General features: G+C 27.7%; 1 protein-coding gene and 1 non-coding gene across 4 annotated transcripts; both read left to right on the top strand.

The window, feature by feature from the left end:
* The first annotated feature begins 12,179 nt into the window (after nt 1-12,179).
* On the top strand, nt 12,180-47,121 carry LOC107451767 (uncharacterized). 3 transcript variants are annotated; one of them, XM_087165582.1, is made up of 7 exons: nt 12,180-12,293; nt 21,696-21,787; nt 24,888-24,989; nt 38,421-38,690; nt 41,004-41,242; nt 42,953-43,119; nt 44,722-47,121. In XM_087165582.1, exons 1-7 carry the CDS (start codon nt 12,197-12,199, stop codon nt 44,958-44,960), a joined length of 1,206 nt encoding a protein of 401 aa, XP_087021708.1. In that variant the 5' UTR covers nt 12,180-12,196; the 3' UTR covers nt 44,961-47,121. The 3 variants fall into 3 exon arrangements, with proteins under 3 accessions (XP_087021708.1, XP_087021709.1, XP_087021710.1); XM_087165583.1 differs by lacking the exons at nt 12,180-12,293; nt 21,696-21,787; nt 24,888-24,989 and adding an exon at nt 38,218-38,330; XM_087165584.1 differs by lacking the exons at nt 12,180-12,293; nt 21,696-21,787; nt 24,888-24,989 and adding an exon at nt 38,220-38,288.
* A 9,960-nt stretch (nt 47,122-57,081) lies between these two features.
* On the top strand, nt 57,082-57,163 carry TRNAS-GCU (transfer RNA serine (anticodon GCU)). The gene has a single exon. It is a non-coding gene; the product is annotated as a tRNA-Ser (tRNA).
* Nucleotides 57,164-60,948: the final 3,785 nt, after the last annotated feature.

Below are 60,948 nucleotides of genomic sequence, written 5' to 3'. Positions count from 1 at the left end.
AATAAAAAAGAAACTCTTTCTAAAAGTTTTTTTTCTACATAGTCCTAATATGTAAGGATCTGTCATAGGAATGGTTAAATTAAGTGCAATAAAATGTGCGCAAGTTTTTTAAATGCGTTTGTTCTTAATGTTTTGTTTATATTCAGTTTAAAAATTTAAAATAGATTGAGTTAATGAACTTAGAGAAAAAAAAACGTAACTTTTAAGTAAAAGCTGTAGAATTATTTTGTGAATGGTCATAATCTATTAGAACTAAAACATCTACTTCAAAGTACATAAAAGTTGTGATCAGAATTAGGAACCATCAAATTATTTTCTGTCACCCTTTATTACAAATCCTTCATTATTGCTCATCAGTTATTGACCTATTTTTAGGAACCTTTTGACATTTTGAAAAATTTTATTAATTTAATCAATAACCTTTCTAGTATTTCATTATTTTAAAATATTTATAAATCTATTTTTGTTTAATTCATATACCTCGAAATACATAGGACACCCATTCTACTTTTGCGATATTTGTTTATTATATTATTCCCTTTATCTGATTATTTTGTTCCTTGCTGAAAAACTCTTTATTTTCATTGTTATAAATTGTTCGTAACAATTTTCGGCATCTCTGTGCTTTCCTCTTTTATTCTGCTTTTAAATACTGTATCACGTTCTTCATAATTGAACCTAAACCGTAACATGTCTGTTTATGTGGCTTTATGTGTGCTCGTTTAACACGATTTTTTAGTTTTGTTTATGCATGGCACAAACTTAACCTTTTTTTCATTTTGATAACGTAAACATGTCTGCAAGAAATATTTTTCACCTTTTCATTTAAAAATTTTAAAATACAAAAAAATTTTTTTTTATAAGCCTAAAAATTTCTGAAAACTGCAAAAATTAACAGTAAATAATAACGAATTAAAGAATCGGAATTTTTATCTAAAATAAACTGCAAATTAATATTATATAAGTTAATAGTTTGCAGTTTGTTTTAGTAATGTTTAGAACAAAAATACAAAGAAATATTTCTTAGAATACATTTATTCTTGAGAGAGTTTTTTCATATTAAATTCAAATAATAAAAAGCAATATGCTTCAATGAAAGCCATATTAAAACAATAATAGACTTTCCAAAAACAATAATTACTAATAGATTTTAATGTTTACATAAAAGATATTTTTTGGGACCTGCAACTTTTCCGAAAATAAAGTGATAAAAAAATGCTGGGAATATAAAATTCTTTTTCATAATACTTCAGGGGGCCATTATTTGGACAACCATTATTTTTGTCACCAAGTCAAAAGATCAGAGTGGATGAATAACAAGAGAGACATCATTCTCATCCTGATCCTCCCTCCAAATCCCTTTGTCATAACATTCATGAACCTCCCACCTCCCTCCAAAAAAAGAACCCACTCTACAAAGAAGAGGGTAATTACAAATCACTTTCAAATTGAGAGTAAAATCAGTTTGGGCAAGAGGTTGGGGGGTCTGGTTGAGTTGTTCATGATTGCGTGAGGATGTAGAGAGTCACGTGATCGGGGGAGGCAAGATGTCACGTATGTTGGGAGTGTAATGAAGTAGTTGCATAAACCCCCGTTTAACGCTCCTGAAAGGAAGGAGTGGCGTTAAGTGGAAAGATGTAGCGTGTATTGAAATTATTACAGCCCCATCCGATTTTCGATTTGTTTCTATTTTGTTCTATTTAATACATTTGGCTTTCTACACTTTGATGAGAAACTGGTTTACATTTTTTTAAACTTAATGTTATCGTTTTTTTGATATTAAAATTACCAATGATTGTTATAGTTTTTAATTTATACACATTTTTTGACTAATTTCAAATAATTAATTTTCAATTTATATATATTTATTGACGAAATTTAAATTTAAAAATATACGTAATTTTAGAAAATTTTTTGAGTGCCTTAACAGGTATGTTGAAAATTGCGAGACCAAGATTTAACTATTTTTAATTTTGATTAAGCGAAAGCATTTTCATCTAGTTTTTCTTCAAACTTGAATTTAGTGTAAATAGAATACATTAATTGAAATATAAATTAAATTCAACCAAAAACTGCTCAAAATATTTAATTTCGAATAATTCACAAAGTTTTAATATTATGCAAAAGCTAAAAAAAGGAATATAGAAGCTTTTTCTTGCTTCGACTTTATTTTACGGCTTCATGTAAAACTTTTTAAATTTAATGTAAGTTATACTCATTTGCTAAAATAGTTTTTAAGTTCGACTATGATTTTTTAAAAAATTATACTTTTTTTAAAAAAAAGTTCACATTTATAGACCTTAAAGTTTTTCTTTTAGAATAGTCACCAAAAAGTGCATTTGAGAATAATCTATCTTGCACAGTAAGTTTAATACTTTTCTCTACGGTCTGTTTTAATTAGATGACTCTGAATTATATTTGTATTTAAACATAGAAATAAAATTCTTAACTAAGTCTATAACTTCACGTTTACCATTAAAATATTTGTTGCTTAACTGACCAAAAGTGATTCGATTTCGCACACTCATGAATAAAAATCAACGGCAAACAAATTCTTAAATATTTTTTCATGGCATAGAAAATAAAATTGAATGAAGGTAAACCAAGCGTGTATTCGTAATGATAACAAATACTGATCATAAGAAGTATTTTTTGTAGCAAAATATTGTAATGATCGAAGTAGATTTGAGTTAACTACTTTAATAATAATGATAACACCAGCTTAAAGTTCTGCACTTTATCCATATGGACCATACCAGTTAATAGAACAGACGAAATAGATATGATTTATGCTTATTATGTTTATGATTTATTTTTTTATACGTTGAACAGTCGACCCAATTATCGGGTTTACGACTACTAATGTTCAATTCCGTAGCCCTGTAATTTTGAACCCAATCCAGAAGACAAGGGAACTCCTGTATCAAGTATTGGGAGAAATTTGTCTTCGTGGAGGACTTTTTGATGGAGCTAACCCACATTTGCGTTACACGGAGAGGAGGACCACGAGAACCTAAAACGGTTAGCCTGACGTCAAGGGGACGCTGACCCAAGATCCGCCTACTTCTGAGGATATTTTACGTCAGCACTGTGGTTGGTGCAAGCCGGATGCGGAATTCGTATCGACTGGGATTCGAACCCGGTTCGCTTCATTGGAAGGCGAAAGCTCTATCCCCTGAGCCATTGCGGCTCGCCCTGTATCTCTTGACACTATACGCATCAACACTAGATGTGAAACAACTTTTGTATTTTCATCGCACAGCAAGACTTATGATAACAGACTAAAAATTCACTTGACATTGTAAGAGGCCCTTTCAATTTCTTTTGCGATTATAAAAACTAAATAATAGTACAAAACTTACGTAGATTAAGGAATGTGATTGATTCACATTATGGCAGATTGAAGATTTATCACTGCAAAATGCATCAATTATTTTTTTTAATCTCACAATACAAACAGACAAAGGTTTCATGACATAGCAATGTGGCCTTCAATATTTTGCCTTTATAAACGGAAAAAATGGGCTTAAACTTTTTAAGATCTATAGACTAGTTAGAATCCGTTGGGTCTATGTATATAGATGATGATAAAAAAAATAATAACATTGCCGAGGATTGAAAAATGTGATTCTGCTTTTAGCGGAAGGAAAAAAATTTTATTTCCAATTCATTACTATTTTTAAATTTTATCGCTAAAGTCTAATGATAACAGATAGGAGAGTCTGAAGAATTTCTATGCCATCAGAAGTAGAAATCAAAAGGGAAAATGTGCCTAAATTTTTTTCTTAAGATTAGCTTGAATCAGTAGTTAGTTGAATACTTATATATTAAGCTTCACAGATGATGGATCATAGATGATATATGATGATTCATAGATAGATAATAACAGAAGTGTAAGGAATTAAGGAAATTCTAGCTTTGAGTTAGTTGAATACGTATATATTAAGCTTCACAGATGATGGATCATAGATGATATATGATGATTCATAGATAGATAATAACAGAAGTGTAAGGAATTAAGGAAATTCTAGCTTTGAGTTAGTTGAATACGTATATATTAAGCTTCACAGATGATGGATCATAGATGATATATGATGATTCATAGATAGATAATAACAGAAGTGTAAGGAATTAAAGAAATTATTGTTTTGAAGTAAAAAAATCTTCCTTTCAGTTACAGTTATTTTTTACTTCAAAATTTATTTTAAACAGTTCAACAAGTTATTTAAAACTGTCTAAGAAATAGTGCCCAATTTTAACCTTATTATAATCTTAATCTTTTTTTTATCTACTCGTGAAAGTATTTATTAAACTAGATCTTAAGAAATAGCTTTTCGAAACAGTGATTAGATATCTAAATTAGTTGGAACCGTTATTGGGAACTTCTCAGAAGGTTTGTGCAACAAGGTCTACGTAATTCTGAATTCTATTTACATATTCATGCTACATGTATTATATATTTTTCTATTTAATAAAATCAAATTACTTTGACTTTTTAAATCAAATTTTAGAGCATCAGATTATCGTGATGTATGGGAAGAACTATCGGCGTTACGTACGTTATATTTTAAAGTTAGTGTTACATTTCATGTAAAGAAAAGGGTATTTTATTATAAAATATTTTATTAAATAAAACAGAAAATGCTTTAAAACTTAAAAAATTATTAGAAGAATTTAAGATTTTTATATAAAGTTGAATTTGAAAAATTCTTTTAAGATTGGATAAATAAATAAATATAAAAATACTTACTTTAATCTATTTTTGTTAAAATAACAGCACAGTTTCGTACGTCAACATTTTGGAAACTGATTAATGTACTGAACTACTTTTACAAAAAATATTCTACATAGCAATATAACTAATATATTGCTACAATTTGTTAAGGATATTAATTAAGCACCTATCCTACTCAAATTTATATTAATATTTTTATTTATAAACATCTAGACCCTATTAAAAATTTTTTTTATCTTACATTGGATTAGGACATCATTTGGACAACATGAATGTCTGAAATTAGCCCTTTTGGTTAGAAAAATATTTTCAAAAATATTTATAGAAAATCTTTGCAATGACTTATGTTTATTCCTGTCAAGACAGAATAATAAATTTACTCTTAAATTTTTACTTTGTTTTAAACATAAGTTTAATTTTTTCAGAGCTTAAAATTTTTCAAACCTTATGAGAAATGTCTCAATTGGCTAGTGAATTAATTCTGATTTTTTTTAAAGTAATTTTTTTATTTATTAGCATATTAAAAAGTTATTTATTTTGTTATTAATATCAAAATAAGAAGGATTTATGTATCTAAATTAATATCTCCACTTTTCTGCAACGCTATTTCTAAAGCTGAAGTTTTTGCCTCGCTTAAAAAAAATGCGTCGTCTACTTCTTTACTTGCGTAAAATGAATTTAAAGATAAAAATTAACTGTTTGTTTTGAAATGGAGAATATATATTCTTACTTAAATGAAAAGAGAAACGACCTGAAATAGAAATTTTATATCGAAATTCCTCTGCATACCTACAGTTACTGCAAAAATTTAACATCTGAGATATATTTGTATTAATGAGTCTTTTGAAAGAAACTAAAATCATGCTCAAAAATGTAACCCAAATATATAAGTTTCTTAGTCTACTTCCTCACAAATTCATCAAGTTTGAGTAAATAAGAATGCGTCAATTACTTACACACTTCAGAAGAAATAGAGGTAAAAAAATAACTGAAACTATTTTGAAACAAAGATTTTTGTCTTTCAAATAAAGGGTGAAACGTTTTTATGCATAATTAAAGCAATTCATTTTGAAATAATTGTTAAATTTTCACTTTTTTTAAAACTAACATTTAGCTAACAACTTAGTTTTTTTTTTCAATTTTTTTTAACGATAATTTTTTTTTCCAGTTGTAAAGTATTTACTGGGTTTTGAATAAAATTAAAATCTAAATTGCATGTGAAGTACTTTCCTTTTTAACTTTTCAATTTTAACTTATTAATTTATGCTTTTATGCGAATCATTCAACGAGAAATTTTGAAATTTTTTAATGAAAAAAGATCCTCAGCTTCATCATTTCATCAATTCAACAAACAAAAGATAAAGAATTTTAAATCTAAAATCAATAGACTTTTCCTTTAATATATGTTGAAAGGTTTCCTTTAATCCATGTTGAAAGATGTAATTAAATTAAAATCCCATACAGAAATAGGAGTCAAATATCTAAACTTTTCTGCCCACCATTCAAAAAGCATTTGAATCTTTAGTATCTAACAATACCTCCAGTAAAGAATTCCGAATCTGGCATCAATAGTCTCTTTCACAGATCGCGTGTTGAAAGATAATTTATAATTAAAAATTTCATTCAGAATTGGGAGTCTGATATCTTAATTAATTATTAAACCCACCATTCAACAAGCAATTCAAATTTTACTTAAAAATAACACTTTCACAACTGCTTACTTTCATTAGTTACTCAAACAATGCGAAAAGAATTGCAAATAGGGGATCAATAGTCGTATATACCTTGATTGCGTGTTGAAAGTTTATTTATAATGAAATGAAAATTTCATTCAGAAATGGGAGTCAGATATATTAATTTTTTGTCCACCATTCAGCAAGAAATGCAAGTTTTACTTAAAAACAACACTTTCACAGCTGCTTACTTTCATTAGTTACCCAAACGATACGTAAAGAATTGCCAATTTGGGATCAATAGTCGTTTACTTTAATTGCGTGTTGAAAGGTTATTTATACTTTAATTAAAATTTTGTTCAGAAAGGGAGTCGGATGTCTTAATTTTTTCCCCATTATTTGACAAGCAACGTAACTCATTCTGTTATTCAACAAACAATCCCTATTATTCAACAAGCAACATAAATTGTAGTTAAGAGCACACCTATTACTGCTTCTTTTTATCATTAAAAAAATACAATTCTAGTATCAGGGAAGAATTATTACTTTTATTTATAATCAAATCAGAATTCGTTCAGAAAAGGGAAACTGATATCTTAATTTCTCGGCCCACCATTCAATACTAATTTTAAATTTTTGTTGGAAAACATACTACATATTTTCATCAATTAGACAAACAAATTAAAAAATTACAAATCTGAGATCAATTGTCTTTTTTCCTTTAAGGAGTTTAAAATTTTTTTCCAAACAAGATTTTTGATTTTTTGAAAAAATATTTTATTCTGAGCAATTTGATGCCAAATATAATATATTACTCAAACTTCCAAAGTTCCAGCAAAAATACTGAAATCTTCTCACTGAAAACAGAGAGTAACGCATCTATATTCTAAACTGTAATCGTGTGTTTTTTAAAATTTGTTTTTCTCATTTCACGTTTTTACACCTGACGCGCTAAGATTACTTGGTCTCTAATAAACCTATCGTACTGAAACTTGGTGGTTTGTTTGAATGTAGGATGTTGCTTAAATTCATATACTAGAACTTAAATATTGAAAAATATTAAATATTTCTTTGAATGAAAATCACATCAATTAGTTTTTTGTCTAATTTGAAAAATACTTTTTGCTTTTCAATTTCTTTGAGCTAGTATGATTTTAAAATATTTGACTGCCTATTAAAAGTTATTTTAATGATTCTTACGATTTTTGGGATTTTTATCGTTCGCGCAAAGTGTACTAGTACTTTCTTCAAATTTTAGCTCCAAATAAAATTAAATTATCAAAGTTCTTTGCATTGCTTCATAAAAGGTTTGAATTTAAGTAATGTCTGTGCTGTAACTTAAACTCAGAATTCTAAATTAAATTTTATTGGATTGTTTGGAAAGTACTTTTATTTCTCACACTCAAAAATTATAATTTTTTTTTTATGTTTGAGAAGTAAGTAGCAGGCTTTTCAAATGATCTTAAACTGTCGAATTCAATAGATTTAATTTCTCAGCAATCTCAAGAGCTGTTGCATCATTAAATGCTTTTATTGAGTCTTTATCAATTCCGAATGAACTTCCAAAACATAGTGCCTCTTCAACATGCATTTTCCATATTTGATACTGCATAAAAACACAAACTACTGAATATTATTGTTACCGTGGTTTGAAGACATAAGCTACTACTTATCATTTTAACCTGTGATAGTTTTTATTTATGTATATATTGTTGAATTCATTTATAAACTTTAACTATTTAAAATACTTAAGTTAATAATACTTTAATCAGTAACAAATTAAAATAAAAATTAAATTAATTTTAAATACTTTGATTAATAACAAATAAACTAATTGGCATGGAGAGAACTTGCCCATACTGATGTTCATAATGAAAGTTGGTAAACCTCTAATGACTCGGTTCCACTCTTTTTCGTTTCTGCTGTCTTTTTTTTTGATCTTATATACTATACTTTTCGTTCTATAAAACTATTGCTAAATTCTGGAAAGGTCACATAAAAGATCAAACTTGGACTATAGACTTGTGATTAACCCTTTTTCGCACGCATTTCTTAACTTTAATCAAGAGTGCTTATTTATATTTGCTAAGGTTCTATGTACTAATGGAAGTTTCCACAGTATTTTAAATCTAATCAATTATTCTAGAATTTTCGATAAATCTATTTTAAATGTTTTATTGTGATTCTGAATTAAGTAACGATAAGAGTCACATTATGAATCGTACTGTTTCATAAGCAAGTCTTGCTATATCAGCTGTTAAAATATATAATGATTATACGGCTTAGTTGTGAAGTCCTCAGTTGGGGAAAAGCGAAATTACTCTCCGAACAAACGAACAGATAAGTTATAGAAAATCAAAAAAAAGGTGGTGCATTTTTACTTTCCCGATTTAATCGAAACCACCCTGACTCCTTTATCGCATGTTTAAAAGTTATTTATAATCAAGTGAAAATACCACTTGGAAATATGAGTCGGATATCTTAATCCCACTGCCTACCATTCAACACGCAAGTTATAGCTGAAAACAACACATCTACTTCTGATTCATTTTATCAATTAAGCAAACAAAATTAAAGGAATTACAAATCTGGGATCCATAGTATCTTCCTTTAATCGCATGTTGAAAGCTTATTTTATATTTAAATAAAAATAATATCCTGAAACAGATGGCTTATATCTGAACTTCCTTACCCACCATTCAATAAGCAATTTAATTTATGGTTGAAAACAACCTATCTACAAATGCTTCATTTCCTTAATTGAGCGAACAAAGGGTAAGGAATTACAAGCCTGGAATCAATGGTCTTTTCCTTCAATCGCATGTTGAAAGCTTATTTTATATTTAAATAAGAATCACATCCTGAAATAGAAGACTGATAACTGAATTTTCTTGCTCACCATTCAACAAGCAATTTAAATTATAGTTGAAAGCAACCTATCTACAAATGCTTCATTTCATCAATTAAGCAAACAAAAGGTAAGGAATTACAAATCTGGGATCAATAGTCTTTTCCTTTAATCGCATGTTGAAAGGTTATTTATAATTAAATAAAAATCACATTCAGAAATGGGAGTCGGATATCTAAATTTCTCTGCCCACCATTCAACAAGCAATTTAAAGGGGCAGGACGGAAGGAAACTCAATGTAACAATAGAAGCTGAAGCCCTTCAAAAAATGACAGAAAATATCAAATTATGATTTTCCTTCGTCTACGTGCCTTGCACTCTATCGTGATTATTTTGTATTTTTCAGATTCCATTTAATTGAGGTAATATGATTACTGCCTTGGTTTCAGTCACGTTACGTATCCGGAGTCCGGCAGTCCGGCCGGCTTAGTTAGCGTGTCAGGCACGTTGTAGACATTAGCGGGACACCTGCGACAGTTTTTGGTATTCGAAAGCTGGGCAGTTTTTCTTGAAAGAAATATGTAAACTCTAGTTGAAATGCAACAAAAGACAACCAGTACTTGATGCTTTAGAATAATTTTGGTTCGTATTTTAATAATTTGCGCATACTATTGCTTTTATTTTCTTTTAGCCTTAATTTAAAACAGAATTAAATAAAGTTAATGGTAATTTTATTTACTTATTCAAGTAAAGTTTTTATAATAAAATATTAGTAAGGTGATCTCTAAATGCCATCCTTGATGACTTATCGAGAAAGTAATTGTAATAAACTTTTTAGAGATTAATTAAAAGACGTGTGTGTATTATCAGAACTCGGAATCAATCTTTTAGTAGGCACTCGATTATTCAATTATTATCTATATAAATAAATAATTTAAATATTATACTTTTTTGCATTTTGGTTGAAAAAAAATTCTAAAACTGTTTTAAGATTTTGATTTATTCTAATCTAACCAAAATTAATTTGTCTAATTTTTAATTTAACATTTTTATAATTTCGCATTCAATATTTTAATTAATTATTAATTTTCCTATAACTAGGGGAATGCCACCCTCAGTTCGTTAATTCATAGAACAATTTTTGCAGTCTTTTTTCATAAATTTTTGAATAAAATGAACATTAAACAGAGTCTACTGAATCGTTTAGAAAAAAAACTTAATTTGATGTTTCTACAAAAAATTGTTTACAAACATACCTATTAAATAATAAATTATATAAATAAAAAATTTTATAAATAAATTATACAAATAATAATTTATATAAATAATAAATTATATAAATAATAAATTATATAAATAATAAATTATATAAATAATAAATTATATAAATAAATTATATAATAATAAATAATAAATTATAAGTTTTATTTCTGAATGATCACCTTATCAATTCTCATATTTTAAGAATTCATAAAAAACAAGCCGTAAAATAATATTTGACGGAATAAATTTAATCACTTATATATTATCTTAAATTAAAATTGCAATGCAGAAAAAGTGAAATTTGTGAACAATACTTTAAATTTTCATTCTAGCAATATTAAAAATGGCTGTTTGCTATGTTTTTTTTTCTGGTCTCTAAGAGATTAAGAAATTTGTTATGCATAAAAGGAATTAATGAATCTTCAAGATCAAGAAAATATTAAATCAAAAAATAAACTGAGAAATGGAATAAGTTCTCTTAAATTAGTTTTCAAGCATGTTTCCTAGCTTATTGACTAGGAAACTTCAAAGCTTTAATTCCAGTCTCCAATTTTTATTAATTATAACAATTATTTAACTATCAATTGTGTTGAAATAGAAATTTTTCATGCATTTTGTGTCATCGAGGTTAAAATTAGAAATAAAAAAATTTAAAATTTTTTTTAATATATATATATATATATATATATGTATATATATATATATATATATATATATATATATATATATATATATATATATATATATATATATATATATATATATATATATATATATATATATATATATATATATATATATATATATATATATATATATATATATATATATATATATATATATATATATATATATATATATTCTCGTCATCAGCTCACTTTATTATATCTGCAAAAAAGGACGCTTTCTAATATTGTATTTATATTGCCAAATCTAATTTTAATACAATATAATATACAATATAATATTATATAAATACAATATAATATTGATATAAAGCTGGCTTTGGCTATATTAATACAATATTAGAAATCACTCTTTTTTGCGGATATATTAGCACAAGCTGATGTCTTATCTTTTCATTACTTTGTTTTCCAATTTTAATTTTTTATTTTTTTAAAATTAAATTCTTGAATATTTTATTTTTTATAAATTTTCTCTCTTTTCTTAAATCTTATTATATTTTTTTCCACGTTTTCTCTATATTTTTGACTTATTTTATGAGTTCCATATACTTTCAGCTTATCTGCAGTAAATAAAACTTATTATTTTTCTTAAATTTCTCCGTTATTCTCTCTTTTTTACTTCATTGCACGTAGAACCATGATATGGTCCCAATTTGGTACAGCTTTAAGAAAGTGGTAAAATGAACCGTGTTTCAGTTAAAGTTGAGGCCAAATATTGTGCAATCAAGTTTGAAAAGTACGGAATTATTGTTCAACATTCACATTACAGTATAATGCATTCCAAAATTCCTAAAAGTGTATGATATATTTCTTTATCAAATTTAATACATTATGAAATTGAAATATTTTAAAAATATTATGAAGAAATATCCTTTTGTTTTAAATAATTTAATGATGGAGGATCTTTTGAAAGTGTAACCATTTTAAGTCACATAAGGAAGTTAATTTTTTTTAAACTTACTTTTTATAGATTCATAGAACAGGAGTAAAGATGTTCTGCTACTGTCCACTCACGGTCAATTCCTCAGCAGTTGCTTCTCGTCCTCAAAATCTGCCATTTTCTTTATATTCTGCTGCTTCGTCACAGTGTGAGTATTACTGACAAATAATAAATGTTACATTGATTTTTACGCTGACAAAATGGATTTGAATAATAATAAACAAAAATTATCAATTAAAAAAAAATAAGTGAGGGAACCAAAAACGATGACCCTCTCAGCAAAACCCTGATGTCACATCGAGAAAAAAAATATGGTCAAAAATAACAGATTACTGTAAAATTTACCATGTTTCTAGTTCTATGGAAACAGCAAAATTGTCAGTAATTTTTTTTCCGAAGTTCTTTGGTAATTATTTTGGTGAAATTAACAATAAAATATAATTTCATGATGTGTGATTAAATTCAATTAATCATGATAGCTTTGTCATGATACCTTAAAACAATGTATAAGAACCATTTATTTGGTTTAACTTACTTTCAAGCTTTGTATTTTTTTCGAAATGTGTGGTAATAAGAACTATAATTTTGAAAACTGAATTTCTTGGTAATAAACCATTAGCACACGAACAGAGAAATTACCAGATGAATGGTTTAAATACCGAATATTTAGGATTTATATACTAGATTTATGGTTTTCTTTGCAAAAAACCTCAATATCATACACTACAGTAATTTAAATTTTTTTTCTCCGTTCATAAATAAAGTTTGGTAGTCGTCAGGATATGAGAACACATAACCAACAAAGACTATTAATTATGAAGAAGGAAATTTCTTAATTATTTTCGAGCAAATAGTATTGAATTAGGTTTTGTATCGGACAGTTTATTTCGCAAGACTGGATCGGCAAACTTGCGTAGAACTGAATTAGTGTTTGGTGTATGCAAGAGCTAAAAATATATAGAACAAACTGAATCATGATTATGCTGTATTGAAAACAAAAAATAACTGTTATAACTGTTAACTTCTTCACTACTGAAGTATGAAGGAATATAACAGAAAATATTTTACAGTTCCGAATTTCCATTTTACTGCCATAAGTAATAATAAGAAAATATGTACTATTAACTGTATATGTATTAAATATGTATTACAAAGAAAATATGTATTATACTGCCAGGGGGATAATAATTTTAGGTACACATACGTAAACCTCAGGTCTTAAGTAAGCGAATACAAATATATCAAATGTTAAATTGCACCTAAGGTAGCAACAAACATGCATATTATTGCTTATTTAAATACGATGACGAATAGATTTAATAATAATTTAGAAAAAGAATGCGAAGTTTGTTCTTAGTACATTGCAGTACTACGTTAAATATAAGTTTCAGGAATATTTCAACTATGCATACCAAGCAAAATAAATGATTATTGTAAAGAATCTAACATTAATTATAAAAATATATTTAATTCTTGGATTAAAATTTCAAAACTATGGAAAAAAAACACAAAAATTTGAAGTTATTAAATATATGCATGCACCTTAACATGAAACAATGAATTAAAATACATCTAAAAATATTACTCATAAAACAATTGATTAAAATACACATAAGAATTGCTAAATCGATATAATCTCTCTAAATAGATATATCGTTATATAGATTTCATAATGCTAAGACATTTCTCTTGACTGCTACGCTGTTATAAATTTTGCCATACGGTACCGGGGTACACATATGGGAATGGTTGGGTAGTGAATGGTTTCTACATACGGGAATACATGGAGGTTTTTTTCTTACAGTTAACAGTTTGAATATCATCTTATTTATGGTTATTTCACTATTTATTTTGAATAAGATAACATAGTAATTAAATAAATTGTTATTCATAATTGTTTAAAAATTTTTTTGAAAATTTCTAACAGTGTATTTTAATCTCAATTAGTTAGTTTTCGATTTATTTATCTCGGTTAGCTCTAATTTGACAAAGTGAAGTTTATATTTTTTTTTTATCTTCAGCTAAGATTTCTATCCAACCTCTAATAACAATAGTTGCGCATTGAAAGTGTGTATTTAAAGTGTTTATTTAAGTCTTAGTTTATTAAGTGTATTTAAAGTGTTTATTAAGTCTTATTATTTAAATGTTTAATTAACTTACAAACTATAATTTTCATAAAAAACTTGGAATTTTATCCCTTTAAGCTTTGTATTCACGGAATTTTAATATGCTTAGATATTAGATTTTAAGAATTTAAAGAGTTTGCATCATTTACCATTTTTTGCGTATACATTCATAAAGTAATTTTATTATTACTTAAATTAAAATGTCTACTATGAATACATATTCCATTGTTTCAGATTTTCATTTTAAAACTTTCTTTCTAACATCTAAATTCTTTTCACTTTTATTTTTTTAATGTTTAACATTCGTTATAATGTTTTTGTTCTTTATATCATTCATTTTAAAACAAATTTAAGTAAAATATAAAAAGGGTTAAAATGATATAAATTCGCTTTTTCTATATGCATATTTGAATAAAAAAAGTTGTGAAATTGGGCATATATTTATTTCATCACTGTGAAAATAACTAAAGTTTTAAAAAGAAAGTATAGTTCCAACTGTTGAATATTCTTTCGAAAAATTGGGTTTTATAGAGTTTTTTCTTTTATTTAAAAAAAACTTTATCGTAGTTATTACTTTTTCCATTTACTACGTTTTGAAGCGAAAATAAACGATTCTAACCAAAATTTATCTTCAACCACTTTGTAAGCTTCTCATAAATATGCCACCAAACATGCGTTAAGGACGGCAAAAAACGTATTTTCGTTTGAAACGAGGTTTATAGTTTTATTTCTTTTCCGATTTTCAAAACAGGAGTGCCTATTTCTGAGAAACCCTATTTGCAAACGCTTCAAAATAGCTCTCCAGTTTTCTCGCTGCACCTTTTAAAAAGAGCAACCACAGCTTTAAAGCATCGACACCCACTCCACGTTTTTCCAGTAAAAAACTGGATTTTAGTATTCAGATATCATTGTAAAAATGGGAAAGAGGTAAAACTGTTCATATTTTCCAGAAATGCAGATTCAAAAACGTATATAAAGACTAGAAATGTTGAAATCGGAACCACTAAGCCTGCTTTACGCTCTCTTTTTCCAAGCGTGATTTGGTTCCGCATTTTTGTGGAAGTAAAGAGAATTTTCTTTGCCATTTGATTGTTTGTTTTCCTTTTTTTTGGGCCCTAGACTGTATTCTCCGGGATTTTTTTCCTTTATCTAGTCTCCTTTTTCTCGAAACGTTGTCCGTAATTGGACCAAATTGGATCAAATCCTAACTCCCATAAACGCATCAAACTCTTGGCTACCCTTGGGAAAACCCCAGGATGAAATAAAGAGCAATATAGATTTGGCTGAAGTCTTGGCTTCTCTTGGCGTGAACAATATTTTGACATTTGTATTTGGAGTTAATATTTTCATCAAAAACTCAAGGAATGGAGATATTAAAAAAGTTTTTAAAAGTTTTTACCAGACTCACTTTTTAATATCAAAAAATTACACTAATATATTTTTTATAATCAATTTTAGTTACAAATAATACATTTTTATAATCAAACTTAGTTGCAGATTTAAATTTCATGTGCTTTGCACTTTGAAAAAAGTAGGCGTTAATACCTATTAATAACTTAGGAGGTTTTTGAACAGTTCATTTTACGATTTTTATTGAAGAAAAAATATTTTAACACTAGGGTAGTTTAACACATCATAATCTAAAGCTTTTCTTTTCGAAAGAGCTCAGCAGGATTATAAAAATATACTTAAATACATTAATAAAAGTTTGAGATGCGTTCATCCCTTTCTTTTTTTAAAAATTAAGTCATTAATTTAACATACATTCTTTTCAGAACTATTGCAAAATTTTTAATCTTGTGAAAGCTAATATAATTAAATCTAAAAAGTTGTTTAAGCTAATAAAATAACTAGTGGAAAGGTTATTCAACTATGATTTATCAAGGGAAAAAACGAAAGTACATGATATGAGAATTAATATTTTTATATTTATAGTTATATATTTATAGTTATATATATATAATAACTCACATTAGTTACTTATTCTTTTAATAATTGAATTTTGAATAAATTGAAGGATTACAGACTTTTTATAAATTTATCTATGTCATTTAAGTTTCATTACTTCTCATCGACTGGTATTTAATTTTTTTTATACAGATTAAATGTCTTATAAACTAAAATAATTTATTATTGCTTTAATGAGTAATTATTTAAATACTTAAAATAGACAGTTTTATGATAGATTTATTTGATTTTTTTAATGTATAATGGAGTTCGACTTTTTAAAATATAGTATTTTTTTTAACTTTATCTGCCAATGTCCCAAGTTTTTCTTAATATTATAATTTACTTAAATCTTTGCGGAACAACAAATATATTTTACTAATTTTAATCAGGCCATAGCGGCCTGATTAAAACTGTGCTCTCAGACAGTACAGCGTATTCTTATTGAAAAGTATTGTATTCGTATCACAGAGTATTCACACTTTATTTTTCTTTGTTGCTTGAATAGTGGTAACTAAAAATTGGTGAACATTTAGAAGCAAACAGTTTTGAGTTCCTATATATTTTTGATACATAATATTTTTGAATATATTTGATGATAATATTTTTGAATTTAGTGTCTTAATAAAAGTTTGGAACTGGTAACACTGCGTCGAAAAAGGTTGTAAGTCTTTTAATTGAAAACACAATATAAAAATTATTTTTCAGAAGAATATTTCTGAATAAAAAAAAAAAATTGTTTTGTAAAGAATATATTTATGGTTCGCCAAACAGAACTTTACATAAAAGTATTCATGCTTGTATTGGCGACAGTATCAGTAACCCTATGCCGTACTCTTAACATTAATGGGTTTTAAAGAAGCGCAGGGGAAAAACAACTTTAAAGGCGGAAGAGAGTAAAAGATGGTAGCGGGGGTCGAGTTGGGGCAAAACGCTTTGACACCAATGCCCGTGCCCTGCAGTCTCAAAAAGTCTTGGCAGTAAAAGTATCACGCTCTATATTCTGGGAGAGCTATAGCTAATCTTATCCACGGCTATGCATTCAGAGCTCATAATCTTTTTAAATCAATTCGAATATTCGACTCTGAATTTTCGAACGGAATATGGCGTTTTTCTGTTTTCAAAATCTTATTATGCAAAGTGGAAAATGAGCTTTAGATTTCGGCTCCGCTCAGAGACGCTCTTTACCACCCCTTTTCTCCTCCCCATTTTTGCCTTGGAGTGATTTTTCTCGGAGAGTCGTTGAAAGTGATATCGATATAGTTTATATGATATCGATATAAGGAAAAATTGAAGTAAATATATCGGTTCTATAACGCGAAGCAAATGCTGTTAACAGAATTGTTTGGAGATATATTTATAAAAGCATTTTGGTATATATTTATTTTAAAACCAATTTTGTATGAAAAATTGAATAAAGAATATCATTTCACGCTAAGTATATGATATTATGAGTAACATCTAAAGTTGTTAAATGTAACATGAGTTAAAGAAAAGTCTTCATTGGATTTATTGAAAAAGGTGAGAAATGTATCAAATAAGAAATAACGTAAATCCAATTTCTTTTATTCTGTAGTGCCCTAATTTAATTTTGCAATTTATCTAAATAAATTGTAATAAAATATTTACAAAGATATAATTAAATTTAAAAAAAATAATCCTGCATAAAAAATAAGCATAAAACAAATAAAATGATTTGATTTTCATATTTAATTTGAAAGAAGTTTATCACTTTATACTTCAATTGAATTCATAGTCAGGTTTCAAACTCAATTTTTTTTAAAAAATGTATATAGATAGTAAAAAAAAATTAAAATTTATCTAAAGAAAATAAATATATATTTAAAAGTATAATATTCAAAACAATTTATTTATTTATTGCTGATTTTTAAAAATATGAAAGTGTAGGTGAGGCATTTAAATGTTTTTTTTAGGAATATTTTCAGAAAAGTATAAAAAAAATTGTTATAATTATTCATGAGTCTTAAACTTTTATAACTGCTCTGACTATCCCAAATGTATTTTTAGTACAACTAAGATAAAATTATAAATTAGTTAATTATTATTATTATTATTATTATTTACCTAAAATCATTAATTATCGAAATTGCATGTTATTATTTGTAGGTAGTAAAATTGATATTTATTTAACTTCGTTATAGATTTGCCATTAAGATTTACTATGAATTAAGATTTACCATGATTTAGGTCGAAATGTCAATGAAGAAAATTCATTTAATAAATATAAGCTATTTTAAGTTCTATAGAATAAATTATATTAAAAAATAAGATGAATACCCGTTCTTGAATGAAGTGAAAAAAGTAAATGATCAATGAATCAGAATAAATCATCTCTATAAAAAAAGTTTTATTAAAAAATAAGATGAATACCCGTTCTTGAATGTAGTGAAAAAAAGTAAACGATCAATGAATCAGTATAAATCAGCTCTATAGAAAAAGTTTTATTAAAAAATAAGATGAATACCCGTTCTTGAATGTAGTGAAAAAAGTAAATGATCAATGAATCAGTGTAAATCAACACTACGAAATCACGCAGAAAACTGAAAGAATTATACCAGAAAAATTACCATAATCAACAATTTTCTCCTGTGAAAATCCCCTTCAGTGGGCCATAAGAGCCTTTTTACCAATATCAATATATTTAGTAATTTAAAATCACAATTCAATATAATAAAAGTAATACCCGATACTAAAATTAATTGAGCATTATTGGTGCCAATAATAATAATAATGATTAAATTCTTATTTAGCAATTAGATATTTAATCTTTAGATAAACATTAGATCTAGCAATTTAGATCATTAGTTCAAAATTTTTTTTTTCTTTTCAATTTGTAATGATTACCAAAAGTTGTTAGGCATCGTTGGCGTAAATAACACGAAGGCAATATTTTACCGTTTATTTACACGAATGAGAATATTAATTGCATATTTCACCACATATTGATAACTTTGCATGCAAAATGTAAAGTTTTCGCTCACAATTTTAAAATTCGTTTGTCTAAATATAATTTCATGCAGAAAATGGCTTTTAATAAATATTTATAAGTTTTATTATTTTGTTTACATTTATTTTTATTAAATTTTGAACAGTAATATATAAAATTTTTTGCATCATCTAAAAGAACGTAATTTCACATGGAAAGATACAAATTGTGAGCAAAATAGGTTGAATAGTGCCTGAGAAATTGAATTTTAAAAAAACCGTATTCCTAAAATTCGATTTCTCCGGAACTATTCGACCGATTTAGCTCAAATTTTGCATTTTGCTACAGAAAATTACATTCTTTAAATTGATGTAATATATTGTATGCCAAAATTTTTCAACCATTTTTAAGTAAAATAATAAACAATAATTGATATTTACTTAAAGTTATATTTTGCACGGAATTACTTTTCGATAAGCGAATTTTATAATTGTGTGCAAAATTATTTTAATTTCACTTTAACAGTTCTGAAGATATGGCGAAATAAACAAAAAATATAATTAATATTAACGGATCCAAACTTTGGACCGCTATCCTGACCAAACTAAGGAGACTATATTTCCCAAATTGCCATAACCCTCTATATTTTGGGTGACAGAAATCCGAATCCGTCGAAGAAAAGGTATGTTTATTCAGAGAAGGTTGTTTTTGTATCTGATTTCATAACTTAAAATACCGTCTGCACTTATTAATTAGCATATTTGAGGTCACTCCCTTGAGCCAATAAGATTGATTCCTAGAACGTGAAGATCCGAGAATATGTAGAAAAAGTTACGGAAATACGAATAAGTGTTGTTCTCAACGAGAGAAACATTGTGAAAGGAAACTACTTTTATTCCATTTCATTGGATGGAAAATTCGCTATAATTGATAAAAATTAGTTTGAATTTTCTAAAAGAGTGGTTACTTTTATCAGCACATTACCCAAATATGTCCAAGCACAATGGTAGTTCTTCAGGGCTCTATTTTTAACGGCCATGGTAGGATTGCCACGTAATTTTGACTCCTTTCCGACGACACGGACAGTGCCTGAGTTGGCACACCTTTCCCCAAATTTCACCCCGTAACCAATCAGAGGACTTTCAGCCACGACTGATTTAACATGCATCTTGCTGTTTATAAACACCGCTGGATTGAATTCTAGACCCCCAGTTCGCTATTTGTGGATTGAACGGAGGCTTTATCTACTACACCACCTTAGTGCTTATTTTTATCAGCAAATTTGAGTCTTTTTATCTTTTGCATCATTTATAAAAAGCATATTCTAATAAGTACATTTTGTGTTATCACTTGCAAATAATTTCTAAATTTGCACCAGTGTTTTTCCTTTTGAATTTTTTATTTATACATCTTTTCAGTTTACTTTTTCCCTTGCTCAAATTACTTGTATATTTTAGCAGCAAATATGATTTCATGAACATAAAATTGTAGAAACTGTTGTTTATGCTCTCCTACTACGGATATTTGCTTGTATTAAGAAAAACTCGCCGAATTTTTCAATTAGAATTTTGATTAAATGGTGGACTTTAAAAAAATTAGCTCCAGATTTAGTCACTCATTCTTTCTGTTCATTCATTCGCTGTATAATAATTCATACGTAGTTCGGAAAATTAAATAAATAAAAAAAACAATAGTGACGAATAATTAAACGATTCTCAACTTACATTAAATGAATTTTTTTCCGACACGTAATCTTTCTATTCGGACTTTCTGACTTAGTTACTGTAGAGCTCCTTATTCAATTGAAAATGTTTAATTTATACTATCGAAATATCCTAAAACACTCTTTTAAACTCTATACTCATTTTAATATCTCTGATATATCTTTATACATTTCTATGCTTACATTCATCATTTAATTTTGTAACATGATAAATATTACTATAAACAGAGAAAAAAAATCTATATTGATAATTTATCGAAAAAATTATCTGGTAAAAAAGAATTCATTATAAGCAGAAAAAAATTCATTGGTATTTATTTTTCTATTAGTTAAGAAGCATAAATGCTGTATGTCAAGCCTTATTATATTCCATATTGGAATGAATTTTAAAACAAGAAAAATAGTGGGAATGTAAACTGATTGAATCAAAAATAAAATTATTTTAGGTTCTCAAAAATAATGTATTGGGTTTCATTTCACGAAATTCTATAAAAAAAAAATCTCTAGCCATTTTATAGAACTAAAGTAAGAAGATAACCGATTAAAAAAGTCACAAATTCAATTGCAAATAATGAATAAAAAACGACAAAATAGTAATCTGCTTGTAGCTAAGCTTTTTACCGCAGCAAGGCACTGTATATATTTTGGCTAAAAACTTTAGCATTTACCCGCACCAACCATTACAGAAAAAATTCTTCGACCTTTTGCAGCGCATTTTTCCCCCTTTTTACCGAAAGAGAAAGCATTTTTTCGTAAGAAAGTATTAGCTTGTTTTGTTGATATCTGATTGTTATCTGAATATTACAGATGCTAGTTATGGATACCAAAGTGAACTTCACGATGAAAGCTTTATGCGCCGAAAACAACGAAGAAATCGAACAACATTCTCTGTTCAACAGGTTAGCTGATCTTTATGTATTATAACATTTTTGTATTATTATGCATGAATTTTATACTTTATATATCATTAAGATTATCATTATTACTATCCATTATTATTATGTATTATCATTATTATCATTTTTATCTAAGATCTTTAATTATTTAAATTGCAGGTTTAAGTTATTTGATATATATATTTAACTTCATTTATTTTGAATGTTTTCTATCATGATGTTTATAAATATAGGTTTGATCGAATGCATGTTTTTAAGCAATCTATATATGTATATTAGTGCCTCCAAGAAAATTTTTGAAATTGTATGTACACTGTAAAAAATTCCGAATGAAACTACTGCATTAAGTACAAGCACTTTAGATGCATCATACATAAAATCCAATTTTACGTAAAATATTCACCATAATTTTTATAGTAATATTTAATTAGAGTAATTCAGTGTTTTTACTGTAATTATTACTTTACTAGGATGGTTTATCAGATTTTTGGTTCCTTAACTTGTTCTGGTAAAAATTGATTTTACGGTAAAAAGTACAGGGGCCCTGAATGCCGAGACATTTCACCGTAATTTGATCTAGAATATCTTACAATGTATGCAAAGTTTTTTGTGATTTGAATTATTTTCATATAAAATTTGCTTTTGGTATTGGGGCGCTTCTCAAATGGTGAGAATATTAGCGTTAACAGTAGCTGACTCTAAATCCTCTTGACATTTATATGCTAGTTGCGTTTAATATTCCCTACTTATGCAATATGCTTTCCTAGATAAATCAAATTAACCTATAACTTTCTTCATCGAATTTTAAGACATCAGATTATCTCAAGTAATAAATTTGTGAGAAAAATTATTGACGTTGTGTGCATTACATCTTTTGGATAATCCTGTTTTTCATGTACTTTGGCACTTTTTTACAGTAATAATTCATAAAAGCATAAAAATACTTAAATCTTTGAAAAATTATTTTAAAGTAACTTTTACAGCTATTACCATAAAATCACGGTATCACTGTAATTTAATAAATACTACTATAAAAATAACGGTATAATATTTTACGGTAAATTTGCGTTCACGGGTGGTGCACACAAAGCGTCGGTACTTTATACCGTAATTTGATCCGGAATTTTTCGCAGTGTAGACAGAAACATAAATTTACTCAAATTTTTTTTATTGTTAATTGATTTTAAACGAACAGAGCTTAAAGTTTAGTTCTGTGTTATGATCTTACGTTTTAAGAACTGTCCATTGCATTCCGCATCTTAGTTCACGTGGAACATATTTTATTTAGAATGGACAGATTTTATTTAAGATGAACATACTTTATTTAAATTAAGTTTTGTCTTAACTCCAGGTACGATTGAAAAAGACAAAGAAATTGTTTTAGATACATTTTATTTAAGTTTTTTGGAGATGTGTAATTTTACTCGTATGTTAATAATTTAATTATCTTTAAGCCGCTTTTCGAAAAGTGATATTGAAGAAAATTGTTCGAGTTTTGCATCATGTCAACACGTTAGGGGATTTTGATTAGAGAAAAGCACGTTTAAAACTTGAATGTCAGTGATTTTAATTTTAACATGTTTACTTTATGTGAACTAAAACAATAGAAACGTTTTTATATATACTTTAATGGTTGATTTAAATAAAGCCTTTATCTTTCAACACAATACTATTACAATATATATACGACAGATATCTGCAAAATATTCCGAATCAAATTAAGGTAAAAAGTACCATCACCCATGGTGACAGAACTTTTCAAAGTCCACTTTTACAGAACGTTACGAACAAAATGGACTGTTACATGTTACGAACAAAAAATCTGATAAACCGTAATATTTATAACAATAATTACCGTAAAATCACTGAATCACTCTAATTAAAAATATTACGGAAAAATTTACGTTTTCGGTAAAAATGGATTTTACGGTAAATTTGCTTTTATGGACGATGCACCCAAAGTGCCTGTACTTCATACCGTAATTTGATTTGGAATTTTTTGCAGTGTATTTCTATGCGGCTATACATCTTTGTTTTTAAAAATACCAGTATTATTTAGATTACTATAATGGTTTAAATAAGGAGTTTCAAAGAGATACATATTAAAATAGTTTGGGATATATAATATATGTACAGTAAAATATGTATATAATAAATGTATATTATATATGATATATGTATATTAGTTTTAAAAATGTCTGGTTGACTAAATTGAAAATGACATAACTGTAATTCAATGCATTTATTTTGCTATAATGTTTGCGAATAATAATTTAATATATCTAAATTATGTTATTTTTAATAAAAATGTTATTACTATAGAGCATCTATTAATTTTCTTTTTAATTATTTCTAAAAATAATACTTTGAAAAGTGTCAGAAAATCTTAGCATTTCATACTCTGGGAAAAACTACATGATTTGAAAAAATTACTACACTGAGGAGCTATATATTTTTGTTTGTTTTCTGTTGCATGAAATTTTTTAACAGATCTTAGATACGTTCGTATTACAGCTTTCAAATCTGTAATCGGTTTTTGTCTTAAGACTACAGATTTTTTTGAAAATGACATTCTTAGTACAGTTTTTGTCAAAATATACAAGTTTAAAAACGTTATTCACAACAAGGAAGGGAGTGTACATGTTCAAAACAAACTTCTTGGGGAGTTAAAGCACTTCATCTGGATTAAAATTGCATAAAATACCATTATTGGATATTTATTTCTTTGCGTGCTTCTGAACAGTTCGTAACAGGGGAGTGCTCCCAGCCGTGTACGACGACAATTATCGTTTAATTTCGATCCTGGTGATGCGTCCTAACTCTCTTAGAAGTTTACCGCAACATTTACGGGTCTCCCTGTTAAATATGAGGTTTTTAAACCTGTGAATTTTGACAAAAAATAGAATTAAAATGACATTTTAAAAAATCTGCAGTTTTAGAACTAATTTTATCTTTTAAGTCTTCACACCCAAATTAGGCAAGATCAAGTATTTGTATAACTGAAAAGTATTTGTTTCTCAGTGTTAATTACTCCTTTTATTTGACTTAAATTTTCTTATTATTAAAAGTTACATTTATTATTTTTGTTTTAAAACGTTTTTAGTTGGAGGAGTTAGAAAAAGCATTTGCTCAAACTCACTACCCCGATGTCTTTACTCGAGAAGACTTGGCTATGAAAATTAACTTAACGGAAGCAAGAGTTCAGGTAATCTATATGCATCAATATATTTTTGATGTAAAAGTAATTTAAATTATTTGAAAGTGTTTCACGTTAGAAAGGCAGAACATTACTGTATATCTAGAAATTCTGAAGGAGCTAGTGTGGCCTTTTCCAGATTGTCTGTGTGTAAATTAATTAGACAATCCAAAATCTCAAAATAAAATCATAAATAATTTGATAACAATGTATTAACGACTTGATCATTAAAACTCTATGGTATTTGATTCGATTTGGATTAACGAAAATATTTGATTAACGGAACACTGAATTTTCAATTATATAGTGAAACCTCTCGGAAGAGACCACTTTCTGTCTCACGGTAAAATGGTCTTTAAAGGAGATTGGTCGTTTTTAGTGTTTACCTCCATTGACTGCAAAATGTTATCGAAGGCACATAAATTTTTTGCAAGCGATTTTATTTTTTCACAGCGTCATTCTCTTGGAGAGAAAAAGCCACTTGTATTGGCGTCGTGAAAACCGGATCCAAGAATAAAATTTAGCGTTAATAGAAATAATATTGATATAATTGCATGTAAAGACAAATTTTCCAATTATGAATGATAGAAATATTTTAAATAAATAAACAATTCTTTTTTTTCATTTAATTTTAATTTTATATTATCAAAATAAGTTTACTTTAAAAAATTGGAAGTTCGTTTGTTTGAGATGCGACTTTGTTCTAAATTAACTTTTTTTAAATTTAACTTCTAACTCTAAAACTAAGTCACGGATAGTATCGTGATCTTCAGTGTGACTGTAACATCAAGTTCTCAATCTTTTTCAACAATCGTCAAAAAGAGCTCTCTAAATAAGAGCCACTCAGAAATATTTTGAATACATTTGAATGTAATTTGTTTTGTCAATATCTTTTATTTTGATATTTTTTCGTGCTTCCCTGTTTGCCCGCTCGCTGGCAGAGATTTTGATAGTCTCTCCCAAAGGGTTTCTTCAACACAAAGCCTGTGGAAAAATTTACGTGGTCCTAAAAGTAGTCATAAGTAGAGGAAATCGCCACACAGAGATAATCTTTCCTGGAGATTTCTACATCAGTTTTTGAAATAATTTAGTTCCATTTTCACAGTAAATAATAATTATAGATAAGTTGAAATACTCATGTTTCTTTCAATAAAACTGGGGTATCTCATGCCTACCAAAGGGTATCTTATACCCAAATCTATCTAGAATTTGAGGATATCTACCAAAATATCTTAGGGGACACTCTGGCCCCTCCCGTTGCTCTAGATCAGGGCTTCCAACTTACATGAAGACGGGGGCCGCAATTAAAAACACCAGTCAAATGGCGAACTGCAACTTTATCAAAATTGTATATAGGACTCTTTTATGTTTGAAGGAACATTAAATATTACTGTCTGATTTTTATCAAGTTGTACAAAACAGAAGTATTGAATTACAAATTAAAATAAGTAGATTTTTACCTAAGAAAAAATTTTTTTTGCACCGTTGGTATGTTACATTTCGCAGAAACGAAGAAATTGTTTTTTTAACAAAGAAAAGTACTTTAAACCCATATAGATTTCTTACGAAAATTGCCCGCAAAAAAAAGACAACTAATATATTTTAGTTCGCTGCCCACAAAAAGGGCTTCGAGGGCTGGATCTTTCCCGCGGGCCGCCTGTTGGCAACTACTGCTCTAGATATAAGATTCTATAAATACTTTTCTCTAAGGCTAACCTATGAATGATTAAATAAACACTTAAATTGGATCAAATTATGAAAAGTCAGAACTACTCGATACTTTCAGCAGATAATTTTTTGAATTACAAAGCAACAGAAAGAGTGGCCAAAAGTCCCTACCTGTCTCTCCAGTGGTAAATTTAATTAATGTAACATTAAAAATATTAATATTCTAGTCATAAGAATGAGTGCAATTATGAAAAATGCAATCATGACGAACATAAAAGTCCTATAAATGTTTATTATGAGAAAACTTTAAAATAAGCACCGGCGAAAAGAAAATGAAAAGCAGTTTTGCTTACTTATTGGCATCCATTAGTTCTGGACATTTTTTTGTAACACTTCTTCATATTTCTGCTTCGTTTTTTTTACAGTTTACATTTCGTTTTTTTTTATCCATTAAAGAATTTAGCAAAAATATTTAATTAAGCATTAAAGAATTTAGCAAAAATATTTATATATTTAAAAACTACAGAAAATTTCATCATATTTGGTACCTCACTCAAAATATTCGATAATTACTTTTATGAATTTAAATATTTTTTTTTCTTTCACTAATTGTCTTATAGTAAAACATAAGTAAATAACAATTTTTATTCTTTTGATTCATGCATTGTAGCTGTTGTCGTGATATTTAAATAGGTAAACATTCCAGCGAGAATATTTTTTCTAATGGTTTAAGACTTCATCGCAAGTAATTTCTTCATTTTAATTATTTTTATAATACATGGTTAAGATACGGTTCTAGGTAATTCTTGCTTAGATACTAAAACTACTCATGAATACACCCTTCACTTATTTGGATATTTTACAAAAACTGCAGCTATTTAGTAATGCTTAAAGTTAGCTTTTGGCAATGTTAGTAAAAATTTTGGTAAAATTACCGTCCTGTATGGCCATAACATTTCTAGCAACAATAACAAAAAAAATTACTCTAGTTAATAAAACCAAAATATACGATATTTAAACCATTCATTTGATAATTATTCCGTTCATATGTAAATAGTTAACCTGAAATTCTGATTTTCAAAATTATAGATCTGCTTTTCATACACTTAGCAAAAAATACAAAGGTGAGAAGTAAATTTAACCGAGTAAATGGTTTTTATGCCATTTTCTAATGCATCATGATAAACTTACCTCATTTGCTAAATTTTATCACATGATACCCTATTAATTTTGCCAAAGTCATTACCAAAGCGTTTCTGCAAAAAGTACCCAGCTTTTTGGTGTTCCCATAGAGCCAGAAACACCATAAATGTTATGATATTCTGTTAGTTCTTCTGTTCCATACATTTTTTTCTCAGCGAAAACAAGTGAAGATAGCAACTTTCTCTATTTGACGAAATGCCTATTTGATGCATTTCCCAGGAAATAATTTCGTCAAAAACGAAGAAATTTTGACAATAATTTTTCTCTCATTGTTGATAGATCAAACGATCTATAATAACTAATTTCGGCACTTTAAATTGAAAGCAATGTAACCTATGAATTTGTAGTAAAGTAAAGCATTCTCCAGATAGCTTCTTGTGGACCAGGGGGTGATGGTTAAGGCTTCACAATTTCGTGACAATCGGAATGATTGGGGCAATGCGATCAGCATTGCGCACAGGCCACTTTCACTTCCCTGGCAAGTTGTTATCCATTGGGTTCATTGGATCTGGGTAGGCTTCAAGTCTCCACTGGGGATAGAACCCCAGTTCCTTACAAAAATATTTAAGTCCTTTAAACCCCAGAACCATTGCGTCTCATACATTTGTAGACTAAGGGGAATTATTATTAATGGAAAGATAAAGTGGAATATGATTTTCGGATCTCTAAGCAAATAGAAGCGGATCAAATTTAGTAAAGTTGCAGTTTAATGCAACAATATAAGCACGGAATAGTTAAAAATTAGTTTAATGCGTCAAATTACTCACAACACAATAGTATACAAATCTCTATCAAAATAAAAATAAAAAGATTAAAGATATAAATTTTCATTTCTATTATGTCAACTTTTTGAGTATATTGAATTACAGTGAATAAGGCTAGTAGTAGTAGTTGTAGTAGTTCAATTACGTCTCACAAGAGCTGCACAAGGGCCTATTGGTGACTGTCTGGGAAACATCTTTGAGGATGGACCGAAGGCATGCCATCACAATTTTGATGCTCTGCATAGGGGATGGCACCTCCGCTTAGGAATCCCGACAACCTGCACACGAAGCCGAGCAATGTACGGTAGAACAGTTTAACGAGGACCAATACCGCATACCCTCGGAACCTACGCAGACTAATCCAAGTTGTCACCCACCAGCACACTGACCACAGCCAGTGATGCTTGACTTCGGTGATCTGGTGGGAACCGTGTCTTAAAGATCAGTCCACTGCGGGACTGAATAAGGCTAGAAAATAAAATGAACTAAAATTATTGTTGTGGTAGTTGGAATTGTTGTTGTAGTTGAAATTGTGTTTTGAATTGTTGTCGTAGTTGAGCTGATTGCAGTTGAGGACTTCGGAATAATTTCTACGATTTTCATAAAATTAAAAAAAAACAAACAAATTAACTGACTTGTATTATTAAGTGTATATTCCCTGAGCCGGAGAATAATTAGAAGTATAAAAGTGCATTAATAATATTTGAAACATAGTGAGTATTTGAATAATTTTACCTTTGAGAGTTCCGTTTGGTTTAAAAGTTATGTGTTTAATGAAATGATACTTCAACAATTTAAAACATTCGTAGTAATCCAAATTTATTTCAATTTACCAAACATATTCTTAACATATTTGGTCTCTTAATTATTTTCAGAGACAAAATTTAAACCCCTTATCGGGAACAAAACTTTTGATGATCAAATTAATATGATGAAATCCGATACTATAATTTTTAATGCTCTTCAACTTACAAAGATTGACTCTGGGAACCTGGTAGTTTGTGGGATGTTTGCTTTGCTCTTCATTCATGAGGGGTCCTAGGGGAGGTCACGTGATGAATATGTCTGCTTTTCGGTCTTTCCGCACCACAGAGTACGGCGCATCTCAGGGGACCTGTAGCACGTCCACTCAAGCCACGCGTCAATTTCCATCCCCCTCATCCCCCATCTAATACCTTTATGTTGAGGGGGTGGAAAATCATAGTCATCATTAATGCCAAAGCGCAATTTGAAACTAGATTTCAATCAACACTCTTACTTTAGACTGAGGGTCCGTTCTTATAAAAGCAATTTTAATTTGTAGATCATATTATTTTATGCCAGTAATTTAAAAATTTTTATGTATATATATATATATATATATATATATATATATATATATATATATATATATATATATATATATATATATATATATATATATATATATATATATATATATATATATATATATATATATATATATATATATATATATATATATATATATATATATATATATATATATATATATATATATATATATATATATATATATATATATATATATATATTTATATATATATATATATATTCCGGTAAACAGTTACCATATTCCGTTACCCCAACATATATATTACTAAATAAATTATTCACATTTTCGTTTTATTTACCAGAATTATGTTTTCTTTTTTTTCTAACTGAAATGTAAATTACTTTAGAGTGCTAGAATTTTTTTTTCTACGTGTATATGTTAAATATTGAGTAGCTTTTGAATTAAAATTTCAGACAAAATTTAAACATCTAAGATAGTTGGATTTAGAACTTAGTCATAATATTAATATTGGAAATACTATTTACATTCTTAAGCAAGGCTGGCTTGATTTTATTATATTTGATTTGTACCTACATAATATATTATTTATTTATTTATTTTTGACGTAAAAATGCTCAGAGCGCATCAAAAGAACACCTTGAATTATGTTTGGCTTAAAAATTCAAATTTTCGCATACTAGGAGTCAGCAGTTCAAGGGTCTAGCCACAACCTCTTCACAACTGAAGTATAAAAGAATACAGTAAAAAAATATTTTACAGTTCCAAATTTTTATTTTACTGTTATAATACGTAATAAATTAAACAAAATGTGAATTATACTGCCAGGGAGATAATAATTTTAAATACACATACGTGAACCCCGAGTATTAACTAAACAAAAAATATTAATATTAAATTGCACCTAAAGAGCACAAGCATGTACAATTATGTATTATGGTCTATTTAAATACCATGCTGCATAGATTTAATAATTATTTTAAGAAATCATTTAAAAAGTGCTAGATTATTTTACAAGAAGATTAAAGGCAATTCCAATGGATACCAATGTATAACTGCATGAAATATCTGCCACAAAACTAATTTAATTATGCAAACCCCGCGATATGAATAATTATTGAAAAGAATCTAATATTAACTGTAAAAAAATAAATATTTAATCCTTGGTAAGAAAATTTCAAAATTATGGAGAAAGAAAAATTAAGGTTATTAAATGTATGCATGTGCTTGAATATAAAACAATCAAGATACATCTAAAAATATTACTAAATGGATATAAATTGAATACTCATAATACTATGAGATTTCACTTGACTGCAACGCGCTCATAAATTTAGACAATTAAATATTAAGTAAATATTAAGTAAATATAATTTAAATACAGATCACGTCATCACGCTTTATTATTAGTCGAAAGAGAAAATTATTTTCAGGGAAACTAAATTATAAAATATTTAAATTTAGTTGCCTTTTCGAGCACGTGGATTTAGCCTCTATTTTTTCAAAAATCACTTTTGTTAATGTGAAATTCTACCAAAATTAATTACATGTTCTGTATCTATTATGGAATCTCCAAAGCGCTTCAGCATCCACAAATGTTTCAGGGAAAGAACTATTAATTTTCTTATAGTGTGTTTTTAGAAGCTAAGAAGCGAAGTCACTTTGTCATATGTGGACGGAGGTAATGAAGAGGATAAATATGTTAATTAATACGACGATATTTCATCTAACGAAATCACACAAAAACGTACTTTCTCGGAAAAATCCTATTTTCAAGAATCAATTCATCAAAAGTCGAATTTTAAAATTTCATATATTTAAAATTTCATTCTTCAAGAATTTTTCATCCGATTTCATAAAATTTTGTAATTTGCAAATTAATATTACATTCTTTTAAAATAATATAACAATTTGAGTAATTTAAAATTCAAAAGATTTTAGACTGTTATTAAACAAATTATAAAAAGTAATGAAAGTTATTTTTTGCCAGGAATTATTTATGGCAAAATAAATTTTATTAGTGTCTGCAAATAATTTTCGATTTGCTTAAAAAGTTCTCGAGATAAGGTGAAATGTGAAATTAACAATAAAAGATCCTAATTTTTTATTGTTCTTCTAACCTAACTATGGGGGCCGCATATTCCATATTTTGGCTAGCCCCATATGTTTTTAGAATTAAGAATCCAAATCTGTCGAAAAACGGTATGTTTATTTTGAGAAAGCATGTTTTTGCTTATGATTTAGAAACTTAAGAAATCATTTACACTAATTAGTCAGCATATTAAGATAATACCTAATTAAACCATTGAGATTGAGTCCTATTATGCAGAAATCCGTTCAATAGATCAAAAGCTATTTGGGTGTTTTATTTTTATTCTGTTTACTTTGCACATTTAAAATAATTAAATCAACTTTTTTGCTTGTTTCTTCTAAGAAATGAAATAAATTTCCAGGAAATTTAATTGAATTGCTCGAAATATAATGAGATGCATATAAAAGCCATTAAACTGAAATTATTCATTTATAAATACGAAGATAACTTAAATAGGTACTTATTTTACGAGATAATTGCGTTAATAATTAAGTTAGAAAATATTAGTGATCTCAATATGGATATTATTTTTCATTTTGAAAAAAAGAAAAGAAAAAGAAACGTTTAAATACTTAACTTGATTTCATTTCATTTAGTATATTTAAAGAATTATAAATTCTTTTTTATGAAAAAATTTTATATGAATTTCGAAGAAAATTTTATTAAAATAAATTGACTTACAATTATATGAATTAGATAGCAAATTTTAAAGGACGAAATAAAGCAACTAAGATAATTGGGTTACTGATTAAGTTAAAATAGGTTTGAATTGATGCTAATATTGCTAATCGTATTTGCATTTTACAGCGAGTATCATATCCATTTAACACTTTATTTATTTATTTATTTATTTGCTTTTGAAAAATAATGTATCGTATTCAAAAGAAATATAAGAATATTATTCATTCTTTAAAAGAAAAGTTTAATTGATATATAAAGATATACAGAGCGAAGCAGTGAAGTCTAAACAATTTTGTGAAAAATTTGAAAAAAAATATCTCTCTCTCCTTCTCTGTATCTATCTATCTATCTATCTATCTATTAGGGAGTATTATGTTGAAAAAGTTCGTAAAATAAATTTTTCTGCCTAATCTAATACTATGTTTATTTTTTTGTCGAAATATTTAAAATATAATTCAAACAATTCTTTGCATCATAATGAAAGATATCAGAGCATAGTTAACTGAAAAAAGTAATTTCTGAAGAAAAAAAAAGACATAAAGACATAGATACTAAAGCAATAAAACCGAAATAACTTAAAAACATAATTATTTTTTTTCAATTTATGTGTTTTCAATATACTGTTCATGTTATTATAATATTTATATTATATTTTATTAAAATTGAAAGACTGGGGAAATGTGACCATAGAAAACTTCTTATTTTTGGTATTGTTTCAAATAATTTTGAAACTGTGGTAATAGAAATACCGAATTATTTTAATCGTAAAATTTACAGACAAAAATGTCTTTTATGAGATAATTGTAATGGTAAAAATAAACCTAAAAATTTTGAAGAACTGCATTAATACTTTTAAAAGAATTAACTGTAATGCATAAATGAATGAGATAAAATTTTTATTTATTAATTATTTTTTGTTTTCGTTTTTATGCTGTAAATTTATTGTAAATTTTAACTCAAAAATAATCAAAGCTTTATCAAAGCTATAATAAAAGTTTTTATAAATTATGGAAATAGTTTAGATAAGTTTATAATAGCAAATAACTGAATCTTCCTCATAATGAAAGTAAAAAAAAGCTGTTAAATGAAATGCTGAACTTAAATTAAGTTTTAACGCATATATATATATATATATATATATATATATATATATATATATATATATATATATATATATATATATATATATATATATATATATATATATATATATATATATATATATATATATATATATATATATATATATATATATATATATATATATATATATATATATATATATATATATATATATATATATATATATATATATATATATATATATATATATATATATATGTATATATGTATATATATATATATATATATATATATATATATATATATATATATTATATATATATATATATATATATATATATATATATATATATATTGAACCTGAAATAACTCATTAATAAAATCGCTAAAACAGCAATAATTCTTATTTAAATTTTTTTTATTCTTTTAAATACGTTCTATTTTGACACAAAACCAAAGACACCTTTTTTCGTTTCTAGAATCAACCCCTCTTCGAAAGATGGGTGAGTTTTCGAATTTCGGCCGTCGTCTACAATTACGGCAATGATTTTGTTGCGGCTATGGAAGGGATAATGTGAAGTAGGGAAGGGAGGAGAGAGTACATCGGATTAGTACTAAGGAAGGTGTTAAATACACAGTGTTGATCCTATTCAATCCATCCTAATACCTCCGCTACTTCCGGATCCAAGTAAAGTAAGTTGCCGCTGCAATGAGTGGGTGGGGGTGCAATGATTTTTACCTCCCCTCCTCCTTCAGGGATGGTACAAGGGGATAATTTTTCACTTTTCACTTATAAATAAATCTATTTGAGAGGACAGAAGCATTCTTTTTTTTTTACACTCAAGGATAGAATGTAATTAATTATTTTTACTTAAGGTTCAGACTAGTTTTGACAATTTTTTTTGTAAATTTAATATAAAGTTTTTAAAAACTAGTTTGTTTTATTATGTGCAAAAACTAGGTCTAGCAAAAAACATTATTATTAGCAAAAGCATTATTATAAATAGATCTAGCAAAAAAACATTATTATTTTCTTTTCATGTGGAAATTTTTAAGTAAATATTGGGCATTTTTTTGCATAAACGCTAAACACGGTTAGAAAAAATTCTATTTTGCCTATCAAAATAAACCTTTGAGGATTTTATTAGAAGGCTATGTTTTGAACTATTGTCTTAAAAGTGCATATATTACTGAGTTAGGGATCAATGTAACTAAAAAAGCAAATTTGTAAATATTTCCGCCATTGTTTTTGTGAAAAAGCATGCATAAAAAATGAAATAGTCTGTAGTTCAAAACATGTGTGCTTTGTACTGATATACTCATGAAAAATTGTAAACAATTGTTTGAGAAACGACAGCACGAGATATCATGTTTAAGGTGGTATAAAATGTGAAAAAATCTGATTTTGAGAAAAACGCGTTTAAAGATTTAGATCATTAGTCTATTTACTGTTATCACCTTGCACAAAAACTGCTGTAACTTGGTATATAATAGAATGAACGAAGCTAAAGTATTTTTTGCAAGCTAAAAGTACAGGAATTCTAAATTTATAATTATCTCAATTTCGAACATTTTGCCTCAAATAATGTTTTTGCTCTAGTTATATCCTTAAACTGTTAAAAAGGTTTGAGCGTGCTGAACAAGAATAACTTTAAATTTGCTGCGACATTGCTATGATTGAAGGCTGAACCCTATTTCTGTAATTCTTAATTTTAATTGCTTAATAATATGATTTGAGTTGATCCATAATATCGTTCCCCTTTGCTTCAGCTTGGGTTGAACCATATTACCGTGCATCTTAATTTTGATTGTTTAATAATATGATTTTCGTTGAACCATAATATAGTTTAAATATGCTGCAAACTAGGTTGAACCATAGTATACTTGCTCCTTAATGTAATTTGAGTTGAACCATAATATTCAAAATGGCTTCAATTTTAATATGAATCCAGGTTGAACTATACTATCATACTTCTTAATATTGATTTCCAAATAATATGATGTTTAATGAACCATAATATCGTTTAAATTTGCTGCAAAATTAATATAAGTCTAGGTTGAACCATATTATTGAATTTCTGATCTTGATTGCATGATGATAAAGTTTAACTTGAAAATATGGTTCAAATTTGCAGCTTTTTAAAGTCTCAAAAAATTTGCGCATCATTATGATTCAAGGTACGAATATTATGGTTCCACTATGCACCAATTTCTCAAAAAGAGAATTTGATTAACCATTAATCAAACATCAGGACTATACGTGTACGTACTTTTATTTTCTTATAAAAGCGAACTTTCGAAACATGAACTTTTATTTATACTTGGCTGTTTATAAACTTTATTTTCCTATTGTAATTTCATGATTACTTTACGGTAAAAAAATATACTGATTAATATTATAAGAAAATATCAAAATGTATCATTGCCTTTTATTTGGAATACTTTCTTCTTTAGATTTCTTTTAAATATTTTTGTTAAATTTAGAAAAAAAGTAAAAAATGAATATTTTTTTGATGTTTTACTTATGACCTTAAAATTAAACATTTTAAAAAAGAAAAAAATATTTTGAAAGATTTTAATCACGATCTTTCACAATTTACTTGATTTTTAAGATACTAAAAGTAATAAGTCTGACGATTTTAATCGTGATTTTTTTAAAATATTCTAACGCTTTAGAAAACGAAAATAAATATCTCGCATAGTTCTGCTAAAGATTTTTCAAAATTTGCTAACACTTTTGATTACAAAAACTAACATCTCTAATTGCTTATTAATGATCTTTGAAAATTTCTAAATAGTTTTCAATATAAAAATAAATTGTTTTACTCCATTCCTTTAAAATTTTCTAAAACAGAACGATAAGTAGAAAATAAAAAAACTACCAGTCATTTACAGACGAGTGCGAACTTCCTTCAAGAAAAATATTAGAAAATTAGTAAGAACTTACCGAGATACTTCTTTGCAGAAAATATGTAGTGCAGCTCAATTGTTTTAGCTTTTGAATTTTATACGACACAATTACGAATTTAATGTTGAGTAAAAATGATATCAAATCTAAAGCATTTAAATAAAAATACTTAAAATAAATTTAATAAGAACTCAATTCTCTGGTTAAAATGATGAAACTTTATTTTACAAACTGTAGACTGTTTCATTTTAGTCACTTATAAGTTCAAACTTGTTAAATAACGAACCAACCTGAAAATAACCAACAATATGAAAAATCATTTAAAGAAAAATTATAAAAAATAGCAGCTTGCAAAAAAGAACAAAAAAAAAAGGAAAACAAAAACCGAATTATTTTTAAACGATTTTGAAATTAGTAGTTACGAAATTTATCACCAGATAGCCATGAGGTGGATTGAACAATGGCTTTTTTTTGTTGCGTGTCAGCTCTATTCTAACTGCCATATTTTCATGGGCGTATCTTGATTTTGTCCTCAGATTATACAGCATTGTTGTTGAAAATAATGATCATTTTGTAACAATTTGTTTTACATTGTTTAACATTGTTTCACAGTCTTTCTCAGTTAGCAGTGCCATATGTCGGAGAAATTAGTTACTAATTTAGAAACTTGAATATAAATATTCAGTTTCTTATGTAACTCGGCAAACTCTACTTTTCTAACTCTCTTCTTCTAAGGTCTTTTAAAATACCCACTGTTATTTTTTAAGGAAAGATGCGCGTTTGCTTATAATTTATTTGTTGGGGGCAGGAAAATCATGTACCGATATTTTAGTCCAGTTAAATCCGTAATGTACGTCCAAAATAAAGCAATATGCTTTTATTTTATATTTGTTCAAAACTTACAGTGTTTAACAAAAACGCTTGTTTTAGAGATAAAAAAAATATTAAAATTTTAGCGGTCTATTTTATTGTTGAAAAGAAGTGTGACAATTTATAACCCACCTCTCCGAAATGTACAAAGTACGTTATTGTACCAGTTTTTGTAACAAATAAATTACCTTAGTTTGACCTTTTAAATCAATGAAAAAAAATGACCGTTTAAAAAATCATATCATTAGATAAAAAGTATTCCTTATTGGAAATCAATCCATATATTATAGGCAACTTATACAACAGCTGGAATATGAGTTAAATGAATGCATGAGCAACAAGAACACGCAACAATTAAAATACGTGAACAATAAACGAGAGCAGTGAAAATTACGGATAACAAAATTAAAGTGAACTGCAGTAAAAGGTGTCGACAAATGAAGACGCGAAAGCCCCACAAAGAATTCATTACTCTTCTGACATCCCAGTGTAACTTAAGAATATCGCCTGTACACTGAGATTCTTTATCGAGTCCTGGGCATGATAGTAAGTCATTTAACCTGATCTGCAGATTCGACATTCTCTTGTTGGAAGGATGCCAATGCTGTTTAGATGCTCTGCTGAAAAATCATGACTAGTCCATTATTAGCAACAGATTCCATACGGGATGTATGGCTGTAGTTTTTCCCACTCTTTTGAATCTTTTCTCAGCGTTTTCCTTTGGATAGTAATTCTTGCTCTGTTCTTGCGTATTGTACAAATTTTTTTTGTAAATGTGCTTCTTTAAAGAGTGACTAAATAAAAAGTGAATATGGTTTTATTGCGCGTACAATACAATTCATATCATTTTATCCTATAGGTGTGGTTTCAGAACAGACGAGCAAAGTGGAGAAAAGCAGAGAGACTTCGAAAAGAGAGGGAGGAGAAACACCGTCCCCTGATGGAGATGGAGAAAGATGCCGATAAACTCATCCCAGGATCGGACACTCATACCACCCTCATCAGTCCCCGTCCTTCTGATTCGGAGGATAGTGGAGGAGAGGGACAGAAAGACCTCTCAGGAGTATGTGATGAAGGAGACTGCGGATGGAGATGTTCGGATCAAAGTGAAGAGAACGCAAATAAGGAGGTGAGTTGTTGGATATTCAAAATGATATTTTTCGTTGCCGTGAATTATTTAAAGGTTTCTAATGACCTACATATACTTTTTTGAAAAAGATTACGAATCCGGAATGTGCTTTTTATAATCCTTACTGAATAAAAGTTTAGTTAAAATAAATATGTATAAAATAATAATAAATAGAAAAATGCACTGATATGAGCGCTGAAATTTGGTTGAGAGTTGAGAGTTCAAATTATATTGTTGTCTTGTAATATATATATATATATATATATATATATATATATATATATATATATATATATATATATATATATATATATATATATATATATATATATATATATATATATATATATATATATATATATATATATATATATATATATATATATATATATATATATATATATATATATATATATATATATATATATATATATATATATATATATATATATATATATATATATATATATATATATATATATATATATATATATATATATATATATATATATATTGTATATATATATATATTGTATATATATATATATATATATATATATATATTTGTTATTCAGTATGAGCTTTCATTATAGCTTGAATCATAAAAAAATAAGGATATCTAAAATATATCACAATTTCGTTAAATACATTAATAAATGGAACAAAATTTTAGTAATTCTACTTCTAGTAGAACTGTAATTTTAATTTCCATTGTCAAACTTGCAGAAGTATCGGAGAGTTTCATTATAGAATTATTTAGTTCTACTTAGGTATGCATAAATTTTGTCTTTTAATAAACATAAATTATTATGTAAATATACATAGAAATTATAGGGTATAACAAAACTAACACTCACAATTATAAGGAGAGATAAAATTTTTCAAATCAGAAAACATTCATCATGCATTGAAGTCGAAAAGCGAAGGATTATTTTGGAACGAAATTTGATTATTTTATTTTAAATTGAAAATTTCGATTCTCTATACCGGCAAAAATTTTTATAAACACTATTTCTTTCGATGACTTATTCCATCTATTGTTATTAAAAATTTTTAACTGCATTATTTTTCATTATTTAAAATAGTTTTACTAAAAGAAACCATGCATAAATTAGGGATTATTGATTGGCTATCGATGCAAAAACAGGTTTGAAAATTCACTAAACCGTTAAAGAAAAATTCTAATTCTCATAACCTTAGAGATTCTTCCACAACTGAAGACCTTTGGGGAACCATTGTCTCAACCTAAAACTCTTTTATTTTTTAAATTTTATTTTATTTTGAAAGTATTAAATTTGCTCTGATTGCGAAATTTGCTATTTTTATCTTACTTTGTGTTACTACAGTTTGCATTATGGTTGAGTTACCTGAAAATAAAAGACTTTTTTTTTTCATAAATATGTTATTTTTTTAAAATTTGACATTTTATGCTTATCTTTCATTAAAAATACTAATATTTGGGGTTGTTTACTTACAATGGTTAACAATTGTGCATAAATTTTATCTTTCCCTAAAAAATTTTTTTCTTTAGGTTGGGTTTAGAAGAAACACCTTTTATCCTTTAATCCATTCCTTTCACACAAACGTTTCACTTCCATTTAAAAGTTGCACGCAAAAACTAAAATTTAAGCTCAAATTTGTGTTTATGCAACTATTCTTTCAAATTTCAGAACGGGAAACGTCTCAGTTATAGAATAATCACAATTTAATTAACGTAGACGCTCAGGCACGGAGTGTAAATATTAGATCCTTTTAGAAAATTAGTTTAATTAGTTTTATAAAAGTGCTCCGTATTCGAAAAAATATTTTAAACAGTGGCAGAGAACTACAAACTAACATACTTTTGGTAAATTTTATCAACTTTTCAAGAGGTTTAACATGACTTAACTATACAAAGTCGCGTGACACATAAGCTTTGAATTATTTAGAAGTAACGGTGAGTACAAATCCTATAAGTTGAATTTACTAAACCAAGAATCATACATTAAAAGATTACCACTCGAAAATATTTATCCATTGTCCGAAGCAATTGGGTACCATTGAACAAATGACGTCTTTTTTAAAGGGTGAAATCAGAGAAGTTGAAGAATTTTTTCGTATTATCACCAGAGTTCTTATCTTTATATAGTTTTACCTCTCATATCGTTGCAAGTTTAATCAAAACTTGTTTTATAAAATATCTATTTTAGTTCTGTGTTTTTTTCCCTTTTTTAAAAAACACAAAAGTCAAATATTTGAAGCAGAAACTTAATAACCAAGTTCATTTAATGTCATGGAATTTTTGCAAGCATATTTTTTAAATTTTTCTGACAGGCATGTCAAGATGACAAAAAACTTATTCTGAATGGCGCGCAGCAAGAGCAGCCAATATCCAAGACTGATGCCGTGAATCGAATGAGTGGTAAACTAGAAGAAACGGAAGCTTTGAAATTATGTTCCTCATTGCAAGTAGGATTTACGCCATCTGCTGCAAATCTATACAAAGACTGCTTTCCAAATTTGAGACCGACTCGGCTTGTACCACCACCTCTTTGGTCCACTTTGAGAGATTGGTAAGTTTCAATTTTTGTTCAAGAAAAAATTACTTACTTTTGTGAACTTCAAAATATATATTGCACTCGAAATTCAGCTGAATTGCGATTCGCTTATGTCTTTTTTTCCAACTTAATAAGTACAAGTATTACAACTTAGTGAATTGCAAAAAATTTTAAACTTCTGTATATGGTAATTTTTGTATATTTTAATTCCAAATATGGTAATTGATATGTTACATTTGATACAACCATAATTACATTTAAGCTAAGTTATCTATTAGCGTGATTTAATAAATCCTTGCTAAAAAATTTATAGACACGTCAACTTGCCAAAATTTAATAAACTCAATCTATTTTCCATGAATTTTAATGAATTAATCATGGATTTTTCATGAATAAACTTACCCAAAGTGAATTTATCAGATCGTAAGTGTTTTTTATTCAATGCAAAATGTTAATGTAATGTATGTTAATGTAAAATGTTAATGTAAATGTTAATGTAAATGTTAATGTAAATGTTAATGTAAATGTTAATGTAAATGTTAATGTAAATGTTAATGTAAATGTTAATGTAAATGTTAATGTTAGTGTAAAAAAATCACGATGAAAAAGTGATTAGCTTTGCGAATAAGTGATTGGACGAAGAATGTACCTGGAAAAATAATTCAATCTCATTCTTGTTAATCACAACTTATGATAAAAATAAAACGTAAGAAACTTGCGATGGATTCTTCAGAAATTTTCTATCAGTTACATAAAACATTCGGTGCTAGAAACTTACAATTTTACTTTCTTCTTTAGCAATCAATCAAATATTTACACAGTAAAAATTTCAGGAACTTATTTTGACTCGACAAAAATGTTTCCGTAAATCTCAGAAAAGTTTATTTAATGTCGTGTTTCAAATCAATTGAGAAACATTTCTTTTATTTTCAGAAGTAGGGAGCTGAATTACATTGATGCCGATTTAGTTTTAGAGTGTAGTGTAGCCACCACTACAACTATTAAATTCAAACTCACTAGTATATAAGACATGTTAGTTCTTTTCAGGACGTACCTTTTGATAGATGATGGTTAACATTTGTTGGAAGCCTAGCCCCACACGGGTGACTTGTGAATGTAATCTGAACACATTCCACTTCGAAACATGCTTAATTTACTGTAAACGGTTGATATTTGTTTGTGACTGCGACATTGTCCTCCTCACGCTGTTGCTACTCAATCTTGATCACACACAACGGGGGCCTGAACACAATCGACTGCTAAATGCAGTAACCACGCTTACAACCATGATCCTAATACAACTCTCCCGGCTTCTCCCAAAACAGAGATGATTCAACTAGAGGCGTCCATTAATAGAATTCTATCACAAATAAAATTCTGGTGGAAAAGTAATGCAGCGTAGCTACCACTAAAACTATTAAATTCCAATTCACTAGTTTATAAGACATGTTTACTCTATCCTATCTATAGATACCTTTTGATAGAGGATGGTTAACACTGATAGAAAGTCACAAGAGATTTCTAAAATATTAAGAAACGTTTTATAAAACTACATGCACCGTATGCATATATTCAGAAACGTTTCGAGATTTTTTTTACAGTGTGGCAGTTAAGAATTTATACATTTTTAATTACTTTGCCTTGACTAAACAACTTTTATGTAAATTTATTACGAATATAACTTAATGTCAGTATCTCAAGTTTTCATTTGTTATATTTTTCTAGCCAACCGAACAACCGCCAACACTGCATCGAAGCTTTACTGTCCTCAACAGCACATGACCTACCAAGGTTTCCTTTTCCACCTCTTTGTTTTCCAACATCACCTCATTTGACATCCCCTCTACCTATTGCTGGTAATAATTCATCAACGGCATTTTTTCCTATCAAAGGTAAGTATTATCTATTGCAGTCTAGATATTTATCTATTTCAACCGATACTAGTAGTTGCAAACGAAAATTAAATATTCATCATTGGCATGACAGCCAAGAGTGGGTTTCGAATTCTCTAGAACATTCTTTTTCCGTAGAGTTCTCCTTGTGGCCAATAAGTACCAGTTCAATTTTCATATTGTTTTCAAAATTTATGTTAGAAGAATCCAGCCATCATCTAGCTAGTTGGACTACCAATTGGTTTATGTTTGAAAATTTTAAGTGCAGGGTTAGAAGCGAAAATTAGTTTCTCCTTCTTTTTTATAACGTGATCTCTTACAAGACTTGGACTTTTTGCTGAAACTTATCTTTAACTGAAAAATGTTCTTCTATCGTCACCGAAAACTTTTCCGTACACGTCTTATGAAAGTGATGTGCCTAACGATTTATACTTTAGGTGAGACAAAAGTAGAATTAGTTTCTTCTTTTTACTGCAATTGAAAAAGGATTTTAAGATTTATTTTATTTTGCTTGAGTCAAAGTCTTTTTAAAAATCAACTTAAAAAACCAAAATATTTACAGTTATCTAAATGTATAATTTCATAATAATTTATATTAAATGTACATTTTTGTAATAATTTATATTAAATGTATAATTTTACAATAATTTATATTAAATGTATAATTTTATAATAATTTAATTCATAAATATGCATAATTCCATTATAAGTGTATAATGTATAACATAGTTTAGTTTTAGTTATCGAAATGTATCAGAGATTAAATTACAGAACTCAGTTTTTTCACAACATTTTTATTCATTTCACTATTTATAAAAATACGCATAATTTTTAGCTTCAAAACATAAGTATTACTTAAAAAACTTTTAAAAGATTATAGTTTTTATTTTCTTCGAAGCAAGTGATTTTCTTTAAAGCTATTTAAAGCTAATGCTATTTTCAAATAATTTTTCTTTTTCATTAGAAACTTTTTTTTCTAGTTTCAATTGGTTAGCATGTAATATACATAAATTTGAAAATTTATCTATATTTCTAACTTTTTTGTTAAATTTTTTTTCATAATTTAGAAAAAGTAAATTTCAAACATAGCTATTTTAGAGATTATATTTGAATTTCGAGATCAGGATTTTAACTTTCACTTATCGAAAGATATCTCAGAATGAATAAAATCTGTTTGTTTGACATGTTTGTCAATCACGCGATTTATGGATTAAAACAGTATAAGAAAAAATTTTTTAAATCGATTAAAGTTTTGTGATTTTACGTTATTTATTCCAATACAAAACGTTATTAAAAGCTTTTTCACGCAATTATGTAATTTGATTTTACATTGTAAAGCATTATCTTAATCGTTATTATAATTTGTTTTAAATTTTCTTCTTTCCTTAAAATATTTTCAATTATAATTAGTGTTTGAAATTAAACATTTCAAATTTTATTTTCAATTCAATTTTAGTTGCTTTCAATTCAGTTTTTTCGTATTAAATTCCATTGGTTTCATTGTTGGATCAATTTCAGTTGTTTTTAATTCTTATTTATTTCTGTTATTTTAAATTTTTAATAATATTTGATGTATGAATGAGGTTACTTTGTATTTTATAGTTCCTCTTTGTGCCTGCAGTTTTGGGCGTCACTTATCTCCATGTCCAGGAGCCACCAACCGATCAGGTCCGTCCATCCAGGCCGTGTCCGGCATGAATCCGGGAGACCTAACAGAAATGAGGAGAAAAATCCGGGAGCATTATCAGCCGTCTTTGCTCCGCCCAATCGCTACTTCCTCCCCTCCTCCGTCCTCTGGAAGGCAGGATCTTACTTCCACCCCCAGAACAGATATCACGTGATTACCAATATAAAATTGAGAAAAAAGTTTAGCTTCAATTCTGGTATTATGCTTCGAAAACTTTCAGTGCAATCAGTTAAAAAAAAAGAAAGAAATTTGTGACAGATTATCTCAAGTCAGGTTAATACATTTTGAAAACAAATAAGTAGGAATAAATAAGAATGTCAAAACTTCTACTTTTAAAATAAATTTATAATTGAAATAACGTTTGTACATAAATATAAATATTGTTGTAGACATTATTTTCATAACTTTATGTCTTAGAAGGATTTGCAAAATTGAAAGCAAAAACATTTTTAGTAAATTATGTTCATTTCATTAGAAAATCATTATATATAAATACGTTTTTAAGGATATAAAGAGAAGATAAGTAATTCAGATTTTATATCTGAACCAATAAGAATTTTTAAAAAATATATACTGCTAGGGAACTATCAATAGTAAGTAGAAAGGCAAATTTTTCAAAGGAAATTGAAATTTTTTTTAATTATTTCTATTTTACACAAAATTAATGAAATTAGTGAATTATAATTCTGAAAATAGAATACAGTCTACGGTAACTCCTACAGTATAAATTTCAAAAATTTGGTTTTCAAAAAAAGTTTCCTTCATAAATTTAAAAACTCTTGAAGGAGAATTATTAGTTCTAAACGGAGTTTTAAGGATAGAGATCTTTAAAACTCTTTTGCTGTTTCGTTTCATTCAAAATGATCTGAGCTTACTAGAGATTCTTATCACTTTATGTTTAGAGTAATTTTGCAGGAAATAAATTCATTGATTTGATTTAACATGTTTGGTGGATTTTGTCGGTTGAAAGTGTAGAATTATATTTAATGCATCTTAAAAAAATAATCTTAAAAATTAAAAATTATTGTCTAGTGTGCATTTTTTTCTTATTTAAATAAATATGCATACAAATTACTAGTGATATCGCATTAGATTAAATAGTTCGTGATGTAATCAAACATAAATTTAAATAAGAATGGTGATTGAAATTAGTTTTTAAAAATAACTTTCATTAAATAAGCAATATATTTTTCAAGGTTGTTACATTGATTGCACATTATTTAAGCATTTTTATTTTTTTAGTTTTCCAATAAAGCGTTTATTTTATTAATAAAACCGAATATAAAATATTATTTTTTAATTAGGCTAATTCTTTTAATGTTAATTAAAATTTGGCATTGAATAGTTTTTCTTCAGAAATTTTTTTTCCGTCGATTATTTGCTCAAGTAACAAACTGAACACTGACGAATATTTAGAATAACCAACCTTTTGTCTGACTAAAAAGCCAAAATAAACTCTCCATTTAATTAAAGTAGGATTTATATGATAGTGATGCATTTTACTAAAATTGCATTAATAATTAGGAATACTTTTTAAAAGTAGAATAAAAATAAGATTGCATTAAATTTTCTTTTTAAAGAAAATGTTATCACAAATATTAGTTACATAAAATTTGTTTATTTTTAATTATTTATTTGTTTATTATTATTACAACTTCTTTAACCAATGATGTGGACATCCTACTCTGTGTAAGAAAAGTAACCGACAATCTCAAAAGCAAGTTAAAGAAAAAAGGAAGAATATAGAAATGTATGGTTTGCTGTTTAGGAAACTAGCTTTTGCCACCAAATTTAAAATTAATTATAAAGTTTGTCTACAGATGGTGCTGCTGACTCGAAAACTGTCAGCAGTATTTTCTATTACATATGAGAAAATTCCAACTGAACTATTTGAAAGAGCGTCAGTTATAATATTCCCAAAGCAAAATATTCTCTCTGCAAAAGGTTTTTATTTTAAATAGAATCACAGTTTTTCAGTTAGTAGAGTCATTTTTTGACAATTTTGGTACTAAATTTAAACCATAGAAAAAGAGAAAAATCAGTTTTCTAGGTATAATATGACAAACCAATAGTTTTTTTCAAGTTTCATTTCCTAAATTTAATTTTAGATCATTTTCTGGGAATTCTTTACACGGAATTTTTCCTTACAAGCTGATGCTTAAATGAATGAGCACAATCATTTCAGCTTTCATGTTTTCGCTGATTTGAATTTCAGAAGCTTCTGTGGAGTTTTTTTTTCATTTATTTTATTTTCTATACAAAAACTGTATCAAACTTAGCTTTGTAAATATTGTAGAATAAAATATTGAGCAATATTTTTGTGTGTTCTTTTAAATTCAACGTATTGATAACTTTTTAATTCAAAAATCTAACAAAAGTGAATGCAACTCAGACACTTATTTTTTATGCTTTCATAATTTTTCAGAGAAATGATTTTGCGATAAATATACAAATATAATGATAATGAATAATGAATAATTATAATAATAATGAATAATGAATAATTATAATAATAATGAATAATTGTAATAATTAATAATTATAATAATAATGAATAAGGAATTATTATAACAATTATAATAATATTGAATAATTGTAATAATTAATAATTATAATAATAATAAATAATGAATTATAATAATAATAATAATGAATAATTGTAATAATTAATAATTATAATAATAATGAATAAGGAATTATTATAACAATTATAATAATATTGAATAATTGTAATAATTAATAATTATAATAATAATAAATAATGAATTATAATAATAATAATAATAATGAATAATTGTAATAATTAATAATTATAATAATAATGAATAATGAATTATTATAATAATAATGAATGATGAATTATTATAATAATAATGAATGATGAATTATTATAATAATAATGAATGATCAATTATTATAATAATAATGAATAATGAATTATTATAATAATTATAATAATAAGGAATTTGAAATGTCTGTTTTTAGCACCCAATATTTTTGAGTTCTTATAGTCTAACCAAATTAGTTAATAACACGGTTAGTTCAGGCATATCTAAAACGCTTGATAAATAAAAACCGATTGAGAAACAAATGGCATTTTGGATAGTATAGTTCTATACCACAAAAAATTCGACAGATCAAGCAAGAAATTGAACAAATGCTTTGGAAATATCTTATTAATTGACCAATACTTCCCAACGATACGCCGAATGCAAGATGTAAGGATTATCCAAGAGATTCAAGTAAGATTTATCACATGAAATGTCTGCAATGTCTGCAATAATGGTTAATAATAATGGTTAATAATAATGGTTAATAATAATGGTTAATAATAACGGTTAATAATAACGAAATTCTAACTGGAGTAATTTTAATAAAAATACTAAAATTGAATCCCTTTTTTAAAGCAAAGTAATAATATAGAAAGTAATGATATAGACTTAATATAGATAGAGCTGCACAATGGGCTATTGGCGACGGTCTGGGAAACATTCCAGAGGATGATCCGAAGACATGCCATCACAATTTTGATCCTCTGCAGAGGGGATGGCACCCCCGCTTCGGTATCCCGACGACCTGCACGCGAAGTCGAGCACTTTAAGGCAGAACAGTTTAACGAGGACCCTCTCGGTCCCTACGCAGACTGATCCAAGTGGTCACCCACCCGCACACTGACCGAGGGCAGTGATGTTTGACTTCGGTGATCCACTGGAAACCGTGTCTTAACGATCAGTCCACTGCGGGACAAATTATAAAATGTAAAATACAAATAGAATAAAGCAGATAAAACTAAATAACAATACTGTTTTTCTTGCTCAGTCACTTGAGTAATCGATTAATTTTAATTCAAGTTACGGAAAGAAGAATTAACGGGAAATAAACCGTGCTCTTAAGGCATTGAATACTTGGCTAAATAAAATAACTAGCGAAAATAGCAACGTTCATTTATTGTATATATAGATGCGCTTACTTGCTGTTGTATATCAGCAATCTAATTTTGGTTATAAATCTTTAAAATTCATCAAAATAGAAGCAAATATTACTGATTTGCCATATTAGAACTGCTTGGCAAAGTTTGAAAACTGCTCCAAATGTTTATTGTCTATTGATGCAACATACATTTGTAGGCTCGTGTGCTTAATCAAGATTTATAAGCTCTTGTCAAGTAGAAGAACAGATAGCACAATACAGAGAAGAACAGCACAAAGATACATCCAAGGTAACAGCGGGATTCTAACCCACTATCTCTGCGCTTCGCACAGCGTTTAGCGGGAGGTACCACTTGGTCAGGAACCCCTCCCTCATATGCCCTGCAGTGGACTGATCATTAAGGCACGGTTCCCAGCAGATTACCGAATTCAAACATCACTGGCTGCGGTCAGTGGGCGGGTGGGTGAAAACTTGGATCAGTCTCCGTAGGGACCGAGGATGTGCGATATGGGTCCTCGTTAAACTGTTCTACCGTAAAGTGCTCGACTTTGCGTGCAGGTCGTCGGGCTAGTGAAGCAGGGGTGCCATCCCCTCCACATTGTGACGGCATGTCTTCGGGTCATCCTTAGGAATGTTTCCCAGACAGTCGCCAATAGCCCATTGTGCAGCTCTAGTGCGAAATAAATGAACTACAACTGCAAAAACTCCCTCAAATAGTGAAAAATAAGACTTATTTATTTATTGGTACACACACATGCAGACTTGTGTGCTCAATTGCATGAATACGGCTAGTAAACTTTCGTAAAGCAGATAGTGCAATCCAGAGAAGGATAGCACGAAGATACATGCAGGGATGCGGAGGGATTCGAACCCACTACCTTTACGATATAGAGCATTATATAAGATAAATCTTCATTTGCTTAAAAAATTATTAATGTGAAAAATGCTTGGCTAGATCCGGGAATTGGCGCTTATTTCTGAGCATTAGAAACATGTCGACTTTTTCCACCTTTTATTTTATTTTATAACCGGTGTTGAACAACCGACTTTATTCTGAGTTCACAACTATCAATTTTCAACTCCGCAGCCTTGAACTTTCGAACACAACCCTGGAGACTGGGAACCTCCTGGATCAAGCATTGGAATAAACTTCGTGATGCCTTCGCGAAAGAATTGTTTAATGGAACTAACCCGCATTTGCGTTGCATGGTAAGGAAAACTGATAAAACCTCCCACGATTAGCCCGACGGTAAGATGAACCTATTGTCTATTTACCACTGAGGACATTTCACATTAGTATTGTAGCTGGTGCAAGCAAAATTCGTATCAACCAGCCACCGCTCGACTTCGAACCTGAGACGCCTCAGTGAGAGGCGAACGCTGTGTTCCCTGAGCCACTGCACATTATTATTTTTTAAGCAAATGAAGATAATCAATTATATCTTTTCACTTCAATTTCTTCGAACTATTTAATACATAAACTGGCAGCCAAAAAAGTATAAGACGATGCAATGCTTGTTAATCAATGCGAATTAAAACAAAAATAAAACAAATAATTCATTATTTTAACTTAAAATATTAATTGGACTAGTAGCTACCTCATAATTACAGAATATCGAAATAATAAATTAACAATTTCTAGAACTTCCCAGACCCAATTTTTGACTTTTTACACTCAAGAGCGTGAAACTGTAAATTGGGTGAGAATTTTTGCAAGATTCACTTTCTTTAGATTTGGTAATTAGCCGCAATCACCTTTATTAATTAGATTCTGTACTCATGGGAGCCTATACAATTTTCTTTGTCTTGAACTAGAAATGCAACCTTATTTTCGAACAAAATCAAATCATCTAATTATGGCATTGCCTTATTAGCTTATTAACGCTCTCGAAAGTTGGAACGTGATTTTTTCGTCTTCCGATATAGAATTACAAAACGCTACGATGATATTAATTGCAGTGACGTGTGATTTCAGAAGTTATAATGAGGATGTATTTATTTTTTTTTTAATTTTAAAATTTACGTTGCAAAGAACTACAGTTTAATGTTATGCATGCCTTATCAAACAGTATGATTTTTCAAGCACGTGCTTATTTTACGTGTGTAAGGTGGGTTTTCATAAACCACAATTATACTCTAAATAATATTACCGATAAAACTAGAAATTTCGGGAATATGAAAAATAAAAAATTTGACAATATTATTTTGAAGAAAGTGTTTTCAGATAGGAATGTTTCAAGAGGGTCAATATTTTTAGATTTCGGTTTTCCCTCCAGAATTTTTTATTAAAACTTTTTTTTAAATTTTTTTCAGCACACTTACTTGCAGTTTTAATAAAAAATGTCTATTTTATTTAAATTGTAGAAAAAGACGAAAATTTTCAATTTAATATTTGTCATATTTTTTAAATATGAGTTTAAAGTATGAGTGCTACCATTATTAGTAACAAAATAAAAATTGCATATTTTTTTAATTTTTTTTTTTTACTCTGTCTCGGTAAAAATCTTTTTTTCTTCTTTACTCTCGGTAAAAATAGGTTCTTGTTTAACCTATTTTTATAATATTTTATAATATAAAAATATCGCTTCTTTTTTTTATCCCGTTTGAGTAAAAATAGTTTCTTTTTTTTTTTTTTATCTTTTACTGGAAAAATCTAGATCAATATATTTTTCTTTTATTTTGACAGAGTATGTAAAAAAAGATAACCATGACAATTATACTTTTATGCATACAATATATACTACCATTAGATTCATATAGTAGAGTTTGTTTTATTTTTTAAGGTATTCAAAGAATGAATAAGCTATATAAAACAAATTCTAAAAAAAAATAAAAACAGATTTAAAAATAAAATTTTTGAAATTACTTATTCGAAAAAACATTATATTGTAAATTGTAAAAGTATTTTACCTCTGAAAACGTAAACTCTGAAAACATAAACTTTGAGAATGGAATTCCGAGAAGAAAAAAAAACATTTTTAGTTTGTGTTTTTCGACCTGATACATCTAGCTTAAGCGTATCACAAAAATAGATGAACTTAAAGAATAATTAATAAAATAATTAATTAAGTAACAACTAAAATAATAAATATATAGTTAATCAGCTTAATAAATATGTATTTTTTGCTACTTTTTTTTAAAAGATATTATTTAAACAATTAAATTTAAATGAATTAATAAAAATGAATTAATGACTGAAACATTCTATGAGTAGGGGAGAGTTGGATAAAACGGGATAGTCGGACAAAACGGGATATCTCGCCTAGGGACCAGACTATTGCAACTATCTAGCGGACGACGACAGAAACTTGTTATTTGACTGTAATTATATCATTTTCAGTGCGTACCGTCTCGAGATCACTGGTTGATGGAAAGTTGTAGGTCTCAGAACTTTTTTACTCTATTTTTTTGCCACTTTCCACAGTTACGTGCGTTGTTTTTCACATTGTACTGCCTATATATATAGGATTACAATTCAGGTGAGTATTACATTTGATGAAGCATTTATTAACGAGTATTCTCATGTCTAGTCAATATAATTTTTCTTTCACGTTTAGGCAGAAGCCATGTTTGATTTGAAAAGTGTCTGAGTCTGACAAAACGGGATACTTATGAGTTGGATAAAACGGGATAGTGTTTTTTTATATCCCGTTTTATCCGCCTATTTATTTGTTGGCCTAATACTTTTATTATATTATTATTACTATATTGAAAGAAAGGTAAAAAAGGCTCGTGCAAATACATTGACCACTGGATTGGCAGCAGTGAAAAAGTTGGACAGATAAGAGACAGTATTCAATACTGAACAAGAAAAAACGCGTGAGCATGTATTGGCTCTAGAATAGAGATTATTTGGTATAATTCTAACGGGCATACGAATGCTAGCATTTGAGTTAGCTGAGAAAAACAATATTAAGCATAATTTTAACACAGGGAAGAAAATTCTCTTCCCCCCACATACAACTCATTGCCTTCAATCCCTGGACTGAGTCCCTCCACTGAGCGCGTATTATGAACAAGAAGTTCGAAAGTGGCTGTTCAACCATCCAGGTAGGTGCGTTATAATTTACGAGGTAACAAAACTGTTCAACGCAGCCTACTCACGGGCAGCCGTTGCAGAAACTACCATTAAAAGGTTTAGTAAAACTTGTATAAGTCCTTACAATCCTGACGTCTTCCCAGATCACCTGTTCGCATTGTCTGCCACCACTGATTTAACAGCAAGAACTTCCAGACATTGAACACCAGGCTGATGTGTGCAGTTTTAGGATTATTACTCTCTTGTTATCGACCTAAGATACCCTTTTCCATCCTTCCAAAGTGCGTTGTACAAATACCTCAAGTAAAAGGACCGCTCCCAGAAAAAATGATAAAAGAGAGAAGAAAACTGTAGTAATAACATCATCTCCATTTAAAAGTGAATTATAAATGGAAGAAAAAAAAGTATGATTAAACTACAAGAATGAACCAAGAGAATTGAAGAAAGGACTGCTAAGAAATCCTTCTTAAGGGCACCAGACGCATCTCGACAGTGAAAATCATGGAATAATTGTTCATGGTTGCAAACTCATAAAATCTTTAAAAACTTATGTAGCATCAGAATTTTTGTGTACTTAATTATAAAACAACAGTTTATATAAAAATGTTAGAAGCAATAAAATCCCATAAATACAATTTTTAAAAATTTTGCTTTACAGTTTTCTGTCAATTAATTATGTTTTTAGTTAGTTTTACACAAAAAATTAAACATTGTAAACCCTATCCCGTTTTGTCCGACCCAGGTATGCTAAAACGGGATATGTAAGAGTTTGGAAAATGATTTTTTTTTCTATTTCACAGTCATTAAAATTAGTTTGAAATATGTTTTTTCTGTGCTTCAATAAGTGATGTAGCTATAAAAAAAATAATGTGTAGTTCTCTTTAACAGATTTTCTGTAGTAAATAAAAACAATAATGGTATCCCGTTTTGTCCAACTTTCCCCTATTTGAATAAATCATATCTTTCTCAGCCAACACGTAATAAATTTGCGGGCAGAATTCTTTCAAATTTTTTCTGTGCTTTGTTGATATCAGGTTTTAGTGTAAAACAATTATTATTGAATGTTTTTTTAATTATATAATTTAGTTTAAATAACTCTTTTAGGATAGGTTAATTTGTTTGTTTTTTTATTACCGTATTTATTTTGATTATAACAAATAGACTGCGATTACCTGCCGGGAAAAAAGTATCAAGTTAACGTTCACGCTAACTTTTTTTAAAAAAACCAAAAATATTTAAAGCGTATGAAAATTGCTTTATTTATCCTCTTATAATTTAGCTCACCCCTCCCTCTCTATGCACTAAATAACTGGATTTTCACAAAGGAGGAGTTTAAACTTCTTTTGCTCCTTAAGGGGGGGGGGCAACATTAAAAAGGTCGAGAACCTATGCTATAGCCTAAGGTAACTTTACTAGACATAAAACTAAAAAGAAATAAAATCTTTGACATTATTTATTGCCAATAAAACGTATTTACAAAATCAATATTTATTTATTATTATTACAGTAAATAAAAAAAGCTAGATTCAAACCATCAATTTCAAATATATCAGTATCAAAGCACCAAACAGTAAACAAAACTATATTGAGCAAATCTAATATTTTTACACTCATTTTGATTTTCTTCTTTTTCAATTTATGACGTTTTGTGAAGTTTCTTTCAATCATATTTCCAATTATTTTTGAAGTAATTGAAAGCATTCCATCTCCTTAGAGAACGACTTTAAAGTCCCATAAAACTTCGGTTGTTAGCTTTTTTTTCTTCATTTGAATAATATTTTATATTCTTTACGACTCTAGAAATCACAAAAATAATGAAAAAAATTCAATACATATGTTATCGTGTATGAGCGAAATCGGAAGAACGTCGACTTTCATCAGTGAATGTCAACGAACATATAATCGCTTTGGTGAATGTCCGAAATATTTGTTTTGACCGATTTGATATTAATTTATTCATTGATATTTCAATATTTATTCGATAATTTTAAATCCGATTAATATAGATATGGAAAAAACATCTGGGTTCAGAATATTGAGCAAATATATACCTGTTAGAGGCCCTTGATCCTCATAAAACTTCTAAGTAAGAAATACCTGGCAAGTGTAATTATCAATTTAATATCAAATCATATCTAGCATATATTTCGGACTGTCACGCCATTATAGGCATTACATATTTGTTAAATTATAAATTTCCTTTAGTTCATATATTTATTATTATTTTTAATCATTCCTATGCCAGTTCTAATTAAATAAATCCCCTAATTAATAAGTTACGAAATCTGACACAAAACACACTTTCTCTGAAGAAATATATATTTTCTTTTACATATTTGGGTTTCTGACCCTCAAAATAAGGGGTTAGTAACCGCAATTTGGAAATTGTGGTTATAATAGTTTAGTCAGGAGAGCGGTTATTAGTTTGGTCTCCTTAATGTTAATTTCACTTTTAGCATTTTTGGTCATATCTTTAAACTAATTGCACAATTTTAAAAAATTGCATCCACTCATGCAACTCATTTACCCAAAGATACCAAAATACCCAGAACACTCGATCAAAGCTGTGAAAATGATAATTCCTAAGATTTTTTACATAATTATAATTATTGCAAATTTGATTTTAGTGATATATCGTCATATAAATGAAGTCAAATAACGTAAAACACAAAGTCAGATAACAAGTTCTTATGTTCAAATTCTAAATCATAAATAATTTATGATTTAGAATATATGTAAATTTTTATGAAAATTTTATGATTTAGAATGTATGTAATTTAGAATGTATTTGAATTTTCTTTTCAAAGGATATTAAAAAAGAAAACAATCTTTACTTTTGGGTCAGAAATCTGCTCAGAAAAATATTTCTTGCCCAGAAATTTCTAGATGTTTTTCTATTAATTATTAATAAACAAACGTCTCTGTGCAATCACAATACGTTATATCATTTTTTTTAATAGCGAACATGCTTGCTTAGTAGCTGAGAAATTTAGGTAATACTTCTTTTTAAATTGTTTACGGTATTCTTAAATATGCTGCAGTGACATGGATTGACTGTTTTTTGGATCTGTCACCAAATACATGTGGCTTCCTAGTCCTTTAATTTATGATCCAATCTTTCCGAAATTTACCTCAGGGAAAGGAAAATCGATTTCGCAAACACTGCTTTTTTTTATATGATCTTCAGGGTGGTGCTAAGATGGTGCATTTATTTTTTTATGCACTGTAACTTTTACGTAATAATTTTTTATTAATAATTCAAGAATTACACCGAGTAGTCCGCTTTTTTGTTTATTTAAAAAAAAATTATAATGTATGTTTTTCTCTTTATATATAGACAACACTGTACTAGAAAACCCAAAAATAGTGTTTTCTGCTGCATTTCAGACAATTCCAAATGAATTATTTGTGTGAATGTTGGTTGATTTTTTGTTCTTTAGCAGTGCCACGCTTTTATTACAAAATTAGTTTTTATGAATGTATTGAGTTATAGTTTTATTCAGTTATCAGCGTCATGTGTTTTAAGATTTTGTGATATGTGTGTGTTTGTGTATTGAAACTTAATGAGAATAAATTTTGGTTTCCTTTGCAGAACGCAGCCAACTGTAAAATTCTATCTCCTTCCGTTTTAAAAATTTAAACAGAATAAAATTTTCATTTTATAGCTTAGTATTCATTTTTGATGCACACAATATATTTTCTTCCTGCTTCTCCGCAACTTGTTAAACACAGTAATATTTTACAAAGAATCAAAATAACTAATCATTTAATACTCGCTGTATTATATATTTTATACAAAAGCTACAAATTTCATTTTTGGATAATGAACTAGCAATTTTTTTTTCATATATATTTTTTGCGCTGCTTTAGAAAAAAATTAGAAAAGAATACGAAACAAAAGATTAAGATTTAAAAAATAAAAGAATTAGAATTGTGTTTTTAAACAAAACTGTTCAAAAACCTTCTCAACCTATGGCAATACACGCTATATTCCTATAGCGTGATGCAGTGGCCAAGCGGTCAATCTTTTACACTGCGAATTCTGTTCATGTGGGTCCAAATCCCATCTTCGTTGAGTTGTTAGTTTACTTTTGCTAAAAAACATACTTAAGATATGAATGTAAAAATTCAACAAATAAATGCTTTTAAATCATAATTATCACGTCTATTTTATTCATTTGTTGAATATAAAATTGTTTAGGTAAGAAGAAACATGAGAATTCAATCATAAAATTAAAAGTTATTCTAAAGCTTTAAAGTAAAGTATGTCTGTTTGATGAATTTCCACATCTGCTTCCGGCAGTGTGACGAGGTGGCCGAGTGGTTAAGGCGATGGACTGCTAATCCATTGGGCTCTGCCCGCGTGGGTTCGAATCCCATCCTCGTCGGTATTGGTTTTTAATTTTGCGAAGACTTTCTTTTATTTTCGTACATAATAAAATAAAAAGTATTTAGTTTTTTACATATATTTTTCGTTTTTCCTGTTTACTTTTTGATTTTATTGTTAAATCATGAATTTAATAACAATTAAATTTATCATGTAGTTAGCAGAGATTTTGAACTATTGATTTGTTTGTTATTGTTTTTTTTTTAAAAATCAATATTTATTTTTTATAACCAAAAAAATATTGTAGTGTAAACTTATGAAGAATACTTATCACACAACGAATATTTAAAACAAAAACTTTTCTTGCATCTAATTAATATTTTAGGAAAAATGCATTGGGTAAACAATTGTTGTCTAATCACATGTAATACATTTACGAAATAAGATAAGTATTCTTACAAGCTTATTTATTATGAATTACTGAACTTTAAAAAATTAGAAAAAGAAAGAACAGAAAAAGAAACAAAAGAAGAAGAAGAAGAAAAAAGAGAAGGTAAATATATTCTAATGATATGTTAAAAATAGGTAAATTAAAAATTAGTTTTAAATCGTTGTATAGGTTTTTCGATTTTGATTTCTGGTTAATAATCTAGAAAAATGTCTGTTGATTAATAAGCATATTTTGCAACTCGTGGAGAAAAAAAAAGATTTTAAGGAAATTGAATATGTAAGCAAAAAAATACCTTAACCACAATATATTAAATAAATAAATCATATACATCAAATAAGGAAAAAATAAATAAACTATGTTATTTTACCCATTGTTCTAAACTTAAAATTTTGCATCTTAAATAAATATACTTAAAATATATGGATTTTTCATGATAAGGATTTAAACTGGTATTTTAAAAATTAATATTAACTAATACATACTCGCTTATCTTATTTTATCCTGATTTTATACTTTGCAATAATGCGGAAAATGTTTAGTTGAAAGAATAATACGTGCGAAGTATATGGACACTTTCTCTTTTTATCTACCACTTTTATCTTAGCAGCATTATTAGTTTTATGATTTTAGAACTAAATATTGAGTCCTAGATATAGAGGCAATAATAATTTTATGCTATGACTGCATCTAAAAAACTCCAACCAACCCCGAAAAAAAATTCTACTTTTTTTTAACAAATTTAAATTTTTTTACAATAACATTTCTCTTTATTTTATTGCCTTAAGTTTAATTTTATTCATTACACACCATAATGTAAGATGCTGCGTAATTAATAAAATTAGTTCTACCTGAAAACATTTTCGTTTAAAAAATATTCTAAAATTTTTAAAAGTTTGAAGAAAAGAGAATTTAGTATTTGAAAATTAAAAAAATTGAATGAATTTAGAATTTAAGAATTTAAAATGTCAAACAACTAAAAAAATCTAGAGAAATGTATTTAAGGAAAAAGAAATATTCCTACAGTTGTACTTGCTCAGAAATATGCTATATACAAATTTAATGATCAATTAAAAAAATTTAACAAAAAATAAAAAAATCATGATATTAGATTGATGTCTGATACTCATTAATTTGAAGCTTACGTTATAACTTAAATTTTAAAATAGTGCATAACAATTTTTTAAGAAAGAATAGAAATACATAAAATAATTTATGTCAAAAAAATAGTTCTTACGAGTTCTTTTTTCTTTTCAAAAATCTTACCAAAAAGAGACTGAGCCACAATCACTCTGGTAAAAAATAAAAGAAATAGTTTGGTGTTTGTTACTCACTAATTTAAAACTTGGCTTACGTTGAAACTTAAGTTTTAAAATTGTGAGTAACTATTTCTTAAGAAACAGTAGAAATACATATAATAATTTATGTTTAAAAAAATAGTTCTTGCGAGTTAAGATCTTTTTTTTTTCTTTTCAAAAATCTTACTAAAAAAGGACAAAGCCACAATGACTCTGGTAAAAAAAAAAAAAAAAAAAAAAAAAAAAATCATGGTCTTAGATTGACCACTAATTAAAATTGTTACTCACTAATTTAAAACTTGGTTTACGTTGAAATTTAATTTCAAAATTGTGCCTAAGAGAAGGAGTTAATAAATCTTAAAAATATCCAGCTAACACAAGCATGAGTTGAAAAACAGCGCAATGAAATCAAGAAAAATATTTAACACTTGGGTACTTGTATTTCAAGAAGAAGAAGAAAATAATTGATTTCCTCTCATGTGACTCAACTCCTAAACGTTAACTCCTGCTGGTCGTTTATAAGCAAAAAAAGGGTTAAAGTTTCTCAAGCATAAGTTAGAATGTTAATTAACGTGCAGTTAGTTAAATGCAGCGAAGAGGGGGTGCCATCCCCTCCGCAGAGGATCAAAATTGTGAGGGCATGTCTACGGATCATCCCCCGGGATGTTTCCCAGACCGTCGCCAATAGCCCATTTTCAGCTCTAGTGCGACGTAAATTAACAACAACAGTTAAATGCAGTGCCGTATCGCACATCGAATTTATTGAAATAATAATTTTTTTCGCCTTCATCTTTCACTTAACTAAGATTCAGTATTTGTTTATGTATTCTATTGTAACCATGATATATTTTTGTTTTGTGTACCTGGCAACTTCGATGCATAATTAGTTCGTTTATTTTATACGTGACTTCATGCCTGTGTTACGTGACTTCATATCTTTATGTTAAGTAAGAAATATATAGTGAAAGAATTAAAATCCTTGTGAAAGAATCCTTGTGCAAGAATAAAGAATGCGTCACTTAAGAGAATTGATACTTGACTGGCTCGGCTTACTCAAAATAGAATGGAAAGAACAGTTGCTATCGTAAGCAAATGCCACGTTTCAAGAACCAATCAGGATCGAGATTTTCACACTACGTGCTTTGAAGGTATACCATTAACAGTAAGAAATGGACAAATTTTAAAACGCTGGAGAGTTAGTTAGATTTTTTGTTCAGATTAATTTTTTTGTATTTAAGGTTTATACTGATCCGTTACTGGTATTTCAATATATTTTTGCTTTGTTGTTGTGTGGTTAATGTTTAAAATAAATTTTCTTTTTAAATTTTTTTATTATTTTTCTATAAAAACTGTCTTTTTTGTACTACAGCTTTATTTGGTACAGAGTACATAAAATAATTTATGCCAAAAAATAATTCTTGCGAATTTTTTTTTTTTTTTTTTGTTGCAATTCACTCTAAAAGGGACCGAACCACAATGATTTTTGCAAAAAATAAGGAATCATGATATTAGATTAATCTTTGTTACTCGCTAATTTAAGACTCGTCTTACGTAGAAATTTAAATTTTGAAATTGTGCGCAACAATTTTTTAAGAAAGAAAGGGAATCCATAAAATAATGTATATCCTAATAACTTCTATGAGTTAAAAAAAGTTTTTTGTTCCAACTATCCTTAAAAAAATACCGAGTCAGAGTGACTATAGCATAAAATCAAGATATTGGACTGATGCTTGTTTCTCACAAATTTGAACGGGCTTACGCAGAAATTAAAATTTTAAAATTGTGCGAAACATTTTTTGAGAATAATAGAATAGATAAAAATTTATTATGTCTAAAAAATAACCTAAGTTGCTTAATCAACGTTGTTGCAAAACATCTTTTCCGAAGGTAAAGTTGCTCCTGTTACATATCGTACTGAACAAAAGTACAAGGAAAGCTCTTAATATTTAAAATTTTGACATATTTTAGAACAAATCAAGTTCTCAAAATTGTGATAAGAACTCTTGAAATTCTTTTAATATTAATTAGTTCCTGACAAAGCTTAATTTTATGAAAGGAACATCGTAAAATATTCCGTGGAACATTAATTGTGCATCGCTA

Source organism: Parasteatoda tepidariorum, chromosome 6 (assembly GCF_982258835.1).
Source record: "Parasteatoda tepidariorum strain Cologne lab strain chromosome 6, Ptep-v5.0, whole genome shotgun sequence".
In the NCBI taxonomy this organism is placed as follows: domain Eukaryota; kingdom Metazoa; phylum Arthropoda; class Arachnida; order Araneae; family Theridiidae; genus Parasteatoda; species Parasteatoda tepidariorum.
The sequence above is the reverse complement of the archived record's forward strand: the minus strand, read 5'-3'. Positions and strand labels throughout refer to the sequence as shown.

What these genes read in the sequence shown, in the direction of transcription:
- LOC107451767 (XM_087165582.1), top strand. Translation starts at nt 12,197, where the DNA reads ATGTTCTGCTACTGTCCACTCACGGTCAATTCCTCAGCAGTTGCTTCT. An exon ending in TAACGGAAGCAAGAGTTCAG is followed by an intron (nt 24,990 to 38,420) that starts GTAATCTATATG and finishes TTTATCCTATAG; the next exon opens with GTGTGGTTTCAGAACAGACG. An exon ending in GGCATTTTTTCCTATCAAAG is followed by an intron (nt 43,120 to 44,721) that starts GTAAGTATTATC and finishes TGTATTTTATAG; the next exon opens with TTCCTCTTTGTGCCTGCAGT.